Source organism: Chiloscyllium plagiosum, unplaced genomic scaffold (assembly GCF_037043375.1).
Source record: "Chiloscyllium plagiosum isolate Xiang-an unplaced genomic scaffold, Cpla_swu_hap1 HiC_scaffold_13, whole genome shotgun sequence".
In the NCBI taxonomy this organism is placed as follows: Eukaryota; Metazoa; Chordata; class Chondrichthyes; order Orectolobiformes; family Hemiscylliidae; genus Chiloscyllium; species Chiloscyllium plagiosum.
In genome coordinates this window covers 23,618,529-23,690,617 of record NW_028270151.1, presented here as the reverse complement: position 1 = coordinate 23,690,617, position 72,089 = coordinate 23,618,529, and the positions used below count along the sequence as shown (strand labels likewise).

Below are 72,089 nucleotides of genomic sequence, written 5' to 3'. Positions count from 1 at the left end.
TGTCATTTATTGTATCCGTTGCCCCCGATGCAGTCTCCTCTACATTGGGGAGACTGGACGCCTCCTTGCACAGCTTCAGGGAACATCTCTGGGACACCCGAATCAATCAACCCCACCACCCCTTTGCCCAACATTTCAAATCCCCCTCCCACTCTGCCGAGGACATGCAGATCCTGGGCCTCCTCCACCGCTGCTCCCTCACCACCCGATGCCTGGAGGAAGAAAGCCTCATCTTCCATCTCGGAACACTTCAACCCCAGGGCATTAATGTGGACTTCACCAGTTTCCTCATTTCCCCTCCCCCCACCTCACCCCAATTCCAACCTTCCAGCTCAGCACTGTCCTCATGACCTGTCCTACCTGCCAACCTCCCTTCCCATCTATCCGCTCCACCCTCCCCTCTGACCTATCACCTCTATCCCCTCCCCCATCCCCACCCCCATTCACCTATTGTACTATTTGCTATCTTCTCTCCTGCCCTCTCCCCTGCCCCCCCACCCCACCCCCCCACCCCCATTTACCTCTCCACCCTGTAGGCTTCCTGCCTCTATTCCTGATGAAGGGCTTTCACCCAAAACGTCAATTTTCCTGCTCCTCGGATGCTGCCTGACCAGCTGTGCTTTTCCAGCACCACTCTGATCTAAACTCTGGTTCCCAGCAGCTGCACTCCTCACTTTTGCCTATCAAATTTAATGCTCTTGAATGAAGTAGATCTGTTGTCCTTAGTAAGGGTAAATGGTTCCAGGTGCTCGCCAATGCATTTCATTCTTAAATGCCATCTGCTGTGCCCAAGCAAATTGCTTTATTTGATCAACACAATTTGTGAAGGTGCGATACATGATCATCAATAGATTCTGGCTTTGCTGATAATGCCCTCATGGGATGTCATTCTGCGCATTGAAGTCCACCCAAAACTACTTGATATTAACACAATAATGATGGTATAACTTCAATCTTGGATAGCCTAAGCTGTACCTTGGAACTGATTCCATTCCTTTATTGCCAAAGTCAATAGTTGGCCCAATTTTCTCGATCCCTGATGAAATTGTAGTGCTATTTCAGCCAACACATCATGAACCTACTTACAATGTATTTTGGGCAATAAAATCTTCACCATGTACCAATTACACCATAAACCTTGGATTGACTTGCATGTGTTATTTCCATGTCATCATTTGAAGTGAACCTTGAAGTGTAATAGCTGTGTTGATTATAATGACTAATGATTATAATGTATTTATATAATAGACATAGACTTTGCATCAATGGGATGATTCAGAGGAGGACATTGCCTGTTTTGTCTCCATACCATGAAAAAGAAATGAAACCAGATGGGCAACCTGGCATTGATTAAGGTTCTGGAAACAACAATGGCAAAATCAGCACTGTTAATCTTGTAAAGTCATCCTTACTACCATCTGGAGTCGAGAGTCAGAACTGTGAGACCTACATTATAAACTAGTCAAGCAACAGCCTGATGTAGTCATACTCACAGAATTCTACTTTAAATACAACATTCCGCTGAAACCTTCTTGGGGTATGTCCTGTTCCACCGACACGCCAAACCTGACAGAAGTGAAGGCACAACGGTATGCAAAAGGTATGGAGCTGCCCTGGGAGTCCTCAGCATTGAGTCCAGACCCCATGAAGTCTCAAGGAAGCAGGTTAAACATAAACAATGAAACATCCTGCTAATTAGCACATTACCACCAAGGCACACAAAGACACACACACATCCACACCCTCAACGAATCAGTAATCTTCCATGTTGAACAGCACTTGGAAGGTGCTCTTTCATTTTTACATGGTTTCAAGTAAGCCCATATATCAAGATCTGGGTTACACACTGATAATATGAGACTAACATGATGGTTCTCCAGAACTCAGTCTTCAGAAAACTTAACATTGAGGTCCATATAGGCCCAATGACTAAAAGCTTGGGTCAAGATGCAAGTCCTAAAGGGCATATGAAAGAGGAAGAAAGAGGCAGAGGGAAGAGCATGGAATTTCCAAATTTGGGACCACTATAGATGAAGATGGAGCAATCAAAATTGAGGAGCAGTAGCAACCAGAATTGGAGGCTGAAAAAGACTAGGGACATGTGAAGCCATGGAAGAAGTTGAACATGAGAATGAGAGTTTGAAAATTGAGGTGGTGCGAGGCCAGGACCCTGTACAGGGTCAGTGAGCATATGATGTGATGGGTATTCAGGTGGGACTCAGTGTGAGTTAGGATACAGGCATCAGAGCTTTGAAACAGTTTGAGTTTACAGAGAATGTGATGTAGTGTTGGTTGAGAGATCATTGAAAGAGTTCATCCTGGAGGTAACAATGTCACAGATGAGGATTCCCACAATGGATAAGCTAAAGAAGTTCAGGAGTAGTGGGGGACAATACGTTATAGATGTAGAGGCAACAAAAAAAAATACACAAAGATATTTTTGTCAAGCCTTATGAAATATTTCACGGTTTCATGCACAGTTTCATCATCTTCTTTCAGTACTTGTGTTGATTTATGCATAAGATGAAACAAGGAGGAGGCAATAGTCTAGTAGCATTATCGTTGAATTGTTAATGCAGAGCCCCAGGTAATGTTCTGGGGAGCTTGGTTTGAATCCTACCAGGGCGGTTGGCAGAATTTGAATTCAATAGAAATCTGGAATTAAAGTTCTAATGACTGTGAAACCATTTCTGATTGTGAGGAAAAACCTGGTTCAGTAATGCACTTCAGGGAAGGGAACTGCCATCTTTACCTGGTCTGGCCTACATGTGACTCCAGACCCACAGCAATGTGGTTGACTCTTAACTGGTCTCTGGGTAATTAGGGATGGACAATAAATGCTGGCTTAGATAGCAATGTCCTCATCCCATAAATGAAAAAAAAAACAAATGTTGAATGAGTTGGTCATTAATCAATGTTCAGGGAGGGGGTTGTTAGAAAGTAAAAGAGTTGGGAAACAGCACAGTGAGACATGGTCAGCCAAGGAATGGGAACAAACCATGGCTTTGAGGTTTTAGGGAGGGTCTTTATTCATGGATATTTGGCCACTTTGCTGAGGTGAACACATGATAAACCAGTTCATGTCTTTCCTGCCAGTGTATGTCTAAAATGCATATTTCCATTGAGTGAGTGTTTGGTTCAATGATAGAGGAATTCATTGTTTAGCCTGATGAAAATGTCTTCAGAAAAATGTTACACAAGTATTTCTACAGTCTAAATCTGCCTGAAATATGCAAAATGAAAGGTTGGAGTATTAACAGTATGGAAAAGGGGGAATACAGAGCAGGAAAACTGAAAAAGGTTTAGAAGCGTGAGATATCCAAGGGAAGTGTTTTTCGAGATTGGGATTGATGGGAAAGAACAATATCACTCGAATGTAGTTTTCAGAGACAATTCAGAAAGGGCAGTGGTTGAGTGACTGAACTCGAATTAAGAGTATTAGAGAGTCAGTCAGAGCCAACAGATTATAAAGTGTCTAATTGAGTCTTTAAATATTTACAGTGCAGAAAGCTGTCAATTGACCGTTGCCTGAATGCAGGATGTTTGGTATGGCTGTGTGTAATGTGGAAAAAACATAAACCTACTGAAGTGAATAAGTGAAGAAACAAATAATGGGAATAAAAGAAGACAAAGCATCTGTAAAGGTTGATTGCACTGGCAGATCTTTTTGTTTATAACTCTTTGTCTTCACTTTTTGTCTGTTTCTTTTGCATTCTTTTTTATCCATTTTTCTTGCTCTCACTGAATAAATTTCTCTGCCTTTCTTTCTCTCACGCACCCTTCATGCTTCTGTTGTCTTTTCTCTCCTACCTCCCTTTAGTTTTCTTTTATTTTCTTTTTCTCTCACTTCCATTCTTTCCCTGTCTCTCTTCCTCCTCCTTCCTTGTCACTTGTGATGCACTTTAAATCACATTTAAGGACAAGTTGGGAGAGTAACCAAGCAATATTTCAGAAGACTTAAGCAAAACATGTTCTGCCTCCGCACCCTTGCCACCCAGCCGGGATAGTTTTGAATTCCTTGGCTTCATGAAACTGGCTTGAAAGTCTGAATGAATCTTTTTGCCAAGAACCCAAAAGAGAAAAGGATTGTGATTCCAGGCAGGAAATGGGGACAGTCTGCTGGCCTGGGTGATGTTGTTGGTGTTATCATGTGATTCTAAATCTCAAGACATTTAACCAGTTGATCAGAACACAAACATGTGAGAAGGAGGCCATTCAGTCCATTGGGTCCATCCCAGCTTGAGGAAAGGCTTACCCAATATAAGGTTATTAAAGGATTTGAGGCTGATGGGTGTGTCCAGAACCAGAGGAAACAGTTTAAAAATAAGGGTTAGGCCATTTTGAACAGAATTGAGGAGAAACGTCTTCACCCAGAGAGTGGTGGGTGTATGCAATGCTCTGCCCCAGAAGGCAGTGAAGGCCAAGTCTCTGGATACGTTCAAGAAAGAGATGGATAGAGCTCTTAAAGATACTGGAATTAAGGGTTATGGGGATAAGGCAGGAACAGGATACTGATTGTGGATGATCAGCCATGATCATCATGAATGGTGGTGCAAACTCGAAGGGCCGAATGGTCTACTCCTGCACCTATTGTCTATTGTCAATCACTGTCTGTTCTTTCCTGCACAGCCCCTGTAAACATTTCCCTTCCAATTATAAATGCAATTGTTTTTGAAATGTAACATAGAAGCTCTTTCCACCACCCTTTCAGATATGCATTCCAGATCACGACAGCTCACTGGCATCAAACAATTTCTCCTTCTCCCAACTCTGGGTCTTCTGGTATTGAATCAGTGTCATCTGGTTATTCAAGCATCAGCCCCTGCAAATACATTTTCTTTATTTTACTAGAGCAAAGATCTTCAGAAGTTTGAACACCTCCATTAAATCTCCCCTGAGCCTTCTCTATTCTAGTGAGAATATGATGTGGAGGTGCTGCTGTTAGACTGGGGTGGACAAAGTCAGAAGACACATGGCACCAGGTTATAGTTCAACAAATTTATTCAAAATCACAAGCTTTTGGAGTGCTGGTCTGACACCAATTGTTAAAGTTAACCTGAGAACGTAACTTTTTAAAAAAGTTTTGCAATTTACATGTGAAAGGAGTGAAACTATCATGGTCATTCTAACAGATGAGAGACTTAACAAACAATCAAGGTATTTTTCAATGTATAATTTCAATTACATCACACTGTAAACTTCTGCGATAAATTCTGTGTCCTACAATCGTATACTCCACAGCCACCTGATGAAGGAGCAGCACTCCGAAAGTTAGTGCTTCCAATTAAACCTGTTGAACTAAAAACTGGTGTTGTGTGATTTTTGACTTGATCTGGTGAAGTTTACTTCACCTGACAAAGGAACAGCACTCTGAAAGCTTGTGTTTTCAAATAAATCTTTTGAATTATACTGATGTTGTGTGACTTCTGACTAAGGGGAACAGCCCCAGATTCCACTTTAATCACCCTCTATAAGACCTTGACCTCCTTCCTAAATTATGGCAATCAGAACTGGGCTGAACCTTCTTGTTGACGTCTATCAAGAATTCACAAAAGTTTGTCATAGCTTCCACAACACATGTTGCTGTACAAGATAGTTAAGGTCTGACAAAGTTTCTAACATCACAAGACAAGCTCCATCCATCAGGATATGAAGGATTAGATCTCCATGTGGACTCCAATCTTGAGTGTGTGCTTCTGTGATTGTTTTTCGTAGTAAAGTAGTAATGTGTACTTACTCCAAGTTTAGCATGTCTCACATGAAAAGGTAAGTATCGCTGGTGGAATGGAACTACCTATTAAAGAATAAGGAATAAAATTATTTACTGGTTCAGGAAGATTGAGCTTTTCTCTCTAAGACATCATGTGAACTTGCTCCCCACATCACAGTATCAGTAATTTCGGAAAATCAGTAGCAGTGAATTGACCCAAGGGATCCAATATTATAAGACATATCATCTTTGCTTTTAAACAGAATCCCTACAACACAGAAATAGGCCATTTGGCCCTTCGAGGCTGCACTGACCCTCTGAAGAGAATCCCATCCTGACCCATACCCCCCCACCCTATCCCCATAGCCCCACATTTCCCAAGCGTAATCCACCTCCTCTACACATCCCTCCTCTACACATCCCTACAATTTAGCATGGCCAATCCACCTAACCTGCACATCTTTGGACTGTGGGAGGAAACCTAAGCACTTAGCGGAAACCCGTACAGACACGGGGAGAATGTGCAAACTCCACACAGACAGTCACCCTAGGCTGGAATCAAACCCAAGTCCCTGCTACTGTGAGGCAGCAGTGTTAACCACTGAACCACCATGCAGCCCTAAGGCATGATGACACAGTGATAATGAATTTCATGAGTTGCATTAATGTGCGACTGATGCATTTCAGATCTTAGCTTGAGGTCACAACTCATGGCTAATATTACCTACTTTCTCTTAATTATTGATTAGATATCTAATCTCTCAACAGACTGTTATTCTGAATACATAGATTAATGTCTTTAAATGATATGCTATGTCTAGTGATGGAAGAGAAATGCATTATCATTTAATATTTTACTTCTGGCTAATGGTTCAACACAAGCTACTAACACTGCAATGACTTGCAAAAGGTCAAGGTGCTGGAATTGTCAGAACGTATGTGAGATATCACAGGAAAAATGATAGGGCTAAGCTGACATCCAATGGTGCCCAGTTCCTCCATTGTACAATACAAGCTCCTTGATCTCACATGTTTCATGCGGTAAAATAGCTGCTGAACGCTTTGGAGATTATAAAGGGCGAGCTGAATGTCGGGCAGTCCTCTACATGTCTTGGCTCTTTTTGCACCATTGTGGGCTGTTTCCCTCCTGGAATAAGAGAAAGGCAGTTATTAAGGGAGGTGAAAGAATTTGACACAGTTGTTACTGTTGGTGCAGGTGGAGTAAAGGTGGTGAGGTGATTGAGTGACAAGGCAGTGGAGGGGCCATGCAGAGGTGGTGGTCTGGGAGAATTGCATTGGTGACATTGACTGAGAAAGGATCTTGCATATAATAGTGAGAGATGTGGAGCTTGCAGTTTGGTGGGATGTGGGTGCACTAGCAGGGATAGAATGGTGTAAGGTACCTATGGCACTTACAGAGTGGATATCATTGGGTGAGTTTTTACTGATTTTGTTTCTGATTTCCGGCATCCATAGTTCTTTGTATTTTTTATTTCAAGACTGTTGGAGTACAAGAGTAAGGAAGTCTAACTGCAACTGTGCAAGGTGCTGGCATCTGGCATACAGTGAGCAGTTTTACTCCCCTTATTAATGGAAAGATATTGTTTCAATGGAGACAGTTCAGAGAAGGTTCGCTGGAATGATTCCTGGTATGGAGGAATTGTCTTTTGATCAAAGGTTAAAGATTAAACTCACTGGAGTTTAGAAGATTGAGAGGTGATCTCATTGAAATATGTAGGAACCTTAAGGGGCTTGACGGTGTAAATGCTAAGAGAATGTTTCCCTTCTTGAGAAAGTTGAGATCCAAAGGGCATAGTCTCAGAATAGAGGGGCGCCAATTTAAGACTGAGATAAGAAGGAATTTCTTCTCTCAGAGATTGTTAATCTTCAGAACTTCTTGCCACAGAGAGTGTTGGGGGCATATTTAAGGCTGAGTTAGAAAGATTCTCAATTAGTGAGTGAATCCAGAGCTCTGGGGAAAAGACAGGCAAGTGGATATTACGGATATCAGATCATCCATGATCCTATTGTGTGGTGGAGCAGCTCGAGGGGCCAAATGGCCTACTTCTGTTCCTATTTCTTATGGTCTGGGGGTCAGTGAGAGGATTACTGTTACAATAATCACCATTATTGAATGGGGGAGTAGCGTCAAGGGGCTGCTCTGAGTTTAAATCTGTTCATATTTTCATTAAACCAGAAAATGTTGGAGAAGCTCAGGTTCATCCTCTGCCATTTCCACCACATCCATCAGAATGTCATCATTGAAAACATTTTCCCTTCCTCTTCACTGCCAGCAGTCTGCAGGGGCCGTTCCCTCCATATCCACTCTGATCTACCCCTCCATCACTCTTAACACTTACTCGGTACCTACATGATACCTTCCATGCAACTGCAGAAGGTGTAACACTTATATTTTTACCCTCCTCACTGTCCAAGGTCCCAAACACACCTTGCAGGGGAAGCAACATTTCACTTGCACTTCTTTCAATCTGATCTACTGCAATCATTGCTTACAATACAGTCACCTTTATATTGAGGAGATCAAACGCAGATTGGGGTGATTGCTTTGCTGAATACCTACACTCTGTCTGTAGGAATGATCCTGATCTCCTAGTTGCTTACCATTTTGATAAACCATCTTGCTCTCGTGCTAACATTCCTGTGCTTGATCTGCTATAGTGTTCCAATGAAACTCAAAGCAAGCTGGAAGAACAACACCTCATTTTCTGCTCAGGCATTTTAGAGCCTTGAGGACTCAACACTGAGTTCAACCACTTAACACTGTCCTCCATTTTGATTACACCCACCTTGCCTTAGTTAAGTATTGTTTGGTCTCAGGACAGCTGACCTATTTTCTCCTATTAAAACATATCATTAACATCTATTTTACATCTCAATAACTCCTTTACCACCATTCATACTCTTTGTTCTTTTTGCTTTGGAACCCTTCACCATATTTTACACTCAGTCTTCCCCCCACTTTGTCAACAGAATTTAAACCAATATTTTCCAAACCTCTTCAGTTCTTAGAATGATTCCTACTAGATTTAAAATGATTTGGATGCGCTGATGTTGGACTGGGGTGGACAAAGTTAAAAATCACACAACATCAGGTTACAGTCCAACAAGTTTATTTAGAAGCACAAGCTTTCAGAGCACAAGTCCTTCATCAGGTGATTATAGAGCTCCACACACAATCACCTCATGAAGTAGCCACACTCTGAAAGCTAGTGCTTCCAAATAAACTTGTTGGATTGTTGCCTGGTGTTGTGTGATTTTTAACTTTAGATTTGAAATGTTAGCTTTGTTTTTCTCTCCACTAACCTGCCGACCAGGGTGACCAAGTTTCCCAAACTAAACTAGTCCCACTTATGTGTGCTTGACCCATAACCTTCTAAACCTTTTCTATTCATGTCTGAAAAATGTGTTGCTGGAAAAGCACAGCAGGTCAGGCAGCATCAAAGAAGCAGGAGAATCAAAGTTTCGGGCATAAGCCCTTCTTCAGGAATGAGGAGGATGTGCCAAGCAGGCTAAGATAAAAGGTAGGGAGGAGGGACTTGGGGAGGGGCGATGGGAATGCGATAGGTGGGAGGAGGTTAAGGTGAGGGTGATAGGGCGGAGAGAGGATGGGGGCGGAGAGGTCGGGAAGAAGATTGCAGGTCAAGAGGGCGGTGCTGAGTCTGAGGGTTGGGACTGAGAAAAGGTGGGGGGAGGGGAAATGAGGAAGCTGGAGATATCTGCATTCATCCCTTGTGGTTGGAGGGTTCCTAGGGGGAAGATGAGGCGCTCTTCCTCCAGGCGTCGTGTTGCCATGGTCTGGCGATGGAGGAGGTCAAGGACCTGTATGTCCTTGGCGGAGTGGGAGGGGGAGTTAAAATGTTCAGCCACAGGGCGGTTGGGTTGGTTGGTGCGGGTGTCCCAGAGGTGTTCTCTGAAATGGTCCGCAAGTAGGCGGCCTGTCTCCCCAATGTGGAGGAGGCCACATCGGGTGCAGTGGATGCAGTAAATGATGTGTGTGAAGGTGCAGGTGAATTTGTGATGGATATGGAAGGATCCCTTGGGGCCTTGGAGGGAAGTAAGGGGGGAGGTGTGGGCGCAAGTTTTGCATTTCTTGCGGTTGCAGGGGAAGGTGCCGGGAGTGGAGATTGGGTTGGTGGGGGGTGTGGATCTGACGAGGGAGTCATGGAGGGAGTCTTTCCTGAACGCTGATAGGGGAGGGGAAGGAAATATATCCTTGGTGGTGGGGTCTGTTTGGACGTGGCGGAAATGACGAAGGATGATACAATGTATCTGGAGGTTGGTGGGGTGGTAGGTGAGGACCAGTGAGGTTCTGTCCTGGTGGCGATTGGAGGGGCAGGGTTCAAGGGCGGAGGAGCGGGAAGTGGAGGAGATGCATCATCAACCACGTCTGAGGGGAAATTGTGGTCTTTGAAGAAGGAGGCCATCTGGGTTGTTCATTATTGGAATTGCTCCTCCTGGGAGCAGATATAGTGGAGGCGAAGGAATTGGGAATATGGGATGGCGTTTTTACAGGGGGCAGGGTGGGAGGAGGTGTAATCTAGGTAGCTGTGGGAGTCGGTCGGTTTATAGTAAACGTCTGTGTTGAGTCAGTCGTCCGAGATAGAAATGGAGAGGTCTAGGAAGGGGAGGAAGGAGTGTGAGATGTTCCAGGTAAATTTGAGGTCGGGGTGGAAGGTGTTAGTAAAGTGGATGAACTGTTCAACCTCCTCGTGGGAGCACGAGGTAGCGCCGATACAGTCATCGATGTAGCGGAGGAAAAGGTGGGGAGTGGTGCCAGTGTAACTGCGGAAGATGGACTGTTCAACATATCCGACAAAGAGGCAGGCATAGCTGGGGGCCATGTGCGTGCCCATGGCTACTCCTTTGGTTTGGAGGAAGTGGGACGATTGGAAAGAGAAGTTGTTCAAAGTGAGGACCAGTTCAGTCAGTTGAAGGAAGGTGTCAGTGGAAGGGTACTGGTTGGTTCAGCGGGAAAGGAAGAAGCGGAGGGTTTTGAGGGCTTCGTGATGGGGGATGGAGGTGTATAGGGACTGGATGTCCATGGTGAAGATAAGGCGTTGGGGGCCGGGGAAGCGAAAATCATGGAGGAGGTGCAGGGCGTGGGTGGTGTCCCAATCGTAGGTGGGGAGTTCTTGGACTAAGGGGGGGCAGGACCGTGTCAAGGTATGCAAAGATGAGTTCGGTGGGGCAGGCGCAGGCTGAGACAATGGGTCGGCCGGGGCAGTCAGGTTTGTGGATTTTGAGCAGGAGGTAGAAACGGGCGGTGCGGGGTTGTGGGACTATGAGGTTGGAGGCGGTGGATGGGAGATGCGCTGAGGTGATGAGGTTATGGATGGTCTGGGAGATGATGGTTTGGTGGTGGGAGGTGGGGTCATGGTCAAGGGGGCAGTAGGAGGAGGTGTCCGTGAGCTGGTGTTTAGCTTCAGCATGTACCTGTCCAAATATTGTTTAATGTTGTAACTCTACCTGCATCTCCCACTTCCTCTGGCAGTTCATTGTACATATGAACCACCCATTGTATGAAAATGTTACCCCTCTGGTCCCTTTTAAATTTTTCTCCTTTTACATTAAGTTTTGATCTCCCCCATTCTATGGAAAAGACCTTTGCTATTCACCTTATTTATGCATCTCATGATTATATAAACATCTATAAGGTCACCCCTCAACCTCCTACGGTCCAGCGAGAAAACTCCCAGCCTATCCAGTCTATCCTTATAACTCAAATCCTCCAGTCTCAGCAATATCCTGGTAAACCTTTTCTGAATCCCCTTCAGTCTAATAATATCCTTCCTATAACAGAGTGACTGGAACTATACACAGTATTCCAAAAGTGGCCTCACCAACGCCCTGTACAACTGCAACATAATGTCTTAACTCCTATACTCAATGATCTGAGCAATGAAGGCGTGTTTGCTAAATGCCTTATTAACCTTCTCTACCACTGAGGCAACTTTCAAAGAACTACGTACATGAACCCCAAGGTCTCTCTGCCTGCCAATACTACTCAGGGCCCTGCCATTAACTGAATAAACCCTGCCCTTGTTTGTTTTACCAAAATGCAATACCTTGCATTTATCCAAATTAAACTCCATTTGACACTCCTCAGCCCATTGGTCCAATTGATTCCTTTGTAATCTTAAATAATCTTCTTCACTGTTGACTATACTACCAATTTTGATATCATCTGTAAATTTACTAACTATGCCTCCAAATTCTCATTCAAATCATTTATATAAATGGAAAACAAAAGTAGACCCAGTACCGATCCCTGTAGAATATTGCTGGTCATGGGATTCCAGCCCGAGAAACAACCCTCCACACTACCCTCTATCTCCTACTGTTAAGCCAATTGGCAAGCTCTCCCTGAATCTCATTTTATATAGCTTTTCTAATTAGTCTACCATGCAGAACCTTGTCAAAAATTTTACTGAAGTCCATGTAGACCATTAGTCTTTTTGGTTACTTCCTAAAAAAACTCAATTGAGTTTGTGAGACTTGATTCTTCAAGCACAAAACCATGCTGACTATCCCTAATCAGTCCTTGCCTCCCAAATGCATGTAAGTCCTATCTCTCAGAATCCCCTCTAACACCTTGCCCACCATTGATGTCAGACTCATAGGTCTACAGTTCTCAGGCTTCTCCTTACAATTTTACTTTATTAAAAAAACAACATTAGCCACCCTCCACTCCTCCGGCACCTAATCTGTGGCTGTAGATGATGCAAATATTTCTGCTAAAGGCTCCACAATTTCTTCCAGAACTTCCCACAATATCCTGGGATATACTTGATCACGTCATGGAGACTTATTCACCTTTATGTTTTTTTCAGATCTCCAGCACCTCCTCTTCTTTAATGTGAACTGTTTTCAAGACATCAATATCTAGTTCCTTGAGTTCTCTAGCCTCCACTTCTTCCTCCATAGTAAAAATTGACCTGAAAGTTTCATTTAGTATCTTTCCCAACTCTTATGGTTCTACACACAGATGATTTCATTGATCTTTAAGGAGCTCCATTGTCTCCCTAGTTGCTCTTTTGCTCTTCTTGTACTTGTAGAATTTCTTTGGATTAACCTTAGCCTTATCTGACAAGGTTATGCCATATCTCATTTTTGTCCTCCCAATTCCCCTCTTCTGAATGCCTTTACACCCCTTATAACTTCCAAGAGATTCACTTGATCCTAGTTGTCTACACCTAATATATGACTCCTTATTCTTGACCAGAGCTCCAATATCTTTATTTATCCATTGTTCCCTACTTTTAGCAGCTTACCCTTCACTTTAACAGGAACATAATGCCTCTGAACTCTCGTTATCTCACTTTTGAAAGCCTCTCACTTGCCAGTTGTACTTTTGCGAACAATTACACCAATCAACACTTGAAAGTTCCTGGCTCATATAATCAAAATTTGCCTTATTATTATTAAGACCTTTAACTTTATACAAGGCCTACCCCTTTCAAGAACTCATTTTAAAACTAACAGAATTATGATCACATCCCAAAAAGCTATATATTAATAATTCAGTCACTTGCCCTGCCAAGTTTCCCAAAAGAAGGTCAAGTTTTGTTCCTTCTCTCATAGGTATATCTACATATTGTTAAAGAAACCTTTATTGATCATATTGAATAAATTCCTCACCATCCAAGCCCTTAATACTATGGCAGTCTCAGACTATGCGTGGAAACTTAAAATCCCCTACTATTACAAACCTATTATTCTTATATGTATCTGAGATCTCTGTATATATTTGCTCCTCAATTTCCCTCTGACTGTTGGGGAAGGGTTGGGGAGGGAATGTGCTATAGGACAATCCCCTCAACGGGATCATCTCCTTCTTATTTTTGCGTTCTACTCATATAGCTTCACCGGGCAATCCCTCAGAAATATCCTAAGTACAGCAGTGATGTTTTCCCCAATCAAAAACACCACTCCCCCTTCACTCTTGCCTCCCTTTCTATCCTTCCTATAGTATCTGAACTGTGGAACATTAAGCTGCCAGTTTTGTCTTTCCCTCAGCTATGTTTCTGTAATAGCCATGATATCAAAGTCCCATGATCCCATCTGCCTTACCTGTAAGACATCCTGCATTGAAATAAATGCAGTTTAATTCTTCAGAGTTTTCTTATTCTCTGACTTGCTCTTGCCTGACTTTCCTAATTAATTTGTTCTTATTAAATTCAGAACCATCCTCATCTGTCTTTCTATTCTCAGTACTACTTAGAATCCAACCCCCAACACACACACACTCATCCTTCCCTAATAGTTTAATGGCTCCCAAATAGCACTGGCAAATCTCCCTGCCAGGATGTTGCTCCCCTTCGAGTTCAGGTGGAACCCATCTCTTTTGAACAGTTCTTTTCTACCCCAGAAAAAATCCCAATTATCCAAAAATCTGAATCCTTGCCCATTGCACCATCTCCTCTACCACTTAATTTATCTGTTCTATATTCTTATTTCTACTTTCACTAGCTATGATTCAGGTAAACATTTATAACTACAGTGTTTTCTGGTTCATCTCTAAGTTGTGAACCAGAATATTTCAGTAACAGCAATGTAAACTGACACTTAGGTTTAGCTTAAGATCTCACCAAGGTCTCTTATGTATCTCAGATGTAATGCAATAATTTATTTAGCAATATGTAACAAACACATTCTGTTTATGAAGGTCAAGTTTACCTTCTACTCATGATGCTGTTTGGGCATCCTTCATATTTTGCGTATGTAACATAGGCTGATAGTAATTAGAAGGACTGGAGGCAATGAATCTACCCAAGACACCTCAGATGGTTTCTATGGGATCCAACACTAACAATAAGTGGGACCTCACCTTGTCATGAGCCTGCTAGAGCATGGTCATGTCATATGACACTGCATCATTTCCTGTAATGACATACACAGAGCCTCATTTACCTATAATGGTTACCTATAATGATATTGCATGCTGCATTGCCAAAGGGCCATCTTTCAGGTAAGGCATTAAACTGAGGCCCTGTTTTCTCAAATAGATATAACAAATGCCTTGGTTATATGCTCTGTTCTCCTTGGTGCCTGAAACAATATTTGTCGCTCAAACGACTTCGCTAACGTAGATTTTAATTGCTCATCATCAAATTGCTGTTTGTGGGAGCTTGCTGTGCACTTATTGGCTTCCATATTTCCCATGGTACAACAGCACCTACTCTTGAAAAAGTTCTTCATTGGCTGTAAAATGTTCTGCCATGTTCCAAGGTTATTATCAGGTGCAAGTTGCTACTTCCAAAAAGCATTAACACTTGACATTGTGTCAGTAACTGTAGAACGCAGGAGTGTTGACAGTTAATTCATAATTGCAGACCAGTGGGAGATCTATTACAAAATGTAATTTTGGCTTGTGCCAGTGACTTGGATTACAGCACTATCCCCGTCAGTAATGCCATCCAAGCTGATGGGAGATATCACCTTCTAGGAATGTCCTTGAACATTAAAGGGAAATCAATCTTGTTGCATGATTATTTTTGGGACATTGGTAACACTGACATTCCAGCATTTATCACATATTCTGAATTAGTCTCAGGCTAAGAGTTAAAGCACATTGTCAAATTCAGTAGAGCTGGTAGTCTTCCTCAATCTTCCTTCTCAAAATGATTAATGGTGAATTTGAAGAAAAGCATACTTAGATAACCTGAATTATGATCACAACTTCCCTGTTAGCAAACCGTGGGGCTCTTCATTCACCAGTCGCACCATCCCAACATGAGAGATCATCCTGGATCTGTGAAGATTATATGCACAGGGTCTCAGTAGCTGAAAGACTTTGTGATCTTATTGATTTGTTGAGCAATCATGAGGGCTTTGTAGCCTCCTCCTGTCCTGTTTTCTCTGCTCTTAAAATCTCAGGCAATTGAAATTTCCTCTCTAAATCTCTCCAGCTGATGCACCAGTGAACTGAAACATGAAACTGCACAAAGCAGATTTATGTGACATCAGGAAAGTAAGTTACAACAATAAGAATTTTTGACAGACCAGGACAACAACAAAAAGAACCTCACCACTAACTACTGGTATACAGACAGTAAACAATCAATAATAGCTTGTTATCATCATTGAAGTAGATGTTTAATGTCTTCAGCTAGTGAAAAGGAGTGATCCCAGGGGTGTGTTGAGTGTGTGGGGGAGTGTTGTGCGTCAGACCCTGTCCCATCTGCAGGACCTACTTTCAGCTTGCATGGAAAACTGCTTCGGTCCTCAATACTCACCTGTGACTCCATGTGTCTGCTTATGCAGACTGTATTCACAAGCCGGTAACTGGATTGATTCACAGGTCAAACGAGGTGAGGGCAATTTGTGAGCTGGTGTCCATGTTCGACCTCTGACCACCCTTTCTCAAGAGCGCAAAATAACATTACCTTGATCAATGCTGCAGAAAAAAATGGCCCTTACTGTAACAGATTTTCCGAGGATTGAGATCGATGATCTTCCAGAATTCCTCTGAACTTACTTTTGGAGCATAGCACCATGTGGTCTCTAGTGCAGTGTAGAAGCCATAATGTTCCTCAACACAAGGTGCTGCATATCATCCATTGCAGCCCACCAGATCTTCAGTTTTTATGACTCATCAAAGCACTGAGAACAGATATACAAGACTAGGAGAGTGGGACTGGCCTTGTGCAATCCATCTCCTCAGAAATGAACTCGAAGACTATCTACAGTCCTGGTCTCCTAATCAGTAGCAGGCTGTCAATGCCTTGGAGATACTTTAGACGATGCTTGCTAGATTGATAGCTAGAATGAGCGGGTTATCTTACAAGGATCAATTGGACAGACAAAGCTTGTTTCCACTGAAGTTCTTTTCATGACTGATGCTCAGTAACAGCAGTGTATATCATCTATAAACCCACAGCCACTCCAACCCACAAGGACAGCAGATATATGAAAACATCATCACCTGCAAGTTCTCCTCCAAGCCACTCACCATCCTGACTTGCAAATGTATCACCATTCCTTCAGTGCAGGCCTTAGGATACTGTACTGCAAGATTAAATTTAGATATATTCAAGAAGACAAACTTGTTCTAGCTCCTCAAAACTCAAGATGCACAGTCACTGACATCTGTAGAGGGCAATGAATATTTCAACCTGGGGAACAGCAAAGAAAACCTATTCAATTGATAATTTTGAAGCAGCCAATACTTTGTACCAATGATTTCCAGGAAAAGAAACAAAGTTTGGGCTAGATGAGAATGCTGATCGATAATGTGACCTGTGCAATTTTGCTGCAAACATCTCATTCCATAACATCTCCCATTGATGTTCTGGAGTATGGCATAAATGATGGAATGGACTCTGGGTTAAATGGCCTGTTCCACATACTCTGTAAGTTCTATGTAATTGTATTCCTGTGTTCCCCATCTGTTTATCTATCTTCACGTTAAATATGTCAAGGCAATTTGTCTAAATGTTGTTTATGAAAACAAGCTCTACATTCTCATGAATCTTTAGTGAAAGACATTTCTTCTGAGTTCCCTAATGGATTTAAGCCTCTTCTCCTTCAGTATGGTGTTTTGAAGATGTGGATGTACTTTAAGAGAGTTAAAAGCAGCTGAACTACAGATCATAGAGTCATAGAGTCATAGAGTCATAGAGATGTACAGCATGGAAACAGACTCTTCGGTCCAACCCGTTTATGCCGACCAGATATCCCAACCCAATCTAGTCCCACCTGACAGCACCTGGCACATATCCCTCCAAACCCTTTCTATTCATATACCCATCCAAATGCCTCTAAAATGTTGCAATTGTACCAGCCTCCACCACATCCTCTGGCAGCTCCATAAGCTTACCACCTTCTGTGTGAAAAGGTTACCCCTTAGGTCTCTTTTATATCTTTCCCCTCTCACCCTAAACCTATGCCCTCTAGTTCTGGACTCCCCCACCCCAAGGAAAAGACTTGTCTATTTATCCTATCCATGCCCCTCATAATTTTGTAAATCTCTACAAGGTCACCCCTCAGCCTCTGACGCTCCAGGGAAAACAGCCCCAGTCTGTTCAGCCTCTCCCTGTAGCTCAGATCCTCCAACCCTGGCAACATCCTTGTAAATCTTTTCTGAACCCTTTCAAGTTTCACAACATGTTTCTGATCGGAAGGAGACCAGAATTGCATGCAATATTCCAACAGTGGCCGAACCAATGTCCTGTACAGCTGCAATATGACCTCCCAACCCCTGTACTCAGTCCTCTGACCAATAAAGGAAAGCATACCAAATGCCTTCTTCACTATCCTATCTACCTGCGACTCCACTTTCAAGGAGCTATGAGCCTGCACTCCAAGGTCTCTTTGTTCAGCAACACTCCCTAGGACCTTACCATTAAGTGTATAAGATTTGCTTTCCCAAAACGCAGCACCTCGCATTTATCTGAATTAAACTCCATCTGCCACTTCTCAGCCCATTGGCCCATCTGGTCCAGATCCTGTTGTAATCTGAGGTAACCCTCTTCACTGTCCACTACACCTCCAATTTTGGTGTCACCTGCAAACTTACTGACTGTACCTCTTATGCTCGCATCCAAATCATTTATGTAAATGACAAAAAGTAGAGGACCCAGCACCGATCCTTGTGGCACTCCACTGGTCACAGGCCTCCAGTCTGAAAAACAACCCTCTGCCACCAACCTCTGTCTTCTACCTTTGAGCCAGTTTTGTATCCAAATGGCTAGTTCTCCCTGTATTCCATGGGATCTAACCTTGCTAATCAGTCTCCCATGGGGAACCTTATTGAACGCCTTACTGAAGTCCATATAGATCACATCTACTGCTCTTCCCTCATCAATCTTCTTTGTTACTTCTTCAAAAAACTCAATCAAGTTTGTGAGACATGATTTCCCACACACAAAGCCATGTTGACTATCCCTAATCAGTCCTTGCCTTTCCAAATACATGTACATCCTGTCCCTCAGGATTCCCTCCAACAATTTGCCCACCACTGAGGTCAGGCTCACTGGTCTATAGCTCCCTGGCTTGTCTTTACCACCCTTCTTAAACAGTGGCACCACATTTGCCAACCTCCAGTCTTCCGGCACCTCACCTGTGACTATCGATGATGCAAATATCTCAGCAAGAGGCCCAGCAATCACTTCTCTAGCTTCCCACAGAGTTCCCGGGTATACCTGATCAGGTCCTGGGGATTTATCCACCTTTAACCATTTCAAGACATCCAGCACTTCCTCCTTTGTAATCTGGACATTTTGCAAGGTGTCCCCATCTATTTCCCTAAGTCTATATCTTCCATATCCTTTTCCACAGCACCAAGTGTTCTCAATAAGGCAACAGTGTATGTAACACTGGGACAACTCGATTAGCTCATTGCCTGGAGACAAAAAAACACAAATTCAAATTTGGCCAATCAGTTTAAATTATATCTCGAAAAATGTCAAACTCCAATCCAGTTTGAATTGAGTATATTGACAATCTTAAATCCAATGACACAACCCGAAGCTTTGGGGGTATAAGACTGGGGAAAATCGAACAGTTGAGAGGAGAATTGTCAAGTCCTAGCATGAAAAATACCTCTCTTAAAAGTACCTTTTCAATCAGTAACCTGTAACACAGAAATTCCTAACAAGGAGAAAAGAAGACACAGGAAGATCCGAAGACAAGAACCTACAGCTGCCTGGTTTTGAGATAAGAAATGTGGTTTTGTAAATCTTCTTTGGGTGTTTTATCAGGTGAATATTATAGAAGGAAAGCTAAAAGATAGGTTAGTGGAAAAAATTGTAAATAGTGGTTAGTTAATTATTCTCTGTTATTCTTTAAGAAATAAAGTTGTTAATTTTTACTTTAAATAGTTCTTGGCCACTCAAATTTTTACAGATTACTGCATGGATAAATCTTTTCTGTGTTGCTGGTTTAAATTTAGCAGGAATATTTACCCGTGTCGTAACAATGATCTCTGATAACATGTGATAAAGCCCGTTTAATGCTGCACCCCCTTCATTATTTGAATGGCAGTGGGTAATGTTCCTGCTTCTGAACTAGAAGTACCAGGTTTAACTCCCACTCCACACCCAAAGAAAAAGCATTCATAATGGTTCCAAACAGTTTGGGGGTCAAAATGTAAATCTTCCATCACGTGCTAGTGGCAGGTGCTAAGAGTGAAGGAGATTCCTGGTCAGCCATGAGTTGGGAAAACCATTGGATCCTCTATCACCACTGTCCACAGGTCCACAATACATCACACATGTAAATGCGCATGTTGCCATAGCACCTGGGATTCTTCGAGTGAACTGTAACCCACATCTGCCATCCTCATGATGAAAAGATAAGAAAACCAGATCATTTTATGAAGAACTGGGTCAAGCCTTTGTACCTATGATAACTGTGGATGTATACTTTAAGCCCTAGCCCTAATATAATCATTGAATATACTCTCACCTTTGATTACTCAGTAGTCATGGACTCAATTTCAACCCCAGAGATTTTAGCACATACTGAAGACTGAGTAAAGGAATGCTGCACTGACAAATGTATCATCTTCCAACTGAGACGTTAAACTGAGGCCTGTACATCCTATCAGGTGACCTTAAAAGGTTCAGAGAAATAAGACTCCTCCTCTGTGCCTTGGCCAACACTTATCCCTTAACCCACACTAAAATAGTTTGATGTCATCATTTTTATGGGATATTGTTGTTCATAACTTAGCTGGATGTTTCCTTGCATTTCTTCGGACAAAGGCAATGCCTGTGGATGAATTTAGGCAGTTTAATGTTCTGATAGGCTCCATCTAAACATCCCTTCCTGTTGCCAATCTCCTATCAGAATATTTGTGGGAGAGGTTGGATGGTTGTCACTTCCTGATTGTGGATGGTTCTTATTATTGAATGCACTGTTGAGAAATAGCTGAGGCCAGTTGTCTATGCTTCTCTATTCTTATTCCTTCTGTAACTTATAATGTGGAACTGAATAGTCATTGATGCTATCCAGACATTCAATCCATTTTCTATCAGTATTAGATAAAATATTAAAAATTGTATCTCACTGCCTTTCTTCAACTTGATACTGGAATGGAAGATCATTTAGAATATTAACTTCTCCTTATCCCAAGGAATACAAAGGACTGGAATTTAAGGTTCATTTTCTTTAATCATTGGTTAGAGTTCAGTTCTACAGAACTCAAGAAGAATATAGGGGGATTGGAGTGGATACAGGGCATAAGATTAAAGGGGGATAACTACACCTTCAGTTGCCTCCAAATCTTTAATAAGCAACGCATTATTCTTCCTTTGGATAAAATTAAACAATGGCAAGGTGCCACTGATTATTTTCAGTACAGCATTACCATGATACAATCGATCCTTATTAAGGTTCATCTGTCCCTGACAAAATGAAATGGGTTTTGTGAAGGCTCCATCATCTCAGATTTCCAACCAAGTTCTAAAGCTGAGCTCAACATTATTTTAATTTTCCATTTGAAAGATTTTTACTCAGATAAAATGCTTTGCCCGAGCTCTTAGGATCTTGAGCAGCTGTGCATGTTTGTAGCGAAAGCTTTTGTCTGGAAAAACATGATGGATGACTAAAGTAAAAGAATGTGTCAGCACTTCTTCAGACACTCCAAAGAATCTTTCATTGCAGGTTAGATACAGAATAAAGTTTGCTGCACACTGTCACTCGACATGAACCTCCTACAGGCAGAGAATTGCAGAACCAATGGAACAAACAATTATCCCTTTTTATCACCCTTTATCAGTACATTTCAGGATAGCTACAGCATGAGGTAAAAAGTAAGTTTCCTCTACTCTTTTAAATGGAAAGTAACATTTTCTCAACTCTTTCAAACTGAAAGTAAAATTCCCTCCACACCATCCCCATTATACACACCCAGGGCAGGTACAACACAGAGTTAGAGACAGTGTAAAACCTCCTCCTGCACTGTCACATGAGTTATATACACAGTAGAGTTGTGTCTACACAGTCCCATCAATTCTCAAGGGGCAAATACAGAACTAGTTATATAGATAGTAAAGTTTTTGAAATTATTATTTCAAAAATGTTCCTCAAGGCTCCGTAGAACACACAAATACCATATTTGTGAGCTTGGTCCTATTGATATATAACATTGGGGTGCAATGTTCATAGTATAGGTTGTTACAAAGATGCTTTGTGCTCAATATTGCTTGAAGAATTTTTGAATTACTGTGGAAAAAAATAATTTATTTCAAGTTTCAGGGGCATGCTTGGTGTGGTATCTTTAAAATAAGTGATTGAAAGTTCCCTGTGGACATTGAAGGTTTTTTAACAATGTTTACTCGAAACCATGTGACTGAAGATAATAGATTGTTTTGCTATATACCCTTCCTGGTTGTATTTTGAACAGTGATTGGCTGGAAAAGTGTTTTGTTTTATCTGCATCAGTTAAGGGAAGTCTGCTAAGAGCCTGCAATGAACAAGCCACCCAGCTGATCACTCCCATTTCTGAAAAGAAAGACCTCTGAATCAGTTCTCCTGCTCCTCAGATGCTGCCTGACCTGCTGTGCTTTTCCAGCAACACACTTTTGACTCTTTATTGAATAGGTTTTATTTTGATTATGAACCAAAAATTGCTTTTATTAAGAAACCTGGTTGACAAATCTTTTTATTTAAAACCTATTAGAGATGCAGCTATTTAATTGGTCATTTTGATAACTGATAAAAGTATATTTATTTTATGTTATGACCCATGGAGTAGTGGGACTTATGCACTTCTCCAGCCTTAGTTGTAACGAGGTCTATAATTATTATCATATTGCTTTTACATGTTGAATACTAGACACTAGTTCAAAGTTAAAAAAAAATAAACAGTTGATTTAATTAAAAGTGGACATGAAGCTGGTGGATTACTTCAAGAACCCAGAAGTTTTGTTGAACCTGTTGAAGGAAGGCAATCTGCCCATTATTGCTGGAATTGCACAACTGTCTCTGTAGTGGTTTAGCTAACCACTTTGGAATGAAAAGTGAACAGTACATGCTGACTTTGCCAGCAATGTCCACATTTTGAAGAAATATCATGAATTTTAAAAACAATTATTGAGGCATTTGCATCTTCAAATGTTGGGTGTTACCTGATAGTTTGATTTGTCTATTTTAACTTTGTTCATTCTTAGGATATTGTTGTCAATGACAAGGCTAGCAATTAATGCCCACTCCAAGGTGTCCTTGAGAAGGTAACGGGGAGCTATGTTCTTGGACTGCTGTTGTCCTTTTGACGTAAGAAGTGCAGTTAGGAATGGCACTACAAAACTTTGGCCCTAATGAAGATAAAGAAACAGTCAGCTAATTTTCCAAATTGGAATTATGTGCATGATTTGGAGGTGAACTTGGAGTTTCTATGCATCTGCTGGCCTTGCTTTTCCAGCTGGTAGAGGTTTCTGCTTTTGGAGACAATGATGAAAAATGTAATTCATTACAGAATAAACAATTTTTTGGGGACAATGATAACACACAAATAGTGAAAGTGAAAATTACCCCCCCCCCCCATAAATATCTTCACTGTTTTGAAAATTAGTTCAGATGTACTGAGCTAAAGATGTACTGATCTTATTGGGTCTCACACCACAAAATATTTGCTCAAATAATTGGTCAGACTTAATGCAACTTCACCAATGTGCTTTTAATTCACTGTTTGTTTTTGTATGTCTTTCATAATTCAATACCCGAACACTCCTACTGTTATTGTTGCTGACTATGTGCATGTCTTAATTTAGGGGGAAAAAAATTATAGGGACCAGCATAAATATGAAAATTATTTTCTATTAAACAGAACTACTTGAATGTAAACTATGTTTCTAATCATTTAACAAATGGTGAACAATAGAGTAATATCAATCAGTAAGGTCCCACTGTATTATACAACACAGATGCAGAAGCAAGGTTACAATAGCAAGGAAGGGAGCCAATAAGCAGTTGGAGGTAACCAGCAAGCATCTGTTTCCCAGCTTAACCAGTTAAGATGTATAGGGACACCAGTGTGAAGACCTGATAATAATAATTATTTGGGGAGGTAGATTTTGCTTTTTCTTTGAACCAACAGAATATTAATTCCAAGTCTTGACTGGTATCTACCATGAGTACTCACTGTAATAGGTTACCAGCAGTTATATAAAACAGATGTCTGGATTTGAAAACCAGGATGGATAAATGTCAACATTATCTTGATCATCTCACCAGTTTCAGGCCAAATATCATTATGATGGAATCAATTGACACAGAGTCAGTTTGGGGCAGCGGAGATAAGCTAGACCAACATTAACGTTATTGAATGCTGAAATAACATTGAGGGGCTGAATGGACCAATCCAGATCTTATTTCATAAGTTTTTGAGAGCATCTTTCTCATTGTCATCATTACTTTCACCCTTAACTTCATACTTACCACCACCTTCTTCCTCTTCCTCCTCCTCATCATCTAACGTTCCTTACTCCTTATCAACTCTTGAATCATTCAAAGCCCTTCAACTCCTGAATTCAAGGGCATTTGAAAGAGTGGGGGGATTAAATAGTTTAACCATAATTAGGGGTTTGACTGGCAGAACAAGAGCATCCACTTGATTAATTTCATCAGAAGCCATAAACTGACCCATCAATGTGACCCAGAGCTTCAAGGAAGGAGGAGACAAAATACCAAAGTAAATGGAATGCCTCAAAATCACCTCATATTGGCCTTTCTAAAGCTGCACACAATCAGCTGTCACCTCCTGTCTGGGCTGGACTTAACCATGTGTGTTATGACTCTGATGGGGATAGATGTGGATAGTTTTGGATAATCCAAAAATTTCTAGCAATTAATTATGCATCATAAAATCGGGTGGTGATATTATTGATGGTTATAGGCATGTTAGCATCATCGGCAGCAACCCTTATATTTGGCACCTCACCTATCTCCTTCAATATATATTGCCTCCAGTACTGGATGAAGTGTGTACCATCTACAAGATGTACTACAGAAACTCAACAAGATGTCTTCAATAGCACCTTGCAAATTTCACCTACCAACATTGAGAAGTATTAAGACATAAGAAGAACGAGAACATCAAGTTCCTTTCCAAAACACATGCAGCATCTTTAACGTGGACACGCATCACCATCCCTTCATCTTCACCGACTCAAAACTTTGGATTCCCTGATTAAGAGTCAATGGGGATACATGGATGACAGTGGTTCAATAAGAACTCGCACCAATTCCTTCTCGGGCAGCAATGAAGGGTTTTTGTCAGTGGGTGAGGTGGATTGGGGTTCAGTGTCAGGAAAGATGGGGCCAGGCAGTATTCCAGGGTTACAAGTTTGTCAGTGCTAAAGGCAATGGCATCAGATCATTCAAATGGACTTGGCAAGTCCCCTGAGGGGATGGAGAGACAAAACAGTGACGGCTGTGGGAGTTGGAAATTAGCTCATAACTGGCCCTGTCTGCATAAGACACTTTGATCAGTTTGCGTACTAATAAAATTAAACCCCTCGATTATCATCCTGTAGACTGCTTTGAGGAGATTGGTAACTCCTTGCCCCTAGCCAAATCTCTCCAAACTGACGTGCTGGAGACAGGAGGCGGGGAGTGTTACATAACCTTTTTCATGGAAGTTTCGAATCAGTATCCTGATTTATTTAATGGCCAATAATATCAGCTCCAGGCCTCTGCTGTACGTGTTGAGGCGGCGTCCCATGGCTCAGTGAGTGGGTGAGCTAACATTTCGGTCAGCTCTGCAGACAGCCCCTGTGTCCCTTTAAACTGACGCTCAGTGTTGGAGCGCCGCTGGTGCATTATAGTGCTTTCAGGAAGGACAGAGACACGGGACCCGCAACATAACCAAAAAAAAAGCAGCTCTCTCTCCCTGAGACTGCCCAGAGATCTGCCGCCACCCAGATGGACAACAAAGGTAAGGGTTTTTTTTATTGGAGAGGTTTGCAGTTTCTGGAATGTTCGTGTTCCTGCATTATTGAAGAGAGAACACGGGGACTTACAGAAAGGAGGAGACTGCAGTATACAGTACTCACTTTCACCGTGCTGCTGCTGTGAATCGGCTGCTGCCTGGCTTCACTGCAGCATGAAGACAGAAAGTGGCAGTCTTACTCTCAAAGACAGCAAATGTCATGCAATCTCAACGCCTAACTCTCTCTGTTTGTGTCTCTGAAGGTTTTTTTTTGGGGGGGGGGGGGGGGGGGGAGAGAAGATCAGCGGCTAAAAGCATTTGCTGATGGAGATGATTATTTGTATTGAGACCAAATGATTGGTCCAAGCAAGGGACCGGTTTTTGCAGGAAATTGACTTTCTGGTGAACAGGACACTTTTTTTTTTGTTTTTGTAAAATCAGATCAGCATAAAGTACCGAACAGATGTGAGGTCCAGTCTGTGAGATGGCTGAATAAACAATGTGCTCCTTATCACAGTCCTTTCAACAGAGCCGCAACCCAGTCTTACAGAGCTGGGCCGTTATTGTCAGTGGGGCTGTGTAAGGGTTAATTTTAGGGTTTAGGGTTTGAGCTGTCTCTTAGCTGGCTTATTTTTAAATAAATGATTTTGCTGAGCCCTTCTGGCTTGTCCCGTTTCAATTGCTGCATAGATCACATGTAATGAATGACCAAATCCCTCTCTAGGCAAAGGTGTCTCGCCTCCCCCTCTCTCTCTCTCTCTCTCTCTGTCTCCCCCGCTCTTTGCTTCTTTCTCGTTCTTGCCTCCGCGCATTGAGTTACCCCAGCAGATCCAGTTGCAGAAGTGGAGTGGTCGCTCTGTCCCACGCTAGTGCAGCAAGTGCTGGCTGGTTAACCAGATAAACATCAGGGGGTGAGGTGTGAAAGTCTCTGAACTGGAGCAAGCCCCTGCCCAGAATTTAGACTTGAAAAGGAGTAATGTTCTGGAAAGTTGATGCCCTGCCATTCTCTATTGGTCTGTAGTAGTCTCTCAAATTGGTGATATGAAATTCTTTTGGTTTTCCAAACTAATCTCCTTGAAAACAATAGTAATCAATGAACACAAAACAGTGTTTCAGACTCTATTGTCAGATTGATGTCTCCAAGTACATGTTTTGCTAGTTCCAGATTATTCTGAGACATGGCAATCGAACTGAAATGAATTGAAAGGCTGTTTGGGTAAGTTTATGGACTGTTTAATCAAGTAATGCTATATATAGTCTTTATTTGCAGCCAAGTGTTTTTAAAGGCTGTGCTGTCAATGAAGCCTGCCATTATAATAAGCAATATTATCAACCTACACATTGGATCATACTGTGCCTGTAAGGATCTCAAGTGAGCACAGGAGGTTATAACATAGTGTGCACATGCTTGTTCTATATTGAGGGAGCTGGGTTGGATAGGAATGCCTGGAGTTGTCAGGGCACATAGTAGAAACCAGCTCCAGGCTTATTTCCCAAATAAAGCCAGGGCCTAAAGCCAGGTCCAGACCCATTTCTCACACCTGATCTCTTGAGTGTAAATTTGACCAAACCAGGAGTTTTTCCAGAGGTGAATAGAAGTTCCTGCCAAATAACGAATAGAATGGTGGCTTTCCTGAGCATGGAGTCAAAACAGAGCAGGGCCATTCATTTTAGTCCTGCTGTGGGCAGCTGCTGGGCATTGTTTCAATTCCCTATCCAATTCCTATAGCTTGTAACCTCATCCCTGTTCGAATCCTCTTCCTACTTCTTCTGCACCCAGAAACACTATTCCCTTTCAGGTGACTCTGATTATTTACAAGAGCAGCTTCCTGGGAGTGGCAGATGTCTGCCATACTGGTGATGCATGACAGCTTTTGTCATGTGAGCCTTTCTGTGGCAGTCTGGGAGCAATAATTGTCACTGCCAGACTATTCTCCCATCCCCCCCAATTTGGCCTCTGACCAGTTTTTGCCCCATATGATGATCAGTTGATGATCATCAGATTTGATGGTGCAATGGCTAATGGAATCAATCATTTAGTTTGTGGTTTGTTATTGGATACCTACACCCAGATTAACTCATGGCTAACTGTGAATTCTAACTTTTTTTCCCTATGATAAATTGCCGCTAAATGAAGTTATATTTTGAGAAGGGCAGTGAGTCATTTGAGATTACATACTATTTGACAGTAGACAGCTAGTCATTCAGCTAAATGGCCTATGTTAGGGTTTACCCTCTGCATGAGTTCCTTCTACTCCCTCTTCATCTCTCACTGTTCTTTTTATTTCTTGTGTTTGTCTAGTTTTGCTGTAAATTGATCCATAATATGTACCTCAACCACCCCTTGTGGTAGCAAGCTCCATGCCAATACGTTGTACCTCAGTGGTGAGAAAGCTCTTAGGATTGATAAACCAGACAAAAATAATGGTTGCTTGGACTGATTGTGAATTAAGTAAGGCAAGTCAGCACAGTTGTATTAAAGGTGAATACAGTTTAATAAGTTGATTGAGTTTTTTTTGGTAACATAACAAAAGAGGGTTAATGTAAATAATACAGTGGATGTGGCCACATGGATTACCAAATGACTTTCGAGAAACTGTGTCATAACAGACTTACCAGCAAGATCACATAAGCTACAATAACAGCATGGATACCAGCTTGGCTTGAGATATAGGAAACTGAGTCATGGTGAGTGGTTGTATTTTGGACCAGATGAAGGCACACTTTGGGGTTCTGCAGGAATCAGTGTTAGGACCGTTTCTCCTTGATATATGTTAATAACCTTGGGTATATGGGTGACAGTTTCAAAGTTTACACAATATTATGCAGTGTAAGAAGGATAGTGAATCTTCAAAAGGACATAGACAGGCTGATGGACTGGGGCAGACACATGACAGATCAGATTTATTGCAGAGATGTGTGAAGTAATAGCCTTTAGCAGGCAGACACAATATAAAATAGAGGTTACAATTCTAATAGGTGCAGGAACAGAAGGGTAGAAACACAAATCATTAAAGCTAGCAGGACAGGTTAGGAAAGTGAATAAAGATGGGATTCTGAGTTTTATAAATGGACACATTGAGTACAAATGCAAGGAAGTTACAGTGAACGATTACAAAGCATTGGCTCAGCCTCAACATTGTATTTGGTTAAATTCTGAGCAGCACAATTTTTGGAAAAGGTGGAATTTTTAGATGGCGGTGCAGAAAAGAAAATGACCAGAATGGTTCCAGGGATGCAGGATTTCTGTTACATGATAGGTTGGAGAAACTGCAACTGTTTATCTTGGAGAAGAGAAGATTGAGAGGAGATTTGATCAAGGTTTTGAAAATCGTGTGGAGTTCAAATTGAGTAGATGAGAGAGAAACCGTTCCCTTTGATGAAAGTGTTGAGAACCAGAGGACGTCGGTGTAGGAGGTTAATAGGAAAAGCAGCAAATGACAAATGAAGAATATCTCCTGTAGTCAGCAAATAGTTTGGCTGTGGAATGCGCTGACTTAAAAGCATGGTGGATTCAATCATGGATTTCAGTGGAGAATTGGATGAGCAGGTGAATGAGCAAACTTACATCACTAAAGGGAAAGGTCTAAGAGTGGCATTAGGTGAGTTGCTCTTGAGACAGCCAGCACAGACATGATGGGTCAAAAGACCTCCTTCTGTCTTCTAAGCAATCGGTGATTTGACTCTGTAAAGCCAACGAGAGCAGACTGTGTGGACTCATCAGGTTGATATAGGCCGAAAAATCCAGAATTATGAGGAAAGAGTCAGAACAACTGGGACTACTGGATCAGTGAAGACGAACCTTAATTAAGGTTTTGAAAATTATGAGGAGTCTTGATGGTGGATAGAGAAATAATAATTCAGCTGCTTGGGGAATCATCAATTTAAATTTCATTGAGAGTGCAGAGAAAGTTTCCAAGAAATGTATTTCACAAGGTGAGTTGTTGAATAGATTGAATGCTTTGTTGTATTGAGCAGGTAAAGCAGTGGAGAGCATAAAGGACAGCACCAGTGGAGGTGAGTATAAATTAAAGGTGGACATTTTGATCATTCATCTGCTTGCATTTTTCTTCATTTCTTTTAGAAAGTGACACCATAGAGAATCTCTGGTCTAATTGGCTGGTAAAGGACCTAGATAGAAAGTAGCTTTAAAAGTATTAGATTCAGGAAGGAGTATAATAATTTAGGGACTTTCCAAGAACAAAAGTTTTTAAAGGTAAATGCAATCTAATAAACTATACTGGAGATGGCAGTGCAGATGATGTGTTGTTTTTGCATGATATGGGAGCTGGTGAATCCCATTGTTAACAACAGCGACCATATCCACAATAATGGTCTGCAGCTCGAGGGACCTTGGTTCAGAGTCATAGAGTCATCGGGATGGACACCATGGAAACAGACCCTTCGGTCCAACTCGTCCATGCTGACCAGATATCCTAAATTAATTTAGTCTCATTTGCCAGTACTTGGCCGATATCCATCTGAGCTCTTCCAAGTCATATAACCATTCCGGATGGCTTTTAAATATTGTAATTGTACCAGCCTCCACCATTTCCTCTGGCAGCTTATTCCATACATGCATCACCCTCTGCCACTTATATCCCTTTTAAATTTTTCCCCTTTCACCCTAAACCTATGCCCTCTAGTTCTGGACTCCCCCAACCTGGGGAAAATACCTTGTCTGTTTACCCTATCCATGCCACTCATGATTTAATTAACTTCTACAAGGTCATCCCTCAGCCTCTGATGCTCCAGGGAAAACAGTCTCAGCCTATTCAGCCTCTCCCTATAGATCAAACCCTCTAACCCTGGTAACATCCTTGTAAATCTTTTCTGAACCCTTTCAAATTTCACAACATCCTTCCGATAGGAGGGAGACCAGAATTGCACACAATATTCCAACAGTGGCCTAACCAATGTCCTGTATAGCCACAACATGACCTCCCAACTCCAATACTTAATTCTCTGACCAATAAAGGAAAGCATACTCAATGCCTTCTTCACTATCCTATCCACCTGAGACTCCACTTTCAAGGAACTATGAACCTGCACTCTAACGTCTCTTTGGTGCTGGGTCCACTACTTTTCATCGTTTATATAAATGACTTGGATATGAACATAGAAGGTATAGTTAGTATGTTTGCAGATGACACCAAAATTGGAGGTGTAGTGGACAGCGAAGAAGGTTAACTCAGATTACAACAGGATCTTGATCAGATGGACTAATGTGCCGAGGAAAGGCAGATGGAGTTTAATTTAGATGAATGTGAAGTGCTGCATTTTGGAAAGGCAAATCAGGACAGGACTTAATGGTAAGGTCCTGGGAGTGTTGCTCGATGAACTGGAATCAGAGCATCAGACAGTGCGGCATATCCGGGAGGGGAGGGTTACCTTGAGGCTGTGTTCCAGGCTGTCACACCCTGCAACTTAAGTATTTCAAATTTGGCTACTAGTCAGGGACAGAAGGGTGTGACGACAAGTAAGACAGGTAGAGGGATCTCGACCATAGCATTAGAGGACTCTCAACTCTTGAGCTTGTCGAAGAGGTATGAGCTACTTGCTCTGTGTATGGATGAGGAAAGAGTCTGCAGGGATGATGGTCAAACTGACTACTGGACCGCAATCCAGGAAGCCATTCAAGTGGAGAGAGCACAAAGTATAGTGATAGTGGGAAAGGGGTCTATAATTAGGGGAACAAGTAGCATCCTTTGTGAGCAGGATTGAGAGTCCCTAATGATGTGTAACCAACTGGGTGCCAAGGTATGGGCTATCTTGAATTGGCTTGAAAGAATACTGGAGAGGGAGGGGGGGAGGATTCCGTTGTTGTGCTTCATGTTGGCACCAACAACATAGGCAAGAGGAAGTGTTTAGTGATCATCATGAATTAGGAACACAATTAATAACAGGATTTCGAAGTTTGTATTCCCTAAAATACAAATCTCAAAGTTTGTATTCTCTCAGCCTATACATGGCAGATCCAAGTGCAAATTTGCACGCTGATAGAATATTATGGAAGTAAACAAGTGGCTCAAGAAGTGATGTAAGATAGAGGGCATTTGACATTGGCATCAATATTGATTAGATTAGATTCCCTACAGTATGGAAACAGGCCCTTCAACCCAACCAGTCCACACTGACCCTCCGAAGAGTAACCCACCCAGACCCATTTCCCTCACACTATTGACAATTTAGCATGACCAGTTCATCTGACCTGCACATCTTTGGACTGTGGGAGGAAACTGGAGCACCAGAAGAAAACCCACGCAGACACAGGGAGAATGTGCAAACTCCACACAGACAGTCACCCGAGGCTGGAATTGAACCTGGGTCCCTGGTGCTGTGAGGCAGCAGTGCTAACCACTGAGCCACCATGTTGCTCCTATTGGGATATGAATATTGAGATAGGAATAGAAAATATTGGGATAGGAATGAACTGTACCATCAGCTTGGGCTCCACCTGAACCAAACTGAGATGAGAATCCTAGTGGAGAGGCTAAATAGGGTAGTCAGAGGACTTCAAACTAGTTAAAGGGGGAAATGGCTCATGAGAGGTTATTAAAGTTTTCAGAACAAGTAATAAGAAAGAGAGTATGGAAAGGGTCAGGAATCTAACTTCAGGCACAGCAGATAAAGGGACAGCTTTGAGAATGGTGGTGATCAATACAGGACTGAGGGTGTTGTACTTAAATGGAGTGGAGTGTAAGAAATAAGGTAAATGAGTTTGTAGCACAGATTGAAATTGGCAGGTGCGATGTTGTGGGCATTACAGATGTGCCTGCAGTGTGTGGTATTGGGTAAAGGTAGTCTGAGGTAGTTTGTTGCTTTATCTTAGGCCTAACTCGTGATGGAGAATCAACCACCATAGAGTATCTACTGAAGAAGCACTTTCCTTAGATAACAAGAAGATTTATTGCATAATAGCAATAAATGCAACTACATTTGGCCAGGCATAATTACTAAAATGTAAGGAAACTGCAGAGATCATCTAAACCCTCCAAAGGCTAGAATAGAACTCCTTATATCTACCCAAGACTGTGTGTGGTATCAGTCAAATGGGTAGAGCCAATGTGATTTTCAAATTTCAAAAGTAAAGACACATTATATAAAATATGATTTAGTCCAAGTGGACTGGAAGCAAATACTTGCAGATAAAACCGTGTCAGAGCAAAGGGAGGCATTCAAGGAAGAAATGGTGAGAATATAGATTCACAAGAAAAAAGGTGGGATCAAGACTGAAGAATCCTGAATGCCACGAGTCATTAGTGAGTTTGAGAAGATTTGTAGCTCAGGTTGAAGTTTTGGATGTAGGTTTGCTCACTCTGGTGGAAGGTTCATTTCCAGACGTTTCATTACCCTACGAGGTGACATCTTCAGTGGGCCTCAGGTGAAGCAATGCTGAAAATTCCTGCTTTCTATTGATATGTTTGGGTTTCTTTGGGTTGGTAATGTCATTTCCTGTGGTGATGTTATTTCCTGCGGTGAAGTCACTTCTGGTTCCTTTTCTCAGGGGGTGGTAGATGGGGTCTAACTTGATGTGTTTGTTGATAGAGTTCTGGTTGGAATGCCATGCTTCTAGGAATTCTCGTGCGTGTCTTTGTTTGGCTTGTCCTAGGATGGATGTGTTGACCCAGTCGAAGTGGTGTCCCTCCTCATTGGTTTTAGCTTTCAGCGGTTTCTGGGGTCTTGATGCTGGATGTGGACGCTCTTATTCCTCTCGCTTTGAGGTAAATGCTGGAATTGCATATGAGACAATCTGTGTTGTTGAATTTGCCATTGCCAAGGGTGTGTTTCTGGGATTTTACTAACTGGAACACTTAATTAGAAGTAGTTAATATATCTATTATTTTGTTAAGCATTTTGATCGAGGTACAATTAAGCCAAATCTTTACTTTATTTTTAGTTTGTCTTTATTTTAACTGTAGTGTACAAAGAAAGTATGCCTTGCTTAAGTCGATAATTTGACCAATTGCGTTGCATCTGGAATGCAATGCCTTACATTTACCTTTAAAATAAGAAAAAAATTGGGTCTAGACTATCTTAATATATTTTGAGGGGGTTTGGTCTGGTTCATAACATAGTTAAGGTGGCACAAGAGATACTTGCTTTTATTAGCCAAGGCATTAAAAAAAACACAGAAGGGCAAGGAGGTTATGTTGTAACTGTATACAATACTGATTAGGACATAACTGGAGTACAGCAGGCAGCCTGGTCACCACATTATACAGAGGCTGAGATCGCACTCAAGAGGGTGCAGAGGAGATATGCAAGGATGCTTCCTGGGCTGGAGGGGCTGAGCTATTAGGAAAGGTTGAAGAGGTTAGGGATATTTTTCTTGGATCAGTGAAGATTTAGAGGGAACATCATGTCGTTGCAGTAAGTTTTGAATTCTTTATGTCCATAGGTGAGATACCAGAGGACAGAAGGACTGCCCTATTATTAAAAAAAATGAGAGGTGGGGATAGACCAGAAAATGACAGGCCAGTCAGTCTAACCTTGTTGGTAGGAATGTTATTAGAAAGAATTCTGAGGGACAGAATTCGAGAGACAAATAAATTGGGGATAGTCGGCATGGATCTGTTAAGGGAAGGTCACATTTGACTAATTTGATAGATTTCTTTTGAGGAGGTAATCAGGAGTGTTGATGTGGGTAACACTTTTGATGGAGTCAAAATGGACTTTAGTGAGGTTTTTGAGAAGGCCCCTCATGGCAGGCTGGTCAATAAAAGTAAATGGTCTAAGAAGAGAGTTGAGGAGAAATTGTTTCATCCAAAAGTGACAGGAATCTGAAACACATTGCCTGAGGTAATGGTTGAATTAGAAACTCTCATGACACTTCAGCAGTACTTAGCCTCCAGACTGCAGGCCAAGAGTGGAAAAATCAGATGAATGCTGCCTTTGTTGACCTGAGTGGACAAGATGGACTGAATGGCTTCCTTCCATGCTGTAACATTTATGAATCAATCAGTCTATAAAGTGCTTTGTTTTTGAGCAGATCCAATGAATCTCAAAGGATTCTGTTATAACGATCCTGACTACCTATTAGCCAACATGTAAATGCATTGTGGAGAGATGATTAGTGTCAAGTAGTAAAAATTATGCAATAGTATGTTACTTCTAAAACACCTTCACAGAAATTTAAAGAGCTGAGTTAATTGTGACAGTTTTTTTCGGCAATCTTAATGTCGAGGGCAATGGTTCTTTGTGTTAATTTGTGAAGACTTGGTCATATCTGAATAATCTAATTGAATTCTTTAATCATGGTTGTTAAGAAGAGAGTCATGTTGACTATATTGGCATTCCAAAAAGCATTTGTTAAAGTTATGCAGAAGACAATGATAAAAACACAGTCATTTGGAGATCATCTTGCGATGTGTTTGAGCGTAACGGAAGAAATAGGAGTAGGATTGGATCATTCATCCTTTAAACATGTCATTGAGTCATGGAGATCTACAGCTCAGAAAAAGACCGTTCAGCCCATCACATTTGTGCTTGTCAAAAACAAACACCTAAATTCTTGGCCAATGCATTGTAGTTCTTTCTTCCTCTGCTTGCTCCACTCGTTTTAATTACAACATTTAAGTCTATGAACAGGAAGGATAGAGAGGGACATGGGGCAAGTGCTGGAAATGGAGCTAGATTAATTTAGGATACCTGGTCAGCATGGACGAGTTGGACCGAAGGGTCTGTTTCCGCGCTCTACATCTCTATGACTCTATGATTTTATAAATTATTCTCATTCTATTTTCCAGCACTTTGCCCATACCCGTGTATGTCTTGACATCTCAAGTACACATCTAAATACTTTTAAACCTGCTCCACTCAATGAGTAAGATTATTGCTAACATTTGAGCCTAACTCCTCATTCCCAAGCTATACCAATAGCCCTTGAATCCCAGTCTTGTGGATATGGAGATCTGATATAAAGTAAGAAATTGCTGGAGGACTGAATAGATTCTGAAGAAGAGTCACATCAGACTCAAAATACTGTATAAGCTATTTGTCCCTCCATAGATGTTGCCATACCTGCCGAGTTTCTTCAGTTCTTTCTGTTTGTTTTTTTTCATATTTCTAGACTCCACAGTGTAGTGACTGTCATGAGGTCAGCCAGGTGAACCCCATAGAATATGAGTTCCTTTACTGGGGCTATTAACCTGCTCAAATCAGGGAGCCCTGGCTGACAGATATAACCAGGAAGGTTGGAGGTTCTGTTCACTCTGAGAGTTGGCTCTGAGGGAGCTGGATCAGTGTCAGGTACTATGCATGTGCAAATAAAGGATGACTTGGTGAATGGATACAATCCTCTGTGGCACTATTCCACACAGTATTTTGCTTGTATTGGAGAAAGGATAGGTTTTGTGCTACAGAAAAAGAAGGAGCACGGAGGAATAAGTGGAACAGATGGTAAATGTGCACCAAAAGCAAAGACAAAGAGAGGGCTAATGGTAGGAGAAAAGGTTGGATGTTACTGGTAGGTGTCAATACATTAATCCCTAGATTCCTTTACTGTCCAACAGTCTATCGATTTCGGTCTTGAACATATTCCATAACCAACAACCCATAATTCTCTTTGATAGTGAACATCAAATATATACAACACTTTTCTCTCAGTCCTCATACCTTTTTAACCTGTGAGTTTGTTCTGTAGTTCCATATTCTCCAGCCAAAAGACAGATCCTCTCAGATTTTTCCCAGCGCAGAAATATTCATTACCAGGGGACATAGCTTTAAGGTAAAAGGGGATTATGTCAAAGGAAGTGTGAGAGGTAAGTATTTTATGCAGAGGTTGCTAAGTGTCTGGAATGCACTCTCAGAGGAGGTGGTGGATGTGGATACAATAGCAACATTTATGAGGAATAGAGGGATATGGAATGCATAAAGATGAAAGGTGTTTAATATAGAAAGGCATCATGTGTCAGCTCAGTCTTGGTGGGCCAAAGGGCTTGTTCCTATGTTGTACTGTTCTTTCTATGTCTACCCTGTCATGCTGTGTATGAGGAAGGAGTCAATAGATAGGGTTTTAAAATTCACTTGATCAATGTTCAGCACCAGCATATTCCTGTGAGGATAAAAGGTAATGATGGTGAGATTTGAAACCCTGGATGACAATAGATATTGAAAGCCTAACCAATAAGAAAAAGAAGCATATGTAAGGTTACAGAAAATGAAATCAAACATGGCTCTTGCAGAAGGGGCCATAAAATGTCCATGGCAATAGGATTAAGGAGAATCCCAAGGAATTGTATATATATATAAAGGGTAGGTCCATTCAAGAACAAAGGATGGAATTTATGTTGTGGAACCAGAGGAAGTGAGTGAGGTTCTTAATGAGCACTTCACATCAGTGTTCACAAAGTGGAGAACATGGATGGTGCTAAAATTAGAGAGGAGTGTTTTGATAGTCTTGGCATGTTGACATTAAGGCGGAGGAGCTGTTAGTGTCTTGAAAACCATTAAGACTTGACATTAAGTCAAGTCCCCAGCCTGATGAGATTGATCTCAGGATACTGATGGAGGTAAGGAAGGAGATTGCTGGAGCCTTGACAGAGAACTTTGGGTCCTCATTAGCCACAGATGAGGTACCAGAAGACTGGAGAACAGCCGATTTTGATCTTTTGTTAAGAAGGTCAATAGGGATAACCCAGGAAATCATTTACTTGCATTTAGAAAAGAATGAAGTTATTAGAGATAGACAGCATAGCTTTGTGTGGGGGAGGTATTGTCTCACAACTTTGATTGAGTTTTTTGAGGAAGTGATGACAGTGAGGGATGAAGGTAGGGGCAGTGAATGTTGTCCAAACTAAAGCACTTTTTACTACTCTTTTTACTAAAGCATTTGACAAGACCCCTCTTGGTAGGATGGTCCTGAAGATTAAGTCATATGGGGTCCACGGTGAGTTGACAAGCTGGATACTAAATTGGCTAGGCCATAGAAGGCAAACAGTAAGAGTGGACGGGTGTTTTTCTGATTGGAGTTTTATGACCAGTGGTGTTCTGCAAGGATCTGCTGTTTGTAATAAATGTAAATAATATGGATGAAATTCTAGGTGGTCTGGTTAGTAAGTTTGCAGATGATGTGAAAATGGGGAATGTGTGGATAGTGAGGAAGGTTGTTGAAGGATACAGAGGACATAGATCAATTGGAAAATTGGGTGAAGAAATGGCAGATGGAGTTTTAGGGAGGGGAGCCAGCCTCGTGGTTGTAGCGTTGCACTGTTACTCCAGAGACTCAGATAATGTTCTGGGGAACAGGACTCGAATCACACCACGACAGAAAAAAGGTGGAGCTAAAATTCAATAAAAATATGGAAGTAAGAATCTAAGGATGATCATGAATCTATTGTTGACAGTTGGAAAAAACCCACCTGGTTCACGAATATTACGACACGGGGTAAATCCCTTTGCGAATTTAAACCCAAAACACAGAAAAGGTCACCTTGCGCCGTCATAGAGATGTACAGCATGGAAACAGACCCTTCGGTCCAACACGTAATCTGCTAACTTTTGAGAGGCAAACAACTATCCCAGAGATCACTAAAGTAAAAATGAATAATTTTATTCTTTAAGTCCAACAGAGAACATTAAAACATCGGCTATTTGCAGCTCCTTTCTCTTAAACCTACTTTTTACCTCCCATACTACAGTACTAGTCTGATAAATTCCCTCTTAAATTTATGGCAAAATCAATTTCAAAACAGGTATAGTGTTCGGATGTCAAACTTACTCTGTAGATTCTTTTAGGTCGACTTTAGTGTTCTGCTGCGCACATTTCTTATAGACAGGTACCTTTCAGAGAGTTATTCGATTAGCAGTCTGTTTGTTGGCACTCGTTGCTGTTCTCCCCCTAACTGTTCAAGATGTCTGATTTTATACCCCAAAACATCAGATCATTTCATTGGTTTGATGTCATACCTAATAATAAAATTCAAACTTGATTGGATTTTAATAGCTGGTGCATAATTTAAACTGGCTGAATTTGAATTTGTTTTTGTTCCATGGCTTCACAGCTCCAGCTATTTGTGTCAACCAAATGTTACATTTTTAAATCTTTCAGCACACTATGCGCTTTTCTAAATCCTTGCCTTATTCCTCTCTCTCTTAAACGTACAGTACACACCTACACCTTCATAACACTTAATGACCTTTAAGGTAGGAAACTGCCATCCTTACTTGGTCTGTCTTTTATGTGACACCAGACCCACAGCAATGTGGTTGACTCCTAATTGCCCTCTGAGCAGTTAGGAATGGGCCTTAAATACCCCCATCCGATGAAGAAGTTTTAAACATCTGGCGAGGTGGTGAGGTGATGCTTTGTGCAAGGTTAAATGTAAGAGGAAAATATACAGTAAATGGCAGGAACCTTAGAAGTATTGATATACAGAAGGATCGCAGGGTACAAGTCAATAGTTCCCTGAAAGTGGCACCGTAAGTGGATAAAGTGGTAAAGAAGGCATGTTTAGTTTCACCAGTTGAGGCATAGAAATAAAATTGGGCGAGTCATGTTGCAGTTGTATAAAACTTTAGTTAATCCACATTTGGTGTATTGTGTGTAATGCCGGTTGCCACACTATGTGAAGGATATGGAGGCTTTGTAGAGGCTGCATAAGAGGTTTACCAGGATGCTTCCTGGAATGGACTGTATATTGCAACATTTAAAAGGCATCTGGATGGGTATATGAATAGGAAGGGCTTGGAGGGATATGGGCCGGGTGCTGGCAGGTGGGACTGTGGGGTTGGGATATCTGGTCGGCATGGACGGGTTGGACCAAAGGGTCTGTTTCCATGCTGTACATCTCTATGACTCTATGTGTTAGCTATAAGAAGAGTTTGGACAAACTGGGATTGTTTTCGTTAGAGCTTTGGAGACTGAGGGGTGACCTGATAGAAGTATATCAAATTATGAGGTGCACGGATAGGGTGGATAGTCAATTTGTTTTGCCCTAGGGTGGAAACGTCAAATACTAGGGGACATAGGTTTAAGGTGAACAGGAAACGTTTAAAGGAGATGTGTGATAGAAGGATTTTACACAGAGATTGGTAGGCTCTTGAAACACACTGCCAGGGGCTATGGGAGAAACAGATATGATAGCAATGTTTAAGGGACATTTAGATGCATGAGCCAGGGAGTAGAGTTACAAATGTTGTGCAGGCAGATGGGATTAGTTTAGAATGGCATCATGGTCAGCACACACATGGTGAGCCAATGGGCCTATTCCTGTGCTGTACTGTTCTAAAATGGGCGTGTTCTATTTGGAGCAGAGAAGATGACCTGACTGAGGTACTCAAAATTGTGAACAATGTTGACGGGGTAAAGAAGAATGTTCTGTTTCCACGAGCTGGTATTTCAGTAACTCGGGGGTCACAATTTCAAGATAGTCAGCAAGATACCTCACAGTGAGATAAGGAGAAACATCTTTACTCAGAGGGTTGTTAGGATCTGGAATGCGCTGCCTGGGAGAGTGGTGGAGGTGGATTCCGTATGAGGTTTCCAAAGAAAGCTGGATCTGTAGTTGAACGTGTTTAGAGGGATTCGGAGGTCGGGCTGGAGAATGGGACTAGCTCTTCTGGATGCTGTATAGACATAATAGGCCAAATGGCCTCCTTCTGTAATGTAAAAGTTTCTGATTCTGTGATTCTATAATACTGGCCTGATATCTCTGGCTGAGGGATTAATATGTAAAAAGGCATGGTTGCCTCAGAGTGAGTGAGTGCTGAGGAAACAAGTGAAGAGCCTAGAGATGCAGTCTGGTCCAGTCAATGAGCAGGGTATGAGTCCCTGAGTGCACAGTGACCTTGCTGCAGCATTACAATGAGAATTGCTGGTGCAGCCCAAAGTGCAGCATTGAAGTACAGAAGCATCCTGCAAATGAATCAAGGATATGGGATTGTTCGAGGCTGGCACATGCTGGCTGCAAATGTCCATGGACATGGAGTATGTGTAGTCAACGTCAATGGAGCGTGTCCAGAGATGTTTCAACATGGTAGTCGCTTGGAGCAAGAGGTGAGGTGAACCTGCCAGGGACCTGCTCCAGCTTCCTTGTCAAGTGTGTTTGGTTAGGTTGAATATTAATGAGGTGAATAGTGCTATTAACTCAGTGTTTAATGAGCAGTAATGGCCATCAATTGGCACCAGGTTGCTACCTAATGACAGTTTTACCGCAGCGCTTGTGAAATGCAAAACAATGGAGCGAGGTGATTGCATTGTTGAGGTCGGCCTTGCTGGACTTGTCAACTAATTCTAGCACATTCTCAGGTTCACTTCACCAAATTATGGAGACATTCAATGGGTCACATACAGAGAAGCTATTTTTCTCTACTGGTGGGAGTCCACAACAAATGGGCAGAGCTTGCAAAAAAAGATTGCAGAGAATACTGTGGATGGTGGAAAGCTGAAAAAAGAAGAGAAATGCTGGAGAAACTCAGCAGGCCTAGCAGTATCCATGGAGAGAGAAAAATAGATAATGCTTGAAGACCGATTTAACTCTTCCTCTGTGTCACAAACACTAAATTAACCACATGGACAAACGCAAAGTGGAGAATCGCAGGTCTGCAATGAATTTTATGAAGTTATTGCAATAATTCCTTCCAATTATCCTGTCCCTCAATAGACTGCCGCCCCCCCCCCCCCCAAAAACTATACTTATTACGAAGACTTCTGACACTTTGTTTTATATAAAACTGGAATAACTGTCTGTTACTAACAAAAAGTACAAAATTCTGGGATTGACAATGAGACAAATTATTAAAAGCCAGTAACTAACTAGTTGGACTATTAGCAACAAATCCCTCTTTTTTTTCCCCAAGCCAGCACTTAATCTTGGATGAGACAAAAGGTTAGTTGTGGAGCTTAGGTATTAGGTTAAAGATGGAAAGAGAGAATTTTGGTAAGACACGTGGCTGTACTGAGAGTATTTGAATCTTGGGTTTAGCAGTTTGGAACTTCGAAAATGCTAAACCCCCCCTGAACATGTCTGAAAGCATGGTCAGTAAATTTGCGGACAACACCAAAGTTGGTGGTATAGTAGGCAGTGAAGAAGGCTTTCTTAGATTACAAAGGGATCCTGATCAAATGGATCAGTGGGCAGAAAAATGGCAGATAGAGTTCAATCTGGATGAATGTGAGGTATTGGAATATGGTACAACAAACAGGGGCAGGACTTATACAACTAATGGTAGGGCCTTGGGTAGTGTTGTAGAATACAGGGACCTAAGGATTCAGGTACATAATTCTTTGAAGTTTGTGTCACATATAGACAGGGTGGTTAAAAAGGCATTTAGCACACTTGCCTTCATTGCTCGGTCCTTTGAGTATAGAAGTTGGGGAGTCATATTGAGGTTGTCCTGGACATTAGTGAGGCCTCTTCTGCAGTGTTGTGTCAAGTTCTGGTCGCCCAGTTATAGAAAACAGTTCAGAAGAGATTTACCAGGATGTTGTCGGGAAGGGGGATTTAGGTTATAAAAAAATGCTGGATAGGCTCGGACTTTATTCACTGGAGCATAGGAGGGTGAGAGGTGTCCTTATAGAGGTTTACAACATCATGAGGGGTATAGATTGTTTAATGGCAGGTGTCTTTTCTGTAGGATGGGGGATTTCAAAACTAAGAGGCACATTGTTAAGGTGACAGGAGAGAGATTTATAAAATATATGAGAAGCAATTCTTTTATGCAGAGGATGGTTCGCATGTGGAATGAACTTCCGAGGAAGTGGTGAATGGGGGCACGATTACAATGTTTAAATGAAATTTGGATAAGTACATGAATAGGAAAAGATGGGAAGGATATGGACCAGGAGTAGGCAGGTGGAACCAATTTAGTTTGGGATTATGTTTGGCGTGGAGTGGATAAAGAGTGGAGCTGGAAAACCAACAGCAGTTCCAGTAGCATCAGAGGAGGAGGGGAGTTGATGTTCCAGGTCGGACTGGACTGATTGGTCTGAAGGGTCTGTTTCCATGCTGTGTAACTCTATGACAGTTTGGTAAGAAAAGAGCTGAAACCTTTGACAGAATTATTGAGGTGGGTTGGTTCCTTCTTCTATGAAGTCTACTGGTGGTACCCAAACAAATCAGACACTCATGACATGGCTCCTCGCTGAAAACGTTCTTCCAATTTGACCTTGACTGCTCCAGTTGCAATTTCTGTTCTTTGTTTCAAGCAGCATCCCCATGGCTCCCTACCCAACGGCGCTCACAGTGTGTCTTCCCTCTGGGAGCAATCCTATCTTGGACCTCACTGCTCAAGCTCTAGCTGTTGGTTTTGGGTATATGAATACGAAGGGTTTAGAGGGATATGTATCAAATGCTGGCACATTTACTAGATCAGTTTAGAATATCTGGTCGGCATGGATATGTTGGCCTGTAGGGTCTGTTTCCATGCTGTACAACCCTATGGCTGTACGACCCCTCATACAGAGCTGTGGGGTTTGGCTTCACCACTCCAGCCCCTCGTTTTTCCCTCCAGATTATAACTTTTTTTCCCCATCTTGCACCTGTTGCTGGGTGTTAGGGCTAAATTCCCTCTTAGCTTCGGTTGGTTTTCTGCAGTGTGGGATAATTCTAATTCATGCTGGTTCCTGCTCCGTCTAGGATTGGTTCCCCACCATGCGGTGGGTGCTGACTGAATCATGAATCTCACACAGAATCCATGTCTTTTCCAGATAAAAATTGTTTACTAAAGATTAGTTAGAAGTTAAGCTTGTAGGGAAAAGTTAGAAAGAACAGACGGGGCTATAACATCTGGGCAAAAGTGAGGACTGCAGATGCTGGAAACCAGAGTTTAGATCAGAGTAGTGCTGGAAAAGCACAGCAGGTCAGGCAGCATCTGAGGAGCAGGAGAATCGACGTTTCGGGCAAAAGCTCTTCATCAGGGGCTATAATATTTGCCAGATCTGCTGGGCTTGCTCACTATCTTTCGGATTTTCTGTATCAATGGCATAATCTTCAAGTTAGAGTGAAACCATTCAGGGGTGAAATGGGGATTCTTTATGTGGCATAAGTCTGAAGTTCTCTCGCTTCCAAACTGGTTAGTGAAATTATTAAGGCTGAAATCGGTATGTTTTGATAAGTATTGGTGTCAAGAGAATGGTAAATGGAGTTGAGATAGTGATCAGCTTGATTCTTTGATTGATTGATTGATTTACTTATTGTCTTGTGTACCAAAGTACAGTGGAAAGCTCTTGTTTATGAGCAGTGCAGGCAAACCATAGTAAGCAAGGATGTACAGATCAATAAGACTTAGAGGCATGCAGGTAGCATTGCACAGGGCAAGTGCTGCGTGTGAGCAACGTCAGCAAGATCTACATTATTTGAGGCTAGAGCTTTAAGTTAAGTGAACGGTGGAACTGGCCAGAGGAACTGAACATCTATACTCTTCACTCATGGCACAAAGAAACGTCTGTTGGAAGATGAGATGTTTAGGTTTATCTTGTTTGCTTAACTCTGCAAACAGAGCTGTGCTTTAGTTGAAGAAGCTGATTGGGATGAGGTGGGATTACAGTCAGAATGAGAAAGACAGTTCCCACAGTCTTCATGCAGTCAGGACCTGTGGTTATTAAACTCCGGGCAGTGTGAGCATCAATCTGATTCCATTAGACCTCTCATGTGAGGGGTGAAATGAATGACTTAAAAACCTGGAACCCACCTCTGAGCACTCTAACTCTGCTTGAGGTACTACACAGTGGTAACCTTGTCCAAGTCACTCTTCATCTTGTGTGATCCCTGGCAGGGAGTGCTGGCAAGTTATCCTAATATAGGGGCATCCTGGTGAAGCCTGTCCTCGCCTCATACCCTCTTATTGGGTCATCAGTTACCTGGCTGTGTTTTTTTTGGTTTTGCTTTTTCCTATTACAAGGCAATCCTGCAGTATTGTGTACAGCATTGATCTTCTTATTTAAAGAATGATAAAGTCATAGAGCTGTACAGCATAGAAACAGACCCTTTGCCCAATTCATCCATGCAACCAGATATCCTAAATTAATGTAGTCCCATTTGCCAGCATTTGGTCCAATCCCTCTGAACTCTTCCTATTCATGTACCCACCCAGGTGCTTTTTATATGTTCTAATTTGTATCTGCTTTTGCCACCTCCTCTGGCACCTTATTTCATACACGCACCACCCTCTGTGTGAAATAGTTGCCCCTTAGATCCCTCCCAAATCTTTCTCCTCTCACCTGAAACTTATGCCCTCTAGTTTTTCACTCCCCTTCCCTGGGAAAAACAACTTGGCTGTTCACTCTATCCATGCCTGTCATGATTTTGTAAATCTCTGTAGGGTCACCCCTCAGCCTCTGACACCCCAGCCTATTCAGCCTCTCCCTATATTTCAAACCCTCGAACCCCTGGCAACATCCTTGTAAATCTTTTCTGCACCATTTCAAGTTTAACAACATCTTTCCTATAGCAGGGAGACCCAGAATTGAACGCAATATTCCAAAAGTGACCGAACCAATTCTTTTGCAGCTGGAGCATGACATCCCAATTCCTGTACTCAGTGTACTGACTAATAAAGACAAGTGTATTAAACATCTTCTTCACTATGCTGCTGACCTGTGACTCCACCCTCAAGGAACTAAGAACCTGCATTCAAGGTCTCTTCGCTCAGCAACACTCCCCAGGACCTTACCATTAAGTGCATACTCCTGTCTTGTTTTCCCCTACCAAAATGCAACACCTCACACTTCTCTAAATTAAACTCCAACTGCCATTCCTTGGTCCATCAGCCCATCTGATCAAAGTCTAGTTGTACTCTGAGATGTAAATGCATTGGAAGCAGTTCAGAGAAGGTTTACTGGGCTAATATTGGGATTGGGTAGGTTGTCTTATGAGGAAAGGTTGAACAGGTTCGGCTTGTCCCTCCTGGGGTCTAGAAGTGTAAGAGGTGACTTGTCTGAAACATAAAACATCCTGTGGAGTCTTGACACGGTGGATGTGGAGAGACTGTTTCCCCATGAACTGGGGTCACTGTTTAAAAATAAGTGGTTACCTGTTTAAGACACAGATGAGGAGAAGTGAAGTCGCATGTAGCTGATAAGGAAGAAGGCGTTTATTGGTCACTGCATTGAGTATCGGAGTTGACAGGACATTAGTTAGGCCACCTTTGGGATACTGCATTCAATTCTGCTCTCCCTGCTATAGGAGAGACGTTGTTAAACTTGAAAGGGTTCAGAAAAGATTTATAAGAATGTTGCCAGAGTTGGAGGTTTTCAGGCTGAATAGGCTAGGGCTATTTTCCCTAGAGCATCGGAGTCTGAGGGCTGACCTTATAGAGGTTTATGAAATCACAAGAGGTGTAGGTAGGATGAATAAGCAAAGTCTTTTCCCCAAGATAGGGAAGTCCAAAACTAGTGGGCAGAGGTTTAAGGTGGGAGGAGAAAGATCTAAAAGGGATCTAAAGGGCAACTTTTTCATGCAGAGGGTGGTGTGTGTATGAAATGAGCTGCCAGAGGAAGTGGTGGAGGCTGGTACACTTACAGCATTTAAAAGGCATCTGGATGGGTATATGAATAGGAAGGGTTTAGAGGGATATGGGCCAAATGCTGGCAAATGGGACTAAATTAATTTTGGATATCTGGTCGGCATGGACGAATTGGACTGAAGGGTTTGTTTCTATGTTGTACACCTCTGTGACTGTATAAATGCTTTCTCAAAAACTCTTCAGAACTCTCTTCATGAAAAGTTGGTGGAAATAGAGCTTGTGAACAATTTTCAGGCAGAGGCAGATAGATTCATTAATCAGCAAGGAGGTGAAAGGTTATCTGCACAGGCAGAAATGTAGAGTAATTAGCTCAACCATAATGTTAATGATTGGTGGAGTAACTTTGAGGGATTGATTGTCCTACTCCTGGCCCTAATTCGTATGTTCATGTGAAAGCACTCAGGCTTTAAGGTGTTTGGACTGCAGACCTTAGCAAAATTTCCCGCAAAGAACTGGGATATTAGGAAGTCTACCTGCTGTCTATGCCTCAGTATCACTGACTGGGATTGTATTTAAGACAGAGGCATGGTTTTCACATTGGTGCGCAGCTGGAAGCAGTGGAATAAGTAAAAGCCAAATATGGACAAAAACATGTTGTATTTGTGCTTGTGAATTAAATGAACTCTCTCTTCTTTGATGACTTACTTTTTACATTATTGCTCCTTATCAATTCATCACTGTAATGTATTTAAGTAATTATTAGTGGAGCAAGTTCCAATTAGTTGTTAACTCTTTGATTAATGGGCACAAGATTTACTGCTCATTTCAGATGAGACATGAAATCAAGATTCACTGTTCAGGTGAACATAATGTTTTCCTTTTTGTTGTTCATGAGAAGTGGGCTCGACGGGCAAGGCCAATGTTTGTTACCTGTCCTGAATAGTCCTTACACTGAGTGATTTACAATGCCAAAAGGGAATCTATATTACTTTTGAATCTGGAGTCACATATAGGCCATACTGGGTAAGGGTGGCAGATTTTTTTCCTTAAAAGGCCTTAGTGAACCAGGTGGGATTATCTGACATTTGATAGTTTTGTGGTCACCATCGTTGAGAATAGCTTTTAATTCCATGTTTTATTATCAGATTCCATATCATTATTCTAAGAAGAGATAGGTAATTCCTGTCAATGCCCTGACAGACATTTATTCCTTTGAAACACTTAAGCAGATTAATTTGTCATTTATCTTCGCATTTGTGGGTGCTTACTGTCTTAAAATTGACTGTTGTGTTTTCTTACAGACTATAATGACTGCTCTTCCCTTTCAGTCACTTCAAGGAGTATTTGCCAAATAAAACATAGGGTAAATGCAGTATCATAAATGGGACTGACTGAGGTTGCAGCCATATTGATTGCCATCTGCCGAAGACATTGATAACAGATTCTCAGAGCTTAACAGTCACCACATAATTTTAGTTGCTTTTAGGTACTGAATTTATTCCCCCATTTTTCTTACCCTGAGGGTATGTGGTCCTTCTGATGTTTATATAAATTGTCAATCAAAAAGAAGGAGGTCATCCCTATGCCTGTTCTCTGACGGAGTTATTCAGTTAGTCACAGTCCCCATGTCCTTTCCTGCTACACCCCAGTGTTTCTCTTTTAATTTTTCAAGTAGTTATCCAATTTGTGTTTGAAGGTTACTATTTAATTTGCTTCTGCCACCCTTTCAGGTAGCACATTCCAGGTCAAAACAACTCACTGCACTATCGGAATTCTCCTCATCCCATTTCTGGTTTTGCTCTCCTGTTCTATTCAATCTGTTGTCCTCTGGTTTCTGACCCAGCTGACACTGGAAACAGTTATTATTCATTTACTATCACGTATTGTTGACCTCCTTTAAATCCCTTCTTCTGCTCTAAGGAGACCACTTCACCAGGCTCCTTAGACAGCACCCTCCAAAGGCATGCCCACAATAATTTAAAAGGACAAGGGCAGCAAATACATAGGAACACAGCACTTTGCAAGTTCTCCTCCAAGCCACACATCATCATGACTTGGAAATGTATCCTTCACTGTTGCTGGGTCAAAATTCTGGAACCCCACTTTCATCAGTGTGGATATCCCTACACCACACAGACTGCAGCAGTTGAGGAAGGCAACCCATCACCCCCTTCTTAAGGGCAGTAAAGGAAGGGCAATGAATGTTGGCCTCGCTAGCAAAGCCCAAATTCCATGAGTGGATAAAATATAAGAGAACTATTGTAACTTATACCATTTCCAGTCTTTCCATGTAATAATATACATGTGGTTTATGAGTAATGTACTAGCATGGACTGAAGATTGGTTAACAGGCAGAGAGTATGAATAAAATGAAAATAGAATATTGCAGAAGATATACATCTGCAATAAAAAGAAAAACTGCTAGAGAATCGCAGCATTCTGGCAGAATCTGTGGAGAGAGAAAAACAGAGGGATTGTTTCAAGTTTGAAGAATTCTGAAGGAGAGCTATATTGGACTTGAAACATTAACTCTGACTCTGTCTCTCCACACATGCTGCCCGACCTGCTGTTTTATGTATATCTATTTGTATATCATTCAGAATAAACGGGCTATTCTTAGCCCCATTCTTGGGGAATGGCAAGGGTCAGTGCCTGGGCTCTAGCTGTTCACAATATATCTCACCAATTGGGCTGTTGGAGTGTAATGCTTCCAATGTGTGTGATGACATGAAGCTCGATGGAAATGTAAGTTGGATTGAAGGAAGCCCCAAGGGCACTTGGATAGGAATTGAGAATAGGCCAGAAGGATGGGAGGTGGAATATCAGGTGAAAATGTGTGCACTTATCCAGTTTGGCAGAATAAAAGAACAATAGAAAAGTATTAAACGGTGAAAGATTGGAAAGTGCATGTGTCCAAAGGGACCTCAGTGTCATGTTCATGACTCATTAAAAACTGACAGGCAGGAGCAGCAAGCAATTAGAAAGGTAAATGAGACTTTCATTACGAGGGGATTTGTGTAAAGAACTAAAGATGTTTTGCTGCAACTGTGTAAATGCCTGGTGAATACCTGATGTATTGTGTACAGTTGAGGTTTTCTTCCATCAGGAAGGATATAGTTGCCACAGAGGGAGTGCAGCAAAGAGTCACCCTGGCAGGTAGGATTGTTTTACGAGTGATAATTGAAGAAACTGGATCTTTATTTTCTAGAGTTTTAATGAATAAGAGTGACCTCATTGAAATTTAACAGAATTCCTACAGGGTGTAACAGGGTGAATATAAGATGATGTAGACCTAGGGAAATTACCTGATCATGGATAAGGGACAGGCCATTTAAAAGTGAGATGAGAGATTGGAATTTTCTGCCTAGAGGGTGTTGGAAACTCAATTATTGAGCAAGTTTAAGTTAGAAAATAATAGATTTCTAGAGACTGTTGACATCATAGATAGTTCAAGAAAATGGAGTTGATAGACAATCAGACATAATAGCGAGTTTGGAGAAGATTTGTAGCTTAGGTTGAGGCTCTGGATGTAGGTTTACTCACTGAGCTGTAAGGTTCATTTCCAGACATTTTGACACCCTACTAAGTAATATCTTCAGTGGGCCTCAGGCGAAGCACTGCACATGATTCCTGCTTTCTATTTATATGTTTGGGTTTCTTTGGATTGGTGAATAGGCCAATTGAACTCCAGAAGCAATCATCCCAACAGCCACAAACGACGCTGCATTAGAACATTATTTCAATGAGCCAACACATACTGCAGCACAGAGGAAAATCACCTATACCATGTATTCAAAAATAATGGGTACCCAATGAACACAGCCCGCTGATTTCTCAGCAACAAACTCAAACAAGCAGACAAAACACTTCCAGAAACTCTAGCCACTCTCCGCTGCATCAAAGACATCTCGGAAACAACTGCCAGACTACTCAGACTCTCTGACATCATGGCAGCCCACAAACCCACCAACACACTAAAACACCAGCTAATGAGCTTGAAAGACCCTATACAGCCACCAAGCAAAACTAATGTCATTTTTCAAAATACCGTGCAAGAATTGTAACAAACACTACATTGGACAAACAAGCAGAAAACTAGTCACCAGGATACATGAAGACCAACTAGCCGCAAAACGACACGACCCTCTCTCACTAGTATCCTCACATACAGATAAAGAAGGACATCACTTTGACTGGAACAACACAACCATCTTAGGACAAGCCAAGCAGAGACATGCACAAGAATTCCTAGAAGCATGGCATTCCAACCAGAACACTATCAACAAACACATTGAGTTAGACCCCATCTACCACTCCCTGAGAAAAGGAACAGGAAATGACATCACCACAGGAAATGACAACACCAACCCAAAGAACCCAAACATGTAAATAGAAAGCAGGAATCATGTATAGTGCATCGCCTGAGGCCCACTGAAGATGTTACTTAGTAGGGTGATGAAATGTCTGGAAATGAACCTTCCAGCTCAGTGACCAAACCTGCATCCAGAATCAGACATAATCCCATTGATTGACAGAGCAGAAATGGGCTGAATAACCTACTCCCATTCCTTTATTCATAACTGAAAGTCCTATTGTATTCAATGACCTGAGGTGCTATGCGATAGCTCAACCTATTCTGGTTCAGTGCTGCTCCAGTGCTCAGCATTCTTGCTGAAAAGCAATCAGTAGCGAGTATGCAAGCTTCATAACTCCTGCTCCTCATTTCATATCTCCTGCTCCTCATTTCAGAGACAGCAAGGCTAATCTCAGCACACCCACACTGCCATCCTGGCTTAGATCAGCTAATGTCAGGTACCAGAGCCTGGGCAGTAGTGTAGTTGGCTCTGAGCCACTGAAGGAAGCTTAGATTCATTTATCCTTGCATGCCAGCTGGATCACAACAAATTAAAAGTGGATGGGCACATTCCATTTTGTAACAATTCTCTGATTGCTGATGTGGAGAACCCTGGGTTTGTGTTACTGGTACAGCCTGATGTCACTGGTGAAAACAATCAGGCTAATGAGGTTGAAGCAAGCACAAAGATTCCTTTTTAAACCAAAGTGATTGTAACATCATCCATTTGGGATGAAGGGTGTACAGATTACACTGTGAGAGAGCTAGGCTCCATGGATTTACTAACGTGTAATCAGAAATCACTTTTTGCCATTTGAGTTGCTAACATACTACAGTTCCTTCACTTCAAAGTCATCCAGTGTGGAAAGCATATTCAAAATATTTCAAAGTGAAAACACACAGGGTTTAATGTTCTGTTTTGAATGGATCCATCTTTGGAAAATTCCTTTGTAGAATCAGTTGGTGTTCAATCACTTTGTTCCCACTCTGTGATTTCCTTGCTGGTGGTTTTTGGTTCTACCATGACCTGATGCCCTCTGCCTCCTTACCTAGGTGACCATCCTTTATGTGGAATGTATGAAGGCTATTACCATCAGATTGTTCCACACTGTGAAGATGCATCATCTAGTCCAATCCTCTCCCAATGAGAGAAGGCAGACATGTTTGCATTTACATAACACTTTTCATAAAATTCCAATTCACTTTATTGCCAACCAAGTTTTTTTGAAGTTTAATATTTCACTTCAAAAATAAAGGAGAGTTAATTTGGTTCTAAAGGACTTTGGTTATCCTGAGGTGGTCAAACACGTATTAAAAGTCTCTGTTACAATTTAGGAAAAGCAGCAGCCAGTTTGAGGGTTGCCAAGTCTACAGGAATGGCCAGGCATCTGTAGGAATCAGCAAGAAGCTCTCAGTGAACAGAATATTTTCAAAATGATACTCTCAGTAAATTGGTCACATAATTCATCTGGACGCTCTGTCAGACCTTCATGCTCATCATAACAGTGATCGCTTTGAATTGGGAGCCTGCTTCGATCGTGGTGTTGTGATGAAGTGTAATTATGTAAACTGATACTTATGCACATGAGTGCAGTGCACCTGCCCTGTGCACCACATGTTCAAACTGCCCTTATAAATGTTACTGCCTGTTTTGTTGCTAACACAGAGTCTCGAACATGTCTACTGGAGGCAGACTAAAAACTGCAGCAGGAGCGTAATAGGTATGGTGCAGAAATTCAGGATGTCTCCTCCGACAGCACCTTACAAATCCCTGACCTCTACCACCTCGAGGGACAAGAGCAGTAGAAACATGGGAACACCATAAGAAATCGGAACCGTAGTAGACCATATGGCCTCTCGAGCCTGCTCTGTCATTTAATAGGATCGTGGCTGATCCGACATCCCGCACATCTAGTTTCCTGTCTTTTCCAGCTGCAAGTTCCTCTCTGAGCCACTCACCATTCTGATCTGGAATATATTGCTACCCTACTTCAGTGTGGCTAAGTCAAAATCCAGGCCTCCCTCCCTGACAATATTGTGGGTGTCCCGAGAACACAAGAAGGCAACTCACCACTAACCACACCTCAAGGATGATTAGGTTTCCCAAAAGCGGGATAGCTTGCTTTATGGAGGACAGGAATGTTGATAAGTGCTTGCCCAGCCAATGATGGTCACCTCTCCTGAATACATTAAAAAGGGTAGTGCCAGAAGAGCTTTGAAGCTCTGCTATTGTGCACAGGTTCAACTGGCTGGTCAACCAACGATGTCGTCATTTTTAAGGAAAAGAAAAGTCTCCCTGAATGGTTTGAGCCACAGTTGGCAATCCCTACTAATTTATACACAGTAAATGCCCACAACCAGTAATGTGATCATATTTGTAGTGATGTTGATTGAGGGACAAATATTGGCAAGGTCACCAGGAAAAACTCCACTGGCCTTTTTTGCAAAAGTTCCATGAATCTTTGAATGGAAAAGAAATATCAGTTTAAGACTGGGTCTGAAAGATAGCAGCTCTGATGGGACAGCACCTCCTCACTGGCAGCTACTGCTCCATATGTTGTCTTTGCGTTTCTGAAGTGGAACCTAAAACACAGAACCTTCTGACTTGAGCAATAGATCGAGTTTTTGGCCTGATGTCTTCTCAATATTCATGCTCATAAACATTAACCTTTTGTGTGTTTATTGTTAAAATCATGGGACTACAAGTGTTCTCCGATCATTGTTGGTGCTTTATTCCCTTTGCCACTGGATGCTGGTGAATGGTTGTTGGTAAATGGAAGGTCACTTATGGTCAGCATTGATTGGAAAAAGAACTACCTTGTGTGTAATTACCAGGAGAGAAAGATCTTTGAAAAGAAGTTGTGTTTTATTTCATTTACATTATTTGTAAAAGTGCTGGGGTTAGAAGAATAGCTGTTTGAAAGTGTGAGGCAGTTCAAGTGCATATGATAAATCCCTGAGAATTCGTTCAGCCAGAGTTAGCTAACTCTCCAGGTGAATGTTTATTGGGCTGCACCAGCAACTCAGAAACCCCAATGGCCTTGACTTGGAGATGGTAAGGACTGCAGATGTAGAGAGTCAGAGTCGATAAAAAGTGGAGCTAGGAAGGCAGTGTATATCAGGCAGCATCGGAGGAGCAGGAAAGTTGACATTTCGGGTTGGGATCCTTCATCAGGACCCTTGACTTGCCTAAGAGCTGGTCCTCATAAAACTCCATGAGGATGGCAGAAATAGCGCAGGAGCTGGAGGTTTGAGGGTGGAGTTAGGAAGCATGGTACATTGAGGGATGATTTAATAATGGATCAATATTCTGGAACTTCCTCCCTAAAGCAATCACTGCAGGCCCATGACAGCTATCTCAATGAAAGTAGAGATCAAAATTTTTAAAAATGGATGTATTTAATGACTTATAAGGCACACAATCAATCTTCCTTTATGATCTTGTATCAGATTTGGAATGATTGGGAGCTTTGTCATAAGGAGTCCTCCCTCATGCTCATCCAAGCCCTCCACCCACTAATCACTTTGGTTACCCTCCTGTATCCTTTATCTGGATGCATTACAGATTAGTATGGCAACTGCTCTGCCCAGGTCCATAAGAAACTACTGAGAGCTGTGAATAAAGCTCAGTCCATCACTCAAGTCAATCTTCCATCCATGGACTGCATCTACACTTCTCGCTGCCTTGGAAGGGCAGTCAACATCAAAGACCCTTCCAATCTCTTCCATCAGGCAGAAGGTACAAAAGCTTGAACATATGTACCAACAGATTCAAGAACAGCTTCTTCCCTGCTGCTAGTAAACTTCTGAATGGACCTCTCAAGTTTTAAATTTAATGTGATATAGCTGTTTGTGCACCTTCTCTGTAGCCATAATATTGTATTTTTCACTCTGTTTTATTATCCTAATGCACTTTGGATGTTATGATCTGCCTGTACTGCACACAAAATAAAATATTTCACTGTACCGAGGTGCATGTAACAATAATAAATCAAATCAAATCAAATCCTAATAGTACCACTTCCCAGACTGCAGTGACCACAACTGTGCACATTATTCTCAATATGGTCTCACCAATGATTTACAAAGTGACAGGATTGCCTCATTAATTTAGTTCAATATTGACCTTTCTAATACTTCCCAGCATCTGATTTCCTTCACTCACTTCCACTGTCAACTGCAGCCATGATTTCAGTGTATTCTCAAGCCACATTGACAACTCAGAAACCCCAATGGCCTTGACTTGGAGATGGTTTAGTTTATTTTCCATCCATTTATTTTTTTCTCCATTTAAGCAATAGGGCCTTCTTGAATTTTCCTGTCCTTCTGCGAAGCAATGTTGCTTAAAATTCATCAGTCCATTGTCTGTCCAAGTGTATCCAAATTTTCCACATCTCATTCTATTTCATTATTTTAGACAGTCTTACTTTCATTAGCTTTATATCATCTGTAAATGTAGCCACTGTATTGTGGCTCCTTAGCACCAGATCATTTATAAAAGCATTAAAACGAAAGGGATTTGAAAACATTATCCCTTTCTACTGACAGGCCTCCAGGTTGGTGATCTCTATTGGACAACTGGGTAGGTTAATAACTGACCTGGTACCATCCAATTACCTGCTCCTGACAATATGGCACCAGCAGGGGATTCAGGGAAGTCAGCTTGGCACTGACAAGACTGTTCCATTATCTGAACATGTCAAAACTTCATGTTTCCTGTTGGGATCACTGTCTAAAAATTACAGCAAATGCAGCTATATAAGACTTTAGTTTGGCCACATTTGGCGTATTGTATACAGTGCTGGTCGCCACTCTATATGAAGGATGCGGAGGCTTTGGAGTGTGTGTGAAAGAGGTTTACCAGGATTAGAGTGTTTTAGCTACAAGGAGAGATTGGACAAACATGGATTGTTATTGACAAAAGTGAGGACTGCAGATGCTGGAGATCAGAGCTGAAAATGTGTTGCTGGAAAAGCGCAGCAGGTCAGGCAGCATCCGAGGATCAGGAAAATCGACATTTCGGGCAAAAGCCTTTCATCAGGAGGGTTTCATTTGGATTGTTATTGCTTAAGCGTTGGAGGTTGAAAGGTGATCTGACAAAAGTATGTATAATTATGAGAGAAATTAATAGGGTTGATAGAGCATTCTTTTCCAGGGTGAAAATGTCAAATACTAGGGGGCATAAGTTTAAGATGACAGGGGAAAGTTTAAAGGAGATATGTGAGGCACCTTTTGTTACACAAAGGGTGATAGATGCCTGGAATGAGTTGCCAGGGGAGGTGGTAGAAGCAGATACAATAGCAGTGTTTAAGAGACATGTAAACAGGCAGGGAGTAGAGGGATCTGGACCATGTGCTGGCAGATAGGATTAGTTTAGAATGATAACATGTTTGGCGCACACATGATGGGCTGAATGGCCTGTTCCTGTGCTGTACTGTTCTATGTTCTACGTTAACAGTTGTGACAAAGACAAGTAGAGAACATGCTAGAAATTAGAAGTAACGGCAGAAATTTTAGAAATCTTCAGAAGGTCAGGTTGCCTCTCCAGAGAGAGAAATAGTTAAAGGTTCAGGATGACATGCAGCATCTATCCTTTGACTGCTTGATAGGGACCGTGTAGAGGGATCAAACCCTATGTGTAACCCGGTGCTATACCTGCCCTGGGAGTGTTTAATGGGGTTAGTGTAAAGAGAACTTTACTCTGTATCTAAACCTCTGCTTGACATGCCCTGGCAGTGTTTGATGACAAAAGTGCAGAGGGTTCTTTACTCCGTATCTAACCCTATGCTGTACATGCCTTGGGAGTGTTTGATGGGGACAGTATAGAGGGTTCTTTACTCTGTATCTAACCCTATGCTGTACATGCGTTGGGAGTGTTTGATGGGGACAGTGTAGTGGGAGCTTTACTCTGTATCCAGCCCTGTGCTGTACATGCCTTGGGAGTGTTTGATGGGGACAGTGTAGTGGGAGCTTTACTCTGTATCTAACCCTATGCTGTACTTGCTCTGGGAGTGTTTGATGGGGACAGTATGGAGGGTTCCTTATTCTGTATCTAACCCTGTGCTGTGCCTGCTCTGGGAGTGTTTGCTGAGGGCAGTGTCGTGGGAGCTTTACTCTGTATCTAACTCTATGCTGTACATGCTCTGGCAGTGTTTGATGGGGACAGTGTAGTGGGAGCTTTACTCTGTATCTAACCCTATGCTGTACATGCTCTGGGAGTGTTTGCTGAAGACAGTGTAGTGGAGCTTTAATCTGTATCTAATCCTGTGCTGTACTTGCCCTGGAAGTGTTTGATGGGGACAGTATAGAGAGAGCTTTCATCTGTGCCATAGCCCATACTGATATTGGCCTGGGACTGGGGAGAGTCTGGTGGAAGCTTTACTTTCAATTTAAGAGAACAGAAGAAACTTTACTTTCAGTTTAAAAGAGTAAAGCAATCTTTACTCTGTACCTAAAGCCATGCTGTATCTAACTTGAGAGTATTTGATGGGGATGTTGACGGTGTTTTACCCTGGGTCTAATCCTATGCTATACTTATCTTGGGAATGTTTGCTGGGAACAGTATAGACACAGCTTTACTTTCAATTTATTTTCAATTTAAAAAAATAGAGGTAGTTTTAATCTGTGCCTAACCATGTGTTGTCCCTGCCCTGGGAGTGCTTAATGAGAACAGGTATACAGGGAGCTTTATCTAATGTTGTGCTGTACCTGTCCTGGGAGTGTAATGAGAGAGGGTGAAAAAAATGGATAATTGCTTGTTCCCTTGGCTCTGAGATCCTCTGCCTGGCTAAGGATAAAAAAGTACTTGCAAATAGCAATAGCCTCCAGTGACTGTGATGGACTAACATTGTCTGTTTACGTCTGGATAGGTTATTGATATCCCACTGTGAAACTTCAAAGTTTGCAATTATAATGTTAGTGCTGGTGTATTTGTTTAATAAAATGTGATAAATAAGGCTTAACAAAGTTAATCATTTGAAAAGAGGGGCTTTTACTATGTTGGTTGTTCAACCAACAATACCATTCCAAGCTTGGTTTAGTCTTGAAGTATCATTCTCTTGTTTCATAATTTGGAATTTTCTAGACCAGATTTTCACTTTGATTGTTTCGAACTGGACTCAACTCCATACAGAAAGCCTAAGTCGCTGCTATTTACTGTGCTGTTTTAGAATGGCTTCATGTAGATCCCAAGCATTGCTTCAAATTGGTTGATGATGATGAAGCAATGATTTTATATTAAAAGCATCTTGGAAACATGACAAAGACCTCAATGGGAAACTGACCACGAATTCCAGACGTAAATAAAAGGTTGAAGTGTGAAAGTGACAGTGCAAGTTAATGTTTGGATAGGGACCTTTACCATGCTCCAGACGCTGTTGACCTGACCTATGATTTCAGAATCTTCTGACTTCACCTGAAACCCCTTGCATGCCTTTGATACCTCTTGACTTAATCATTACAAAGGCTCTGCTTGCTGCCCTCCCACGCTGACCCCACCAGCTCTGCAAACTTTAGATCATCCAAAACTCTGCTTTATGTATCCCAAACCCTGTTCACCCATCAGCTACTGTGCTCCCTTTCCAACAAGGGGCTGTCAGTCTGTCACTCATTCCAAGGACTTGGGACAAGAGTAGGAAATTGGGATTAGCGTATCCTTAGTGGTCGTTACATCAGTGCAGACTTGATGGGCTAAAGATGCCTTTCCTCCGCTGTATAAATCTATGAATCTATGACACATCGCCTTGTTCTTTCAGATGCATCACCTTGTTCTTTCTGACATCTCCATCTTGCTACAACCATTAGGACTCTATGTGCCTCTCGAAACTTGACCATGGATTTCATTACCTCCGTGATTAAGGGCTGTGACAGCATTTGCCTGGGCCATTCTGATTGGGGAATGGTAGCATGGTGATAATGTTACTGAACTGATAATCACAAGGCTACTGCTGTAAGGGACACAGATTCAAATCCCACCATAGGAGCTGATGGAAATTAAATTCAATTAATAAACTGGAATTAAAAGATAGTTTTAGTAATGATGACCATCAATTTGTGTAAAGTACATTTGTTTTACTAATGTCCTTTCAGGAAGGAAATCTGCTGTTCTTACCTGGTGTGGCCTAAATGGGACTCAGACCTTCAACAATATGGCTGACTTTTAACTATCGTCTGAAGTGATCGGTCAAGCCATTCAGTTCAAGGGTGATTAGGAATGGGTGACAGGTGCTGGACTTGCCAGCATGTCCCCATTTCATAGCGCATTGTTACCTGTTTTAATGTTATCTTAGACATCTGGTCATTTTTTGTTTGACGGTCTGGTTTCTTTAGCTACCTTATAGGCTTGTGCTGTGGAGTTCAAGTAAAGACCTTGAGTCTGTTGAATTTCAAATTCAAGTAGATTATTTAATGCACATGGGAGAGTTGAGCCTCCAGTCACCCCCTGCTAAGCTCTCTATCTATCTCTCTCTCTCTAATCAGTGAGAGAGAGTGGGTGCAAGGTTTATGTACCTTTACTGAGCTAGTTTGTTACAGTAACTCAACCTATGAGGGTTTGGTTAAGAAAAAGAAGGAAGCACAGGATAGATCGAGTGAATCCTTAGAAGAGTATAAAGACAATAGGAGTATACGTAAGAGGGAAATCAGGAAGGCAAAATGGGCACATGAAATAGCTTTGGCAAATAAAATTAAGGAAAATCCGAAGGGTTTTTACAAATACCTTAAGGACAAAAGGATAACTAGGGAGAGAGTAGGGCCCCTCAAAGATCAGCAAGGCAGCCTTTATGTAGAGCCACAGGAGATGGGGCAGATACTAAACGAGTTTTTTGCATTAGTATTTACTATGGAAAAGGATATGGAAGATATAGAAAGTAGAGAAATAGATGGTGACACCTTGCAAAATGTCCATATTACAGAGGAGGAAATGCTGGATGTCTTGAAATGCATAAAGGTGGATAAATCCCCAGGACCTCATCAGGTGTACCCTAGAACTCTGTAGGAAGCTAGAGATGTGATTGCTGGGCCTCTTGCCGAGATATTTGTATCATCGATAGTCACAGGTGAGATGCCGGAAGACTGGAGTTTGGCAAACGTGGTGCCACAATTTAAGAAGGGTAGTAAGGACAAGCCAGGGAACTATAGACCGGTGGGCTTGATGTCGGTGGTGGGCAAGTTGTTGCAGGTAATACGTGAGGGACAGGATGTACATGTAATTGGAAAAGCAAGGACTAATTAGGGATAGTCAACATGGCTTTGTGGGTGGGAAATCATGTCTCACAAACTTGATTGAGTTTTTTGAAAAAGGAACAACGAGGATTGATGAGGGCAGAGCGATAGATGTGATCTATATGGACTTCAGTAAAGTGTTCGACAAGGTTCTCCATGGCAGACTGGTTAGCAAGGTTAGATCTCACGGAATACATGGAGAACTAGCCATTTGGAGACGAACTGGCTCAAAAATAGAAGACAGAGAGTGGTGTTGGAGGTTTGTTTTTCAGACTGGAGGCCTGTGACCAGTGGAGTGCCACAAGAATCGGTGCTGGGTCCTCTACTTTTTGTCATTTACATAAATGATTTGGATGCGAACATAAGAGGTACAGTTCGTAAGTTTGCAGATGACACCAAAATTGGAGGCGTAGTGGACAGTGAAGAGGGTTACCTCAGATTACAACAGGATCTGGACCAGATGGGCCAATGGGCTGAGAAGTGGCAGATGGAGTTTAATTCAGATAAATGCGAGGTGCTGCATTTTGGGAAAGCAAATCTTAACAGGACTTATACACTTAATGGTAAGGTCTTAGAGAGTGTTACTGAACAAAGAGACCTTGGAATGCAGGTTCATAGCTCCTTGAAAGTAGAGTCGCAGGTAGATAGGATAGTGAAGAAGGCATTTGGTATGCTTTCCTTTATTGGTCAGAGTATTGGGTACAGGAGTTGGGAGGTCATGTTGCAGCTGTACAGGACATTGGTTAGGCCACTGTTGGAATATTGTGTGCAATTCTGGTCTCCTTCCTATCGGAAAGATGTTGTGAAACTTGAAAGGGTTCAGAAAAGATTTACAAGGATGTTGCCAGGGTTGGAGGATTTGAGCTATAGGGAAAGGCTGAATAGGCTGGGGCTGTTTTCCCTGGAGCATCAGAGGGCATGGATCGGGAAAATTGACAAAGTCTTTTCCCTGGGGTCGGGGAGTCCAGAACTAGAGGGCATAGGTTTAGGGTGAGAGGGGAAAGGTATAAAAGGGACCTAAGGGGCAACTTTTTCACACAGAGGGTGATATGTGTATTGAATGAGCTGCTAGAGGAAGTGGTGGAGGCTGATACAATTGCAACATTTAAGAGGCATTTGGATGGGTATATGACTAGGAAGGGTTTGAAGGGATATGAGCCGGTTGCTGGCAGGTGGGACTAGATTGGGTAGGGATATCTGGTCGGCATGGATGGGTTGGACTGAAGGGTCTGTTTCTGTGCTGTACCTCTCTATGACTATGACTCTATCACACACAGTATTTATGTGGAGCATAGATGTACCTGCACCTATGCCCTCAGATTGTTCTAACATCCTAGTGACTGTTCTAACATCCTAGTGACTGTTGAACTCATTTAACTTTTACTCCATGATATTGTCTTCCAGTCATTGTACAAGCCACAGTACACCTTGTCCTCTATGTGTGACTTTGTTCAGTTGTTTGTAACAGCATTAACCACCTTGTGTGCTTGTCTTGTTCGTCATAGATTATTCTCTCTGGTAGTCATTGCTATATGCTTTTAGGCTTGTATTGACGAATGATTACCCTGGTGCTTGAATCTTTATTGTGAGCCAAGGATCCCACTTCAAGCAATGGCATGCTGCTTCTCATGCAATAGTATCCATTTAGTGGTTTAGTCATATTGGGGCATGGTTCTAAGGGGAGGTGACCTCTCTCCTTTATATCACCTGTCTGCAGTCGAAGACTCTCTGTCCAGCTGTTGTTCTCTCTGATATATGGAGTCCAATTCCAATTTTGTTGTGTATGCTTGGTGTTTTTGTGGAAGAGGGAGGGGTTATGCAATCCATGATTCCAGCATGGTGGCTCAGTTGTAAGCACAACTGCCTAACAGTGCCAGCGACCAGGGTTCGATTCTACCCTGGGACTGGGTCGGGGGTGGGGGGCGGGTGGGGTCGGGGTCCTGAGGGTGCGAACTGTCTATGTGCAGTTTGCATATTCTCCTTGTGTCTGTTTGGGTCAATTCTGGATGTTCCAATTTCCTCCAAAGATGTCCGGTACAGGTTAGGTGGATTGACTGTGCTAAACTGCCCCGTGGTTTCCAGGGATGTGTACGTTGGGTGGATTAACCATGGGAATGGAAGGGTTACAGGGATAGGGTAAGGGGCTGGGTCTGGGTGGGATTCTGTTCGGCAGGTCAGTGTGGGCCGAATGGCCTGCTTCCACACTGTGAGGATTCTATGATTAACCTTGACTGTAACTCCCTGTCCCCATTCTATCATCGAGTTATACAGCATGGAAAAAGACTCTTTGGTTCAATTCATCTGCCTGACCAGACATTCTAAACTGATCTAGTCCCACTTGCCAGCATCTGACCCATATCCCTTTAAACCCTTCCTATTCATATGCCCATCCAGACGCATTTTAAATGTCGCAATTGTACCAGCCTCCACCACTCTCCCTGACAGCTCATTCCATGCACACACCACCCTCTGAGAGAAAAAGTTGCCTCTCAGGTCCTTTTCAAATTTTTCCCCTCTCATCACTGAGTGTTGTAGAGGCTGCCTCTTTTCATTTTACTTTGCTTTTGATTGTGGAGTGAATTGGGAAAAGGACCATCTTACAATGAAGGACTGAGGAAGGAAAAGCTGCACTTTGAAGAAACAAGTGACTGAAGCTCATTATAACTCATGTTTACACTGTTGCTTTACAAGCATTGGGGGAAGGTGTGAGTAAATGACAGGGACTGTGTACAAAGTGAGATTTGGTCAGCAACAAGTAGCTGATTGGTTTGTGCAATTGTAACTAATTGTGAATACCAAAGGCCATCAGTTTGACAACAACTCTCTGGTTCCTGGCAAGCTCGTGGATATGAACAATACAGTGAGAATCCCTCGGATCCCTGGAAGGCAACCTGGTGTACTTCTCTCACCAGTGAACACATGTCTCAAGCAAAATAAAGCTAGTGTTTACTCCCACCATTTGCTGTAAGGTGTGTGTTTCAACCAATAAGTCAGAGACTTTGAAGTACATTAACCAGTCACTCTGTGCCTCCTGTGAAGAAGGGGAAAAATAAACTGAAGGAAAAGATCAGAGATCTGAAGGACTTGTGAAACAAAATGAGCACCCCATTCAATCCTGAGAATTTATGTCATTGAACTGTTCCACTGTACATTATAGCCTTCATCCATACAAATCTGTATGTGTATGTGTGTGTGTATAGGAATATTAGGAGGGAGTTAGATTTTTAACCGGTAGAATTGTATATTGCCAGTTCATAGTTGTTTACCTGTAGTTAGATGCCATTTATTTATAATAAATAGTTACTTTTAAGTACAGAAACTTGTATCATGTTTTCTGTTAATCTTAGATGGGAAATTTGGGGACTTTGCGTAATTTGGTTAAACGATTTAAACTTTTATGACAACTCTGGGAATAGGAGGGCCTGATTCCTAGTGTGTTACCTCAGTAAGGTGTGACAGCATCTACACCTCACTGACTTGTTGCCAAAAGGGCAGACTGGAGAATCATTCAGAATAGGTTAAGTGAATTTTAGTGATGATAGAGCGCTGTCGTGTTTAGTTGCCCTGAAATTTAGTTTTGAGACTTGCCCAACCAGTTCCAGGGTGTGGAAAAGTATTAGTGTGGGCTAGAGACTCATCTAGATCAGAGCAGTGCTGGACAAGCACAGTAGGTCAGGCAATATCCGAGGAGCAGGAAAATTGACGTTTTGGGCAAAAGAGCTGCCTGATGAAGGGTTTTTGCCCGAAACATCGATTTTCCTACTCCTCGGATGCTGCCTGACCTGCTGTGCTTGTCCAGCACCACTCTGATCTAAACTCTGGTTTTCAGCATCTACAGCCCTCATGTTTTTGCCTACAGACTTGTCCAGGCCAAGTTCAGGAAAGGCATAAGGTTTCCATCCTAAAAGAGGACATTTATAAAGCTACTTAACTCTGTAATCTGCCTGTATTGCTTGCAAGACAAAACTTTTCACTGTGCCTTGGTACATGTGACAATAAAGTCAATTCAATTCAATTCAATTTGATCTAACTTTTTATTTTTACTGGTAGCGGCTTTTTACTTGTAACAAAATATAAATTCTCGGATTGCTATTTTGGGATTCAAATTCATGTCCTCTGGTGTCCCATCTATGTTCCCTGTATACCAGTGTGCTCACTGACCAGAGAAGTGCATTCTCGCTGTCAGCTGTGTCTTTTAACCGATAAATCAGAGATTTTGAAGTACATTAACCAGTCAAAGGATCTGTGTACATTGATCAGAGGGGCTGTGTACACTAATTGGTGGGATTGTGCACACTGATTGGAGGATCTTGGTACACTGATCAGAGGGGCTGTGTACACTGATCAGAGGGGCTGTGTACACTGATTGGTGGGATTGTGCACACTGATTGGAGGATCTTGGTACACTGATCAGAGGGGCTGTGTACACTGGTTAAAAGGACAGTGTACGCTGATTAGAAGGACTGTGGGTCTCTACACTCATCTGAGAAACTGCACATACTGATTGGAAGGGGAAGATTGGAGGGTATCTAATCTTGTGTCATTATTTAAGAAAGGTGGTAAGGAAAAGCCTGGGAACAATGGGCCGGTGAGTCTGACGCCATTAATGGATAAGTTGTTGGAAGTGATTGTGAGATTACCATGCATTTGAGGAGGCAAATGATTAGGGATAATCAGCATGGCTTTGTGTGTGGGAAATCATGTCTCATTAACTTAATTGGGTTTTTTGAGGACTTGTTCAACAGGATAAATGAGGGCAGAGCAGTAAACATTGTCTACATGGACTTTAGCAAGGCATTTGATAAGGTTCTGCATGATTAGTAAAGTTAGATCACCTAGGATCCAAGAAGAGTTAGCCAATTGGATACAAAATTGGTTTGACTGTCGAAGGCAGAACGTGGTGGTGGAGGGTTGTTTGTCAGACTGCAGGCGTGTGGTCAGTGGTGTTCACCAGGGATCGGTGCTGGGTCCACTGTTGTTTGTCATTTATATAAACAATTTGGATGATAATATAGGATGTAAGGTTACTAAATTTGCAGATGACACCAAAATTGGTGATCAGTGGACAGTGAAGAAGGTTATCTCAGAGTACAACGGGATCTTGATCAACTGTGCCAATGGGCCGAGGAGTGGCAGGTGGCGATTAGTTTAGGTAAATGTCAGGTGTTGCATTTTGTTATGGCAAACAATGACCGGACTTCCACAGTTAATGGTAGGGCCCTGGGGAGTGTTGTCAAACAGAGAGTCTTCGGGTTCAGGTGCATTGTTCCTTCAAACTGGTGTCACAGGAAGACCGGGTGGTAAAAAAGGCATTTGGCATGCTGCCCTTCATTGTTCAGAAATTTAAATACAGGAGTTGGGACTTTAGGCTGTGGCTGTACAGGACATTGATGAAGCCACTTTTGGAATACTGCGTACAGTTCTGGTCAATCTGCTGAAGGAAGGATCCTATTAAATTGGAAAGGGTGCACAAAAGATTTACAAGGATGTTACCAGGACTGGAGGGATTGAGTTATATAAAGAGGTTGGATAGGTTAGAACTTTCTTCATTGGAACATTGGAGGTTGAGGGGTGACCTTACAGAGGTTTATAAAATCATGAGGGCAATAGATAAGATGAATAGCAAAGGTCTTTTCCCTGGAGTTGAGGAGCTTAAAACTGGAGAACATAATTTTAAGGTGCGAGGAGAAAGCTTTAAAAGGGACCTGATGGGCAACCTTTTCACGCAGTGGATGGTTCGTATGTGAAATGAACTTTCAGAGGGTGTGGTAGATGCACGTAGAGTTACAACACTTAAAAGACATTTAAACAACGTGAATATGAACATTTCAGAGGGATATGGGGCAAACGCAGGCAAATGGGATTAGTTCAATTTGAGATACTTGATCAGCATGGATGAGTTGGTCCGAAGGGTGCGTTTCTGTGCTGTATGACTATGACTGCATACACTGATCAGAAAGACTAGGTACACGAAATGGATGGACAGCATACACTGATCGGAGGGAGCATGTACACTGATCAGAAGGAACGTGTATACTGGTCGGAGGAACTGCTTACACAGATTGGAAGGACTGTGTACACTGAGTGGAAGGATTGTATACAATGAAGGGACTGTGTACACTGAGTGGAAGGTCTGTGTATACTGATTGAAGGGACGGTGTACACTGATCGGAGTGTCTGTGTACACTGATTGAAGGAAGTGCATACATTGATTGAAGGGAATGTGTACACTGAAGTGAATGTGTACACTGATTGAAAGGACTATATACTCTGAAGGAAATGCATACACTGATTGGAGCGTCTGTGTTTACTGATTGGAGGAAATGTGTAAACTGATGGAAGGGAATGTGTACACTGATTGGAGGGAATGCATACATTAATTGGAGCAGTTGTGTACACTAATTGGAGGGAATGTGTACACAGATGGAAGGGAATGTGTACACTGATTGGAGGGAATATGTAAACTGATTGAGGTGAATGTGTACACTGATTGGAGCGCCTGTGTACACTGATTGGAGGGAATGTGTACTCTGAAGGGAATGTGTACACTGATGGAAGGGAACATGTACACTGGTTGAAGTGAATGTGTATTCTGAAGGAAATGCATGCACTGATTGGAGGGAATGTGTAAACTGATTGGAGGGAATGTGTAAACTGATTGGAGGGAATGTGTAAACTGATTGGAGGGAATGCGTACACTGATTGGAGGGAATGCGGACTCTGAAGTGAATGTGGACACTGATTGGAGGGAATGTGTACACTGAATGAAGGGAATGCATACACTTATTGAAGGCAATGTGTACATTGATGGAAGGCAATGTGTACATTGATGGAAGGCAATGTGTACATTGATGGAAGGAAATGCGTACACTGATTGGAGGGAATGCGTACACTGATTGGAGGGAATGCGTACACTGGGTGAAGGGAAGTGTACACTGATTGGAGCGCCTGTGTACACTGATTGGAGCGCCTGTGTACACTGATTGGAGGGAATGTGTACTCTGAAGGGAATGTGTAAACTGATTGGAGGGAATGTGTAAACTGATTGGAGGGAATGCGTACACTGATTGGAGGGAATGCGGACTCTGAAGTGAATGTGGACACTGATTGGAGGGAATGTGTACACTGAATGAAGGGAATGCGTACACTGATTGAAGGGAATGCGTACACTGGGTGAAGGGAAGTGTACACTGATTGGAGCGCCTGTGTACACTGATTGGAGCGCCTGTGTACACTGATTGGAGCGCCTGTGTACACTGATTGGAGGGAATGTGTACTCTGAAGGGAATGTGTACATTGTTTCAAGGGAATGTGTACACTGAAGGGAATGCATGCACTGATTGAAGGGAATATGTACATTGATTGGAGCGGCTGTGTACACTGAAGGGAATGCATACACTGAGTGAAAAGTCTGTTTACACTCATTGAAGAGAATATGTATACTGAGTGGAAGATCTGTGTACACTGATTGAAGGAAATGCATACACTGAAGGGAATGCGTACACTGATTGGAATGCCGACATCATTCTGAACTGCCATCTGCACGGACTTTATAGAGTCACACAGTTGCAGGAAAACAAGAGAGAATGTAGATCCCCACCCACATCCCCAAGCCCCTCACTCCATCCAGCCGAGTTTGTCCCTCAGTAATAAAAGGAAGAAGAACACGAGGTCATGGATTTGACAGTGTCCATCTCTGATCCAGCCACCCTGGAACCAAAGAGAAAGCATCAGGGCATGATCAATTTGTTGCCTGCTCTTCCTGAATGATCAAGCAGGTTTGTCCACTTTATTGTAACGCTCAACTGGTTACGGACCTGAGGAGGGCACTAGGGGAGCCTGGATTATATTGTGTCCCAGCCAGTCTCCAACATATGCCTCTCCCCTACCAACTCTGCCTTACAGCTGTGGGGCCATTCTCCTTGTTCTGAGCAGGGACCTTCAGGATCAGGGCTGAGAGTTAAAAGCCTGGGCACTCTGCACTTTGCTTTGAGACTGAGATTTCCCCTCTTGAATTCAAACTGGGTTTTTGTTTTGGTTACATTTCTGGGGCTCTGATGCAAATGAGTCCAGGCAAGTTCTGTGCCAGTCCCAGTGGACCGTGATTATGCCGCATAAATCCAGCACACTATCATTAATTACAGATACAAAAAGTGATGATCTGAGAAATGGGAGAGAAGCAGGTGTAAATGTGCTTCCCGAAGCTGTGTTTTTTTGGTTGTAACTACTCCATTACCTCTCCCATGGGAGATGCCCTTTCAGCATATGATCTGACATCAATTCCTGTGGATAGCTCTGAGAATAGCTGATTGCCAAGACAGAACTTCCTCAATCTCCAGGTTCCAGACTCACCTGGGGCAGGGTGGGTGGGAGACGAAGGATTCCATTTCCATAGCGCCTTCCATAATCTCAGGATGACCCAAAGCACTTTAGAGCTGAAAATGTGTTGCTGGAACAGCGCAGCAGGTCAGGCAGCATCCAGGGAACAGGAGAATCGATGTTTTGGGCATAAGCCCTGAAGAAGGGCTTATGCCCGAAACGTCGATTCTCCTGTTCCCTGGATGCTGCCTGACCTGCTGCGCTGTTCCAGCAACACATTTTCAGCTCTGATCTCCAGCATCTGCAGACCTCACTTTCTCCCCAAAGCACTTTAGAGCCTGTTCAAACTACTTTTTGAATTATTGTCCCTGTCGTAATGGCAAGAAACACAACAATCAAACAGTGAACGTTACAAAACTCATATTGATCATGGTTGAATGATCTGTTTTTGTGATTTTAGGTACTCAGCAGTGGGATAAGGAAGCTTGGGTGCTAGGGCTGTTTATTAGGGGGTTTTGGATTATGGGAATAAGAGATTGATGTGGATAGGTGAGAATGAACGTGTGTGTTGTACCAACAGATGCTCAATGGCTTTCAGAAATGGAAAGCCTGAAGATGGAAAGAAGGGAGAGATTTCCATAAGGATTAAAGTATCACTTTGGTCTTGAAACTGGCCAAATTATTTCATTGGATCAAGCCTATAAATTTGAAACCCTCTCCTCCCCACAATTAGATTTGTTCTTTTCACTGCCTCGGGGAAATGAAGTTCTCCTGGTGTGTTGAAATTTCAACAAACTATGAAAATGTAGCGAGATATCAGTGTGTGAACTCAGAACACCAAACAGAAGGAGCTGATGATGCTGACAAGAATTAATTGCAAACTGGGGATGTCTCTGATGAGACAGTCCTTGAACTCACACAGAAGAAGGAGAAATTATTGAGATAATTACACCGAGAATCCTTCAGACATGCATTTGTGTAGCACCATCCTTAAGATACCAAAGCACTTTGCGGTCATTGAAGTAATCATAGAATTCCTAAAATGTGGAAACAGGCCATTTGGCCCAGCAAGTCCACACTGACTCTCCAAAGAGCATCCCACCCAGACTCACCCAATCCCTGTAAGTCTGCATTTTGCATGGCTAATTCAACCAACTTACACATCCCTGGACAGGAAGGGACAATTTAGCAAGGCCAATCTACCGAACCTGCACAACTTTGCACTGTGGGAGGACTCTCACACAGGCTCAGGGAGAATGTGCAACCTTCACACAGACAATCACTCGAAACTGGAATTGAAACCAGGTCCCTCGCACTGTGAGGTAGCAGTGCTAATCACTGAGCTACCATGCCACCTCTAAGTAACATGGAAATGTGGGAAAAAGTAGCAAGAAATTTACCCAGAACACTGGATCATCTGTCTCAAAGAATAAATATTAGCCAGGGCAATTGGAATGACCCTTCGAGTCATGGATTGGTTACAACACAGAAGGAGAATATTTGGTTTGTTGTATCTGACCTGTGTCTCTTTGAGGTTAGCTCAGTTGACCCCCCTCCCTAGATCTGCATATTTATTTTCCTCTCTCTTCAGACAATTGTCCAATTCCTCATTGAAAACACAATTGAAACTATCTTCACTATACTGTCAGGTGTGCATTCTGAATTCTAATTGACAATGACATACATGATGGTCCCATTAGGAATAGATCAGGATATGCTCCAGGGATATTAGAAAGCAGCTGAAGTTCTGCTGGTGTGTTGGAATTTCAACAAACTATGAAAATGTGGCGAGATATCAGTGTGTGAACTCAGAACACCGGACAAAAGGAGTTGATGATGCTGACGAGAATTAGTTGCTGAGTGTGGATGTCACTGATGAAACAGTCCTTGAACTCACACAGAAGAAGGAGAAGTTATTGAGATAATTACACTGAGTATGCTTCAAAGACATGCATTTGTGTAGTGCCATCCATGAGATCCCAAAGCACTTTGCAGTCATCGAAGTAATCATAGAGTCCCTATGGTGTGTGTGTGAGCAACCCGATACTCATTGGAGCGCACATTTAAGGGTGCTGTTTAAGAGGCACTCTTGTGATGCAGAGCCAAAGTCCCAACCCCGAGACAAAGAGACCTAGTTCAAAGGCCTACCTCCTCCAGAAGTGTGTAATGATATTTCTGACCTGGGTGATTAGAAAAGTAGGTTAAATTTAAATAATAGTGTGCTGTTTATTTCTCTGTACCTCCCCCTCACTTCTGATAAAGTGCATGCAAAGTATTCTATTGGAAACACAGGCAATTTACTGGTAGTGGTTAATAATGGAAAAGAAAATTACCATGGTGATTTGGTGATGGGAAAACAAAATGTGAATAGGAGTACATCTGGATGTAAGAAATAAGAAAAGCAAAGTGGGCTGGTTTTCTCCTTGCCATTTCACATGATTTGATTAATTGGAAACAAGAGTGATTCTTGGTGATGGATAATGGATGAAATGTCCCATGGGTGATGTGCTAGTAGGAGAAAAGCACTTGGTTGTGTGCAATAACACTTCCGGACAGAAAACCAAAGTGCAGTGTTTCCACAGATGGGTACTGAAGGCCTTGGAGTGCACTTTTACCCTTTCCAACTCCATTATGATTTACTCCCCTTCCTACTTGTTTGTTTAATTGGGGGAGTGGGTGATTTGGTGATGGATCTTTCAAAAAGAGCACAATGGGCCAGTTTTTCCGAATAAAGGGAAAGGCCTGGGAGTATAGCGAAAACTGTTCCAACTGTGCTTTCAACAAGGAGTTGGACAATCGTCCGAAGAGAAGGGAAAATAAATACACAGGACTGGGGAATGGGGTCAGCTGGGCTGATCTTGAAGAGACCCTGATCAGATTGAACAAATTAAACATGCTCCTTCTGTTCTGTAACCAATTCATGACTCTAAGAGTCATCCTTATTGTCCTCCCTGTCGAAAGAGATTTTCAGGAAGGTGAGGCAATGTACTGGAGTTTGTACTGAATTATGAAATACAAATAAATAGTAGTGGAAGGCAGTCTGACTGCTGCTCCTTGCTTTGGTAAATTGATGAATAGCAATATAGCACTAACCACTCGCTTTGTTAAAGAAGAGTTCCCCTCACGTTGCCATTGGGACATTTTTCATTAACATTGAATCATGACCATGTGGTTCACAATCCTTCTGCCAATAAGGTTAATTTTCACCCAAGCATCCCCCTGTCCAGACGCTTCGTGATTTTGAACCCTCTTCGACATGTGTCGTGGCATCTTGTATGCTCTTCGATTCAATATCCTATCTGAAAGCCACCCACGCCCTCAGCACTACACTGGGAGGGTCATTCTCAATACTGGGCTCAGATCTGAAGGATGGGGCTGGAATCCAGAGCCACCTGAGGCAGGGGTGAGAGTGCTATCATGGGTTATGGTCTCTTGATGCAGCCTGTAATATCTGGAAAAGCTGCTTTGTCAGTGTCACTCGCAACAAAATACAAAGATTTGGATTCTGACTGCAGACAGAGCTGGGCGAAAGTGAGGACTGCAGATGCTGGGGATCAGAGGCAAGATTAGAGTGGTGCTGGAAAAGCACAGCAGGTCAGGCAGCATCCGAGGAGCAGGAAAATCGACGTTTCGGCAAAAGCCCTTCATCAGGAATGAAGGGCGTTTTCCCAAAATGTTGACTTCCCTGCTCCTTGGATGCTGCCTGACCTGCTGTGCTTTTCCAGCACCACTCTAATGCAGACAGAGCTGGATGAGCCGAAATTGCCGTTCTCTCCCCTCGATCATCAACATTTAAGGTTCAAAAGGAAGGCATTTGCCCAGCTTCTTAGGCAGGTGATCCAAATGATCCTACTCTCCCAATACTTTTACCCGGCGGTCCTGCTATTTTGTTTTCTTTTCAAGTTTATATCCAATTCCTTTGTGAGTTCAGGGAAGTTATGGGAGCTGCAAAAGTAGCCTTTTCGTGCAGGCATTCCAGTTCATAGCAAACCAATGAAAAGGGTCTGTGTTCCTCCTTCTAGCTTTGAACTTACAAAGAAACTTGTAAAAGAATAAAACATTTGAAATTCAAATACTAATCTGACAGTCAAACACCAACGCAGTACTTTCCCCAACTTCCACAAGGACCAATCTGCAGGTTAATGAACAGGTTCAACGCGGAGAGATTATTAAGGTGCAGTCAA

The 72,089-nt window shown here is 42.2% G+C and overlaps 1 long non-coding RNA gene across 1 annotated transcript; it reads left to right on the top strand.

The window, feature by feature from the left end:
- Positions 1-25,392: 25,392 nt before the first annotated feature.
- LOC148148271 (uncharacterized) lies at positions 25,393-54,330 on the top strand. The gene is made up of 2 exons (XR_015759011.1): positions 25,393-25,610; positions 52,031-54,330. It is a non-coding gene; the product is annotated as an uncharacterized LOC148148271 (long non-coding RNA).
- Positions 54,331-72,089: the final 17,759 nt, after the last annotated feature.